Here is a 72,089-nt window from a genome sequence, read left to right on the forward strand (position 1 = left end):
TCCTTCTCATTCTGCTAAAGAGATATCACTCTTATTCATGTTTCAGTATACCTTTTGTTGAATACTACCTAGCATTTAAGAAGTGATATGCTAATAAAACACACTAAGAAAATAACATTTTAAAATATGTTTTCAGAATTTGGAGTTTGAGTATCAGTTCTAACAAAACCCAGAATTTAAGAGGAGTCATACAGCTAAACATCTACATTATCTTTTTGTATGTATCTCAAACAGATTTAGCAGTCTTCTATCAGGCAATTTCTCTGCATTTATTTCTGGTTATAGTGAGTATCATGGTAGTATTGTAAAAGCAGAAAACTCCTTTTGGGTTAACGTGCTCCTTTAGAAGTGTTTGTTCATTAATGCTACACAACATTTTCTGACATTTCTCTATTGTGTTTTACCAAGAGATAATTTACCCAGGCCAGTCTAGGATTACCTCCTTGTGAAACATCACTTTATGTTTGAGGTCAGGGACGTGGCATTACCAAGTTTGATCCTGTGAAATACAGCAGACTTGCTCACTGACAGTTGGTATCTTGGAAAACGGTTTCAAAACCAATCACATTTGGAGAAGAAAGCTTTAGAAGGTAACGTGAATGTCTGTAGATACTACCCATTCTGATCTTCCTTACCAAAATGTTGATCCGCTTTTATACAACTACTACCACTTTAGTCAACAGACATCAGAGTACGTGGTGCTTTTCAGGAATGAGCCTTCAGTAGATACAGAAAAAGCATACAAATGCTCAAAAGGCATGTCGGTTGTCAAGGATTCTTTAAAGCCACAGACACCTTTCCAAAACATAACCAATGCCTGGGCTATGAGATCGTTCAGGCCACTGCATCTGTGGGAGAATTCCTTCAAGTTTCTGACTTGCTTGGAAAGGAATAAATACAAAAGCATGAAACAAGTAGAAATGTCCTTTCCCTAAGAAATCCATGAAATCTCTTATGTCTACGTATTCTGCCTGAAGGTTTCTACAGAAGGTTCAAAGAGACAATCTTGCTGAAAGCTCTCCATATATTTGCCTCAGGGAGCGGGACTGGAGTGCATTTTTCATATTTTACATCCAGCCTGCAGACTGCAGCCATTTGTTTTTCTTCTTCTTCTTCTTGTCCTTTTTTTTTTTTTTTTGACATTAATTAACCTATCTTTGATGTGCTAAAAAAATGAGTATGTGAGAAAAAAAAAAATGGCAGTAAGATTTTTCTTTCTTTTTCTTTCTCAGTTAATCAAACTGAATAATTGCAAGAGATGCTTATTATAAGGCAGGCCTTGATTTGCATTGCGCTGAGCCACCGATCTTTTGCTGCAGTTACAAGAGAACTTGCCATGGGTAAGCCAACATATGATTCTGTGGGGCATCAATTCTTCGGCTGTCACTGTTTGCATACACATTGCTACTCTGCCGTACCCTGGGGTAGATGCAAGCAAGTTTACCCTTCAGTGAAGTTATTTTCCCTTTATTATCCTGTTGCAGAATCTATCACAGCCCAACAATTCCACAATTGATTTGCTGGCAGCCGAGCCCCGGGGCTTGGAATGTAAATAAGACTCAGAATATAAGTGATGTGCACTGCAGCAGCTGACAGTGAGTGCAGGTACTTCATCAATTGACCTGATTTCTAGAAAATCTGCTTGCAACCTTGAAACTTGCTTGCAATTACAATCTTTGCAATAAAATATTAGTCTCCATGGTAATGAGAAGTGCTTTCCTAACATATTTAGAAGAAAAAAAAAAAAAAAAAAAAAAAAAAAAAGTGAGGAGATGACAATCTCTCTGAAGAAAATGAAATTTTCAGTATCATTTCACAGTTGGACAGCTTCCTGCAGACTTGTTAACAGATTAGTAGCATTCTGCCCATTTTATACAGGGTAAAACTGAGTAATTAATAGCCCTCAGGCCTTCCTTGCAAGAAGGAAATTTAATGAGCTCTGTAGCAGTATCAGAACAGAAGGGCACATAAACGGTTTGCTTGTGTCCATGCAAAAGAATTGTGCTGATGGAAGGATGGGCCTGCCTTACTCTTTACAGGATCTACTAAATGTTATTAAAAAAATGCTGCTCTACTGGTTTAAATGTTACAAAACTGTGGGTTGAAAAATGATCTCTTTGGGGCAGAGTTTAATGTATTTCCTACATTTTTGTACAATGTCTATCACAACAGGAATCTGATCCAGAGGCCCTACCTTACCAGAGGAGAAATATGAATTAGGGTTGGGTAGGTATTCTTAGAAGAGTAAGAAAAAATGTAGTAGGCTCTGTACAAAGCCAAGCACTCAGCAGCCAAAATATTATCCAGACAGACTTATGAATAAGGGGCTATGTTAGGAGCCACATGAATTGGGTTCTAAAGCTGGTCATGAAATACCTTTCTGAATAATTTCCCCACAGGAAACAATCAAAACAACGGACAAAAATCTTCAAGGCCAGGAACCAGGCCAGAACTAAAGTCAGGGTATGGAGAGAGATGAGAACAATCTTTTTATCCCTAGTCAGAGAGCCAGAAAGAACCACAGCATTCAGAGACTATGGCAGGCTGCCTGGAGGATTCATGTCAAATCGTCTTCAAAACGCCTTCCAGATGATAGCTGGTTTGCTGAGAAATTCAGTCTTGTTTCTCCTTAGATGGAGTTCTCTTGGATAGGCGGGATTTTTTTTCTAAGACCTCAGCATTCCTAACAGGAAGGAAAATGCAATGTTCTAATCTGCTCTGTTGGGTTCTGTTTCTTGCTCTTGACACTGAATTGCTGTGCAATCATGGATAAGTGACTTTATCTCATTATTCCTAAGTTTCTCCACCTCTAGAGTGAGAGGCTTTCCTTTGCCAAGTATTTGCCAAGTCGTCTACAAGAAAAAAAGAAAAAAAAAAGAAAAAAAAAAGAAAAAAAGATAAACTATTCCTTCTTAAATGTCTTATGCAGCTATAATTACCATTGAGCGAGAAGGAGAAGAAAAATGTTATTTACAAATCACAGCTGGAAATTATCTAAAAGCAACCACTCGAGCTTCACTCCACAGTAACTCATATGCTCATATGTCATATTTCTCAGTTCTTTCTTGGGTAGATGCAAAAATTTAGGCATCAGTGTCTGATCTCACACTTACAGCCAGACCTGTCTATTAAACGAAATGATTTTAGTAAGAATACTAGCTTCATTTCACAAATGCCAGAAATGAGAAAAGTTTAAAATCATTTCTGCATTGTATGGTAGTGTTTCTGTCTGATGTCTTGGTCTGCAGCCCGATGTTGTCTTATGTCTGCATGCTGGATGATGCTGCTCAACAGCTTTGCTTCAAACACTGATGCAGTTTTAAGATTTTTCAATTTAGATTTTGATTTATGAGTTATGAACTGGATTCATATGAATCATGTAATATTAACTTCTCTCTTTTTTTCTTTATATTACAGAGTGCTTCATTCAATATATTTCCCAAGAGGTCTCTTACCATTTTTAGGGTTAGCTTCAAAGATCATTTTTTACCCCTACATTTTATATATAGGTCTTGGTCCTGGAGATCTTTGGATGAACTTTCAAGGTTTCATGGAGCCCATTGTTAGGTAAGTAGGTCTGTGAAAATGGAATAAAAGACAAAGCTAGACCTGTAGCTGAAAAGCTAAAAATAGTCGGGAAGGGAACGTTTACACAGAAAATGGCACAGGCCCCAGTTCATTGTTTCCCTGTACCTCATATCATCATTTTAGATTATTCAATACAAAATATCATCATCTGATTTACCATATTCAGCATTTATATTTCTCTTAGGCTGTGTAAGTGCAAAAAGAAGGTCCAATTTTTAAATATTGTGTAATATAAGGAAAGGCAAATAATTTTCCTAGCTCTCTGATCACAGTTGCAAATGCTTTTCAAGAGAATTTATTTCCGATGCTGTTTGGCTTTCCACTAGATTATCATTTCCTTAATCTTCTAATGAATTGCCCAATACAACTTTGAGTAGTGTGCAGTAAGGTTCCCATCAATTTAACCCTAAGACAGTTACAGACATGGTTAAAAGTGCCTATTTTTATATTTATATATATTTCTATATTTGTATATTTATTTGTTTATTTATATAAACATAGATAAAACACTTAAAATGAAAGGTAAAAATAGTAAATTACAAATTGTTTCTGACAGAATGGAGATGCTTGTACAGCCTTTGATTAGGACAAAACAACCTTTTAAACGTAAAACATGGAAATATTCATAAATCATATTTTAGCACATGCAATCAGCCTGACTATGTCTCCAATCTATTCCTCATACAGCTTGAAATAACTTAGGAAGGAAATTTGAGTACTTTTGAAAATGATTTAAGAGTTCCACTTTCCACCACCTAAATTTTCTTTTTTATCTTCTGCTTCTTTGTGTCAAGCGTGGATAGTTACTTTCATTTCAACGTCTGGCAAAGAGAGAGTGGAGGGGGAAAAACGTACTGTGGTTAAGTAAAAACTTTGTATTTTCTCTCACATGACAAAAGCTAGGCAGATGCACAGAGTGAAGTAGTTCAGGCTTAACGCTGAACTTTTAATGAGTTGGCATAACTACACTGGTACTTTCCTGGAAAGGTTTAAGTTGATTACCAATATGCACTTGTTTATTTTTCCTATGAAAGCTAAAGTATATATTGTACTATTTCTGAAAAACTGCAGTGAAGAGTAGTGATAAGGATTCTTATCATTCAGAACACCAGAGCAGGAGAATCTTTGTTATTCATAAGTGTTTGACCTGATACATTTCCATTTCATATCGACAAGAACCCATTTCACAACTACCTGCATAGCAGAGCATGATTTCCACTTTCAGGATTAGCTATAATTTTTAATAATTATTTGATGTATTAGCTACCTATTTGGGGGAATGAAAGTGCATGATTAAATGTACACTTTAATGTAATTTAAGACAGTGAGCCATAATCCTTCAAATCCTTGCTAAACATTACATGGACTTAGCAACAAGTCTTAATGGATCTGCCCATACTCATCCAGCGAGCAAGGATATCTCTGCCATAGCAGGGCTGAAGCATCTAGCACTTGAGTGGAAGCCTAACTTCTAAGGAAAATTTAAGTTATGGGGTCTATTCACCAGTCCTCTTCTAAAAACTTCTGGCCCACATAATCCAGATTCATCAAAGTGCAGGAGCCTCAACTCAAGCATGTGGAGTTCTTACATGTTTCATAAAAACCATAGGGGCTGTGTAAACGAGAGCAACCGGACAGGTACTTTCACCAAGAAACCAAGCTATCACGCTTTCTGTGGGGTAGCCAGTCAGTGGTGAACACACTCACGACGCTGGTTGGTAGCAGGATAAACTGAATCTGGAACAGATGGCAAGCGAAAAAGTAAAGGGAAGAATAGAGCGAGATCCGAATGAAAATGACTCATACTGGTCATGGGTGCAATTGCAGTTACTAAAGCAAGGTGTAGGGATACGGGACACAAATCCATAGAACACAAACCTTCATTCATTCCACTCTTGCAACAATCTTGTAATTTCTGTTTCATTTGTGTTTTGTTTTTGTCATTTAGGGTTGATCAAGACTGTAGCATATGAGTTTACCTGTGTACACAGATATATGTATACACACACAAATATATAATTGCACACAAAACAAGCTACCTAGGACCTTGAAAAGCCTTGTAGCAGAATAAATACTTGGGACACGAGTTGCCTAGAGAAAGAGACCAGTGAACTATTAACAAGCAACTAGCATATCTGCATGTGATGCTTGTGCATGCCCCAACCATGCAACACCTAATGAGCAGCTGATTAGGTCCAGTTGGGAGCAATTGTGCTCAGTGGGCACAGCCACATTAATGAAGGCAAAATCCATGGTATGAAGAGGCATCTGTTTAGAATACAGCTATGGTAAAGACTGATAGTCTTTTAAGGCTTCTGAAACATTTTGGTTGACTCCCTCATTACCATAGTCACTGACATTTTATTCACGTCTGCAAAGTCACTGCAATACTCGCAAATGCTGATCCCTTGAAATATGTCTCCTGCACGCTCCCTTCTTACAAAAGAAAGATTGGCCTTTGTGTAAATCTCCAATGACAGGCTTCTAAAAATAAGGATGCAATAGCCACTTAGGTGGATCAATTTAGCATGCTGAGAAAACTACAGCACAAGTAGATACTCACCTCATACATAAACCTTCCCAGAAACTGCAGATTTAAAAAAAAAAAAAAAAATAGTGTTGTATTTAGGAACTGTTTTAAACTGGAGCGCTATAATAACCCTTCTGAAGAAGCAGACAGGAGATAAATTATGCAATTGTAGCTGATTTAAATCAGACTTTGAGGGAACTCTCCAGAATGAGTATTTGCTCTGCAGTTAGTTCTTCACGTTAATTGAAACAGAACAGAAGGTCGTTATAAAAGTTGCTATAGCATATATAAAGCAAAATAATAAAATTATGACAAATATGCTTATTTCAAAATGGAAAAAAGTGGGAAGGAATGGCTTCTGTACGTGTTGTCTACATCATTAGGAAATGTTAATCAGTATTGTTGTATTGACATAAGAAGCAATGAGGTGATTTGTATCAGCTGTTAATCTGGCTGTGTGGATATAGATAAGTTTGACCAGAACTGATGGTATCAGCAGACTTACACTGAACAAATGAAATTCCGGTTATAAAACATAGATCAAGTATGTGCAGATGTATAAGAAATGCAAGCAAAGGAGCTACTGAGAATCTGAATGGGCCATTAGTAGGAATAAATACATCAGCAAATGTGAAAATGACAAATCCTCTGCTGAACAAAATATAACGTAGCAATGTGGAAGTGACTCAACTAATATAAGGCTTGGAATCATCATAGTTAGTCCAGTGAGGCAAACCTCAGCCTTGACTCACAGAATCCTCCACATATTAAATTAAAAGAAAATCCTACATATTCACAAGTTGAAGCATGAACTGAAATTTAGGTTACTCTGCTGGAATGTGTAAAAGATGGAAGAATAAATATATGAGGCTGCCTTTCCTAAGGTGATTTTTTTCTAAATTGGGCCCCTCTCTTCTGAGTTGGGGACCTTCCATTAGTAAAGGCCAGAGATTTAAGATGTGTGTAAATATTGTGAACTCAACAAGACTGTTGGGCTTGGAAAGACTGGGAAGATAATTGACAAGAATTTGAATTGCTAATCCTTATTTGCATTAGTTTGGGGGGCTTAAGTGGGATCAGTAAGGAAATGTGACAGTCATCAGCCAGTACTTCCTCATCATAACTAATGCAGTGTGGCAAACCAGCTGTTTTCAGGAAGAGGTATGATTCTCATCGCTTTTTATTCTAGGAGTAGAAAACCTAGAAAATATCCTGTTACGGGTTATCTCACGTTTTATCTCGCATTTATAGGGCAGCCTGGCCAAAAAGCCATAAAGACGTCTTCCATCTCTGCCATTTTATGATTCTAAATTTATGATTCTAAATTAGAGGATATGAAGCTTAGAGATTGTGCCCACCTATGTCACTAAATCGAGGACAAAGGCAGAAAGGACAAGCTCAGTTTCATCTTTAAGGCACAGGTGACTTTCTTGGAGTGTTTATGGGTTAATTTGAGCCCCAGGAACAAAGGCAGAAGTTTCTGTGAGCTTTGCGTGGTGAACAGCATGCTTTGTGACAGCTTGTTGGCATTTTCCTACCACTTCCACACCCAGGAGCACCTCAGGTGCTTTGTGGTAGCTCCCGAGCACGGCCGCGTTTCGGACTAGCACCTCTCAAGTGAGAGTTTCACGTACACACTTTAACAGCACAGCCTGGGAATTGCGCTGGTTCGGCTGCTGCTGCCTCCCGGGCAGCTGAGCCGGACGTGTGGCGGCAGCAGATACCGGGCGACAGCCGCCACAGCCCGTCCGGAGCAGCGCTAACGGTCAGCCCAACGGTCAGCCCAACCGCCAGCCAGGTGAGCGGGACGGCGACCTCCCGGAGCCGAGGGGGGCGCTCCGCCACCCCGCTCCCTCGCCCCGCCCCTCCTCGCGTCACGGCCACCCCCCGCCTCCGCCGCCAATGAGCGGGCGGGGCTGCCCCGAAGGGGCGGGGCGATGGAGGGGCGGGGCGGAGAGACGACCAATGGGCTGCGGCGGGCGGGACTAAGAGGCGAAGCGGCAGCGGCAGCGGCCCCTCCCCCGGCGGCCGGAGCGGCGGGCGCTCCCCGCGAGGGGAGTTGGGCGGCGGGCGCCGCGCGGGCTCCGGCTCCTCGCAGGTAACGGCGGGTGGGGACTCCGACCCCACAACCCACACCCTGCGACCCCACACCCCGGACCCCGTCCCCGCCCGGGGGGGCTCGCCCTCTCCCCCTCTAAGCGGCCACAGCGCTGGCGGAGCTGGACGGGACAAGGGGACGCGACACCCGTTGGGACCGTTAGGACGGTTGGGGCCGTTGGGGATGCGGCGTCCCGGGGAGTTCCCCCTGCCTGGGCGAGCAGCGGACCCCCTCCTGAAGCTCCCTTCCTGGTGGGGTCCGCGGCGGGGAGCCCCCTGGGCGGGTCTGTGGGGAAACTTTGCGGGGGAAATGGGGTGAGGGCAGGAGCACGTTGTGACCGGGTGCTGGTCCCTCTGGTAGCGCGATGTGCTTCCCTCTGGTTAACCCGCTTGTTTTCAGCCTTTTCTTCTCCTGAGGACCTCAAAGCGCAGGGATGGGTTACTCGGGGAGAAGGTTTTGCTCTTCTTTTGCTCCTAATGTGGCTGCCCCGCTAAGGAGCTCCGCTCTTGCTCAGCTCTCACAGCTCCGTGTGCCTGGCGCCGAGCTGGGGAGCGCTGCTGCCTGTCCTCAAAGCTAGAAGGGCCGCTGGAGTCATAGGGAGTCCAGCCTGCCCGTGGGCGTGTGTGTGTGTGGACAGAAAGCTACCAGGCGATTGTCTTTTCAGCCCTAATGGCCGAGTCTGTTCGGGAAGCTGAATAGCTGGAGCTTTTTCCTTGGTTAGAACGTTAAATGTGATGTATTCAGGTGTGCAGCAGTAAAGCTGCTATAAGAGAGCCAGCAAATAAAAAGAAAGTTAATAAGTTAAGCTTTGGACTCTAGGAATTGCGAGGCTGGGCTCTGGTGTGTGCTTGTCATTCATGGAGCTTACGAATAGAAACTTCATGTACTCCTGTTATTACTGTAGCTTCCCATTTGTAGCCTCCCCCCCTGCCATTTACAGCAGCACTTGGTAATAAAACCCCTCTCAGTACTGTGGGAGCAGCAGAGAGGCAGAGGCAGCATAGCCACCCAGGTAGAGGGCTGGCTCTGGAGCATCAGATGACACCCTGCCGAGTAAAGGTGGCTCCTGGGTAAACTTCCAGTCTTGCTACTGTCACGCTGATACACCGCTGTCGGATGGCGTGGTTGCTCTCGTCTACCTCAACAACTATATGCGTATGATGACAGTAGTAGAATTAAGCCTGTGCTGCGCTGGAGGTGTGCAGAATGATGTAGTGAACACTCCTTTAAGCCCTAATTGTATGATACTTGTTGTCTCATTGTTTGAATTGTTGAGATCTAGGGCCCAGTCTCTTATCTCCCTGTGATGTCTGTATGAGTTCCCAGTATGGGCTGTATGTAAGACTAGATCCCGTAACTCAATGGGCTTGGCTTGAGTTGAGTTCTTTTTGCAATTGCTGATGTTTTTGTTGTTTTTTTCTCCACTCCCTGAAAGGAAATTACAGTGCTTATCAACAGTGCTTATTATTCTCTTAAGAATTTTATAAATGCTCCACAGTCCCTGTTATGCCCTGTATGTTGCACTTGAAAAGAATAGTAAGAAACAGATAAAAGTGACTTGTTCAACATTTTAGAATTTATCTGTGCCAGAGCTTTAGCTTAGAATCTGAGAATTTCTTGGCTTTTATCTCTGTGCATAGACAGTGAGAAACTGTATCTTTCTTCCAAATTTGAAGTACAAAATTATGTTTTGGTATGTACTGGTAATTATGAAAGACAGTGAAATAAAGATATTTGGTTGATTGAAATTTCATTTTCTTCTTCCGATCTGCCATTTTATAATTATTTTTTTAGTCAAGTGTAAAACTGTGCATTTCTATATATTCCTTTCAGATTTGCAACCAACATAATGCTGAAGCTCCCAAATTGGAACAAGCGTTTCACAGAATGGCACAAGCAGAACCTAATCTGGACCATGACATATCATGGGTTCTCCTTCCGTCATACTGGGCTAAAATCGTTGTGGCATTTATTTCCTTCCTCTGTTTTGCTAACAGCTATGATGGAGATTTTGTCTTTGATGATTCTGAAGCCATCATCAATAATAAGGTTTGTCTCTCTTTTTTGTTGTTTTCTTTCCATTTGACTTAAGTGGTAATAAGAAAAAGAAATAATGACAACAATTTAAGTAGGCCCAAAATATTCATCCTTGTGGAGAACTTTATTCTGATATTCCCTTTTTTTGAATTTCATTTTTTTAAGTAAGCCTTGTTTACAGTTAACAAACTGTGCAGAAGTGTTCCACAGAAAAACCAGAAGCATGAGTAAGTTTATAAGTCCTATTCCTAAAGATATTTGAATAACTTGACCTGGGTTCTAAGGCATAAGCAAAAGAGGGAAGAAATTAAGCAGTTTTATTTTTCTTCCCTTAGAATATGTTACCTTTAATTTTTTTCCCAGTGAAATACTGTGCTGGACAAGCCCTGCTATATGGTCATGGGGAAGGGATCTCTTTTTTGATACACCAAATGGACATAAGAAAGCATCATCCAGGGTTGCAGTCTATTGGGATGTGATGTTTATAGCACATATGCACAGGGTACCTGCATATCAAGACTGCCTACAGATCTAATTTTATGCTCATTTCTAAGTAAGAGTATGCTGTAGATTTTCTAATATCTGTTGATAGTAATAAGAGAAATTTCCATTATTCCCTCACAGTGACAGATGAATAAACTGGCTGCAAGATCACTAAGTGGCTATAGGGTGCAGGGTTTCTCCAGCTGTGGTTTATACCATAAAAATGTTATAAGAGCAAGTGAAGTTGCTTTTTCCTGTGCTCCTGCAGTTAATATTCCTGTGATGGTAGTATTTTTTGAAATAGAGGCAGAATATTTTTGTGCTTTTTTTTAAAAACTGATCATGCAACATACAATTCTTGAAATACTTAAAAATTAACATGTGACGCAAACAAACCTCTAGCTGTGATTCTTTTCACTTTTACTTTGGGAAGCTGTGTTATCAATTGCTGAGACCCATCATAAAATCACATCTAGCAGTTAGTGGGCCTGTGGTCATGAGTGGGTCAGTGTTGCACAGCAGTTCTTACGCTGTTCTGGAAGGAACTTGTGACAGGTTTGGAAAGAGAAGCCCAGACTAAAATGAGTCATCCTCATCTGTTGATTCTGTTTTCCTGATGCTATGGGAATAGAGGGAGGATAATTTACAGGGACTCGTACATCTAGAAGAATACAATTCATGTTTTTTGACCTTGCACAAAATTTAGAGACAACTTAACTGCAATGTGCATTTAAGAACTTCACAGAATTACTGTTTACTCAGCCAAATTTATATTTTGATTGTGTAAGTCTTCGTGCCTTGAGTTATAAATGGATGGGGGAAAATACATCTGTCAAATTGGAAATAAATCTCAAAGCTCCTACAAGAATACTATCAACAAATTAACAACCTACAGTGATTTTATTTCAGGCATTATATTTTAAATTACACAGCTCCTGGGAATGTTTCATTCTGCAAAGTTCCATTTTGGGACACAATTATAATATTTTAATTTCCTAAAAGAACAAACAAAAGACTGATGGTGAAACAAGGCAGGTTGGTTTGTTCTTGTAGAACTTCCACACTTGTAATCTTTCTCCATTTCTTCCACTTCTTACGTTTTAAAGTGTTTCAGTTTATCTATGCAACACGACAACCTGCACCAGGATTATAGCCTTTGGCAATGCTGAGAAATTCATCCAATTGCTTAAATAGATTAATTCTTACTTAGTCTGTATGTTGAAAAAATTGTGAGGCTTATTCTATTTTTCATATCAAAATATTCCAGTATCCCATGGAAATTAAATGAGACTTTGTTGACAGTACCACTTTAACATGGGTCAAATAAATATACGGAAATACAAAATGCACAAGAAAAATGCAGAGACAATGAGCATTTAATTGTGAGAAAGACCATGTATCAAAGGCAGGGATTATTGAGAAAAAGTTAAAGCATGCTTTGTTTGTGCTCAATAGGAGAGGCAGAGGTGAAATAATTTTTGAGATTTACTGAACATTACCTTATTAGTATTTTCTTGGGTACCACACACCAACCTTTCTGTTAATTTACTAGTTCCCCCAAACCCAACCTTTGATTTTTATTTTAACCAAAAGATACACTGTTAGTTGACCCCATGCTTACCATGTTGTGGAACAGTCTGATATTAGATAATAACCCAATAAATGGGGTACAAGGCTGTTTCCAAGTTTTCTTTCATTTTAAGTAGCATTATTTAAAGTGATACATAACAGTAGGTTTTTGCCTTCATCTATTTGCTTACCTGGCAAGTCAAATAGTTGTAGTAGGACAACTTCAGATGCGATGTGTCTTTTTGCAAAAGCCTTCATATAGAAAAACTTGACCTTTCTTCAGGTATTGAACCCTGCTTTATGTAGGCTGCTGCTAATCATATGTTTAGAGATTCTTTGATGTGTACTTTGATATGTATGATAGAGAAAATCGTACTTAACTTTTAAACAGTTGTGACTCTTAGAGCAAACAATTGCTTTTTTAGGATAAGTCCACTGAGTGGCAAAATTGATGTAAATAACTTTCTCTAACAAAACTTACATACATGAACAATCACAGAATGGTTTGGGTTGGAGGGGACTTTAAAGATCCCCTAATTCTAACCCCCCTGCCATGGGTAGGGAAACCTCTCACCAGACCAGGTTGCCCATCCACCCTGGCCTTGAACACCTCCAGGGATGGGGCACCTACAACCTCTCTGGGCAACAAGATACATGACTGAAGATTTCTGGGTCAGAAGGAAGTATAATCACTAAATCACTCTAGGTATTCAGCTTTTCCTGTATCCTGCCTGTTGAAGACAAAAGAAGACTGATTCAAGATGAATGGGAACTCTAGCTTACTCATCTCAAATATTTCCCATCTCATGTTGTTACGGTTATCTGTGACATAAAGGACATTTTTAAAGTTGTACTAGTTCTCTTTTTTTTAAAAAAAAAAAAAAAAGAATAAAGTCTCTTTTGTAGGCAGTTTCTTAGGCAAACACTTGTAAGGAACAATGCTGCTGGCTGGGACAACAGTCTGAGGGCTACACTGCCACCAACAAATCCCCCTTGCAGAGTACAAAGGCTGCAATATGTGCTGGTGCACAACCCAGTCCCAACTTGCCCCTGTGAAAGCAGACCATGTTGATTGATTTAGTGGACTGCTGATGAAGTTCACTCCTTCCCTGAGAGTCAGTTTATCACCTTTGGGGTTTGTGCATACAGGTGAGGAATAGAATGGGAATTTAGGCACTGAAGGCCAAAATTGCAATCCTGGGAGCAAAAAGAACTAAGAACCTAGCTGTCACTCTACAATGCAAACATCTGTGAGGGACTAAAGTTTTGCACCTTGATAATTCTTAGACCCAAGTAGGATCCACTTTCTGTCTTGATTGCTAGGGATTTTCTGTGAGAATGCCTGAATTCGCATCTGTAGCATGGAACTTTTCAAAGACTACCATGGTATCTTTGCTCTTTTCTGCATATTTATTAGTAACCTATTAGAGTATGCATCTCTTCATTTGAGAGTAGGTTGCAAGATTTTTACCTACGTTCCCTTCCTAATTGTTTTTGAACTTATTATCTAATACTAGCCAAATTTGATCAAGTGATAGAAATAAATATTTTTTCTGTACTTTTGGAGGGATGGAAGGCAATGTATTAAAAGAGAAGCAAGAAAAAAAACCTCAGTTATTGTAAGTTCTGTTTAGCAGTGGCCAGGCGGTGTGGCCCAGACACTTGGGTGTACCTTGGGACTAGTAGTGGTATATGTTGGCTCTTGCTTTTATGGCAGACCAAAAGTCCTAGCTAAGGATGAGGTGGAAGGTGCTGGGGGCCGCAGGAGGCTTTCAAGATGCAGTAGAGGCAAGTGGGATTGCAGCAGTGTTTGAGAGGAACTGTAGTTAGTGAGCTGAGGTTATAACAATGAGGCAGTCTTGTATGGAGATGGAAATGTGGAATAAGTGAGACATAGCACACCATGCTTTGTAAGCCCTGTCATGGCTTTAAGAACCTGATTTACCTGTGTACTGTTGTTTGGACTGGTTGTTTGGACTGTTTTGATTTAAAAAATAAATTAGGGAGAGAAGGTGGGGATAGACTAGCTTGGGTCTGAACGCAGGTATAATACCAGCATTCATACGAAAGCTGTTCATTAGCTGGTACAATTTTGTTCATAGATTCTGCCTTAAGTGTATTTAACCTTTGCATTTGCTCTAGTATGAATTGGTACTTATTAGAATTTTCCCCAGGGAAGCAAGAGAATAGGGGGTGGGTAGAAGATAAATATGTTAGATTGAGCTTCCCAGATTGCTCTCAAAGAAAACTGAGGATGCTACAAAATCAATTTCTTTGGAAAGGTGGCTTCCTTATTTTTTTCCTCTCCAAAGTGTATATTTTCCATTCAATAGTCAGGTTATTTGGATTTTTCCGTTATCAGCATGGTTTGAAGATAAAAGGAAAGCGTATACTTATCCTTTGCAGTGTTACGTTTTTTTATAGGCCCTGACCCCACCCCAAATTAAAATAACTCATTCCATTTTTTAATCTTCTGCTATTAATCTTTTAGAACAGTATGCAACTGAATTTGCTTCTAGCTTTATTGTATTAAGGATTAAAAAAAAAAACTATTTGAATAATGTTCTGTACAAAGTAAGGCTTCAGAAAGGGCTAATTGTTGTTTTCTATATCTAGTCTCCTAGCTTTCTTGCTTTCACTAATAGTTAACCTTCTGACACTAGTAGAAAAATAGCTATTTGTGACAGTTTGTACTTGGCCTCTTTTGAAAGATAACCTAGCCGTAAAATCAACGATGTTTTACAAAACTATTGTGTTCTTTTATGTGCATTATATCTCAATTATTGCACCAGATGATCAGCTGATATGTAATTTAGTAGAACTGTGAGTATTTATGTAGTTATGCCTACTTAAAGATTCCAAGCATCATGACCTTCATGATGACAGGCATCCAAAATTTGACATTCACTGAAAACTTGGGTGCCTCATCAATGTTAGTAGTGAGCCAACAAAACAACATTATGTCTGTGGTAACATGAGCTTGTATTAGCTATAACTTGTTTGTGCTATAGCTGCTTTGAATCAACTGAAACGTTAAGAATCTGATGTTTTATTTCAGGACCTCAGGGCAGAAACCCCACTTGGTGACCTGTGGCATCATGACTTTTGGGGTAGCAAACTCAGCAGCAATACCAGTCATAAGTCATATCGACCACTGACTGTTCTGACTTTCAGGTGAGACTTGTCATTTAGCTCCAGGTCTGAAGCTTTTTAACACATATTGGCTTGATTGATTTGGTGGAGGAGGAAACAAGAAAAGGGAAAGAGGGGAAAACGGGAGGGACAGAGTGTCTGGAGGGAGTTGGCTGCCTTTCCTAAAACTGATTATCTTAATATCAAATTGAGTTTTAATTTTCAAATTGTTTCTTTCTTGAAGTATGTGTTATTTTGACATTTTGTATTTCCTTTTGGAAACTGTGCTTTGTTTACCTTGGTATTAGGAGCAATATGGTTGAGGTCACATATTGATGAGGTCACATCATCAAGGAACTAGATGTATGTTGCCTCAGCTTAGTCATGCTGCCACTTGTGCTGCTGTTGTTTTTTTGTTGTTGCTGTTGTTCTCTGCTTTGCTAGTGACCTGTTGAATGATTCCATTTTTTATATAAATAGTATCAATCCAATGTGGCCTTTTGCTGCTAGGTCACTGAATAGTTTTTCCCCTGATATTTTTGCTTGAAGTGAGTGTCTGAGAGAAAGATGCTTAGCTAATGTCTACTGCTTGCCCAAATCCTTGCACAAAAAAAAAAACACTTAGCAACTGGGCGCAGTAACGCAGAGAACATTTGAGAACTCGGCCATAAGCTTCTTTGCTTTCCACATACAGCCCTGTGTTGTGGGACCTGCTGCTACAGAATGTGGAGCTGACACCTGTTATGCAATTGTGTCCAGTCTAAGGCAGAGACTAAGTGATTGGGGAATAAGTATTCTGCTCCTTCTCCTCAGATTCAAGCAAAAGTTTTGACTCGAGTTCAGTGTTAGTGTTTTAAGTACTTAGCATAATGGATTTCACAGTCTTGTTGGGATTTCTTTGCATTGTTACAGAGGAAAATATATGACTGAAGAGAATGTGTCAGTGTCTTAAACCTAGTAAAGCTTTTAGTGCATTACACAGCACATGCTTTCCTTTATTTCCAAGGCCGCTGTGGTATATTCCATCTTCAGTAATATTCTGGTTAGTTTAAAGAGAGAACTGGGTTACATTTGTTGCTGTATCTGAACATACAGACAAGCATGTGGACATGGTCCATAAAATGCTATTTTTACAAGTATTAGCTTCCTTAATTCCCCAGGGTCTAATTTTTATGTGTCACGTTTATAACAAGTTAGGTATTTTTAATAGATTTCGCTGAATCAGATGCAGACTGGCCAAATGAAGTATATAAAATCCACTACCCTACATAGGTGTTTATATATCTCAGCTAGTGATAAAAGCACACAAAAATAACAAGACGCTTCTCCCTCTGTATTTTGCCTCAAAGTTCCTATCTTAAATAGGGTCTTGGACTGATTTTTCATTTACGCTTCTTTCTGGTTCGGATACTTGCATGACACCTGTCTCTAGCCAGTGTAACAAATTAGTTACTAAGACTTTGCTACCTGGCTACTTTCTGGATTGATGCTGGGTTGTACCCAGCTGGTCTCCTCCACATCATCAGTCCAAATGTGAAGACATGTCTTCTGCTAGAATATCAGTGGAAATCTTAGTTTCTGTGCATACCAGTTTCTTCACTACATGGATTTATTTAAAATAATTCCATCAATTTGTTTGTGGACACAATGTCTCTAGTCCAAGGTATCTGCCAGTAGGCTGGGTTGTGTATTTGAGGGACATTTGCATTGCAACATTGAAGACGTTTCTGGCCAAAGGCCAGATCTAACTTACAATAGGCATGATTAATACAGTAGCATTAACGTATGTCTTTGGAGACCGTAGGTATTATGCTAAATATGGTATCCCATGTGAATACATTGGAGTAAAGATCAGGATAGTGTTTCTAGCGTGCTGTGGTGGTGAAGTCGTAATGCTATGCATGCTGGGAGTTGCTTTTATTTTTCAGCCTTTGGGGGTTCTTTTTTGTTTGTTTCTAATATGATCTTTTAATCGAGTTTGGTTGGGTTTTCTGTTTGCGTATCTCTAATCATTTATGCAATTCTTAACCTTAATGCTTTTGTTTGTATACAGAATTAATTACCTTTTTGCTGGAGGCTTCTACCCAGTTGGTTTCCATGTCATCAACATAATACTGCATTGTATTATCTCCATGCTGATGGTTGATGTGTTCTCAATATTATTGGGTGGACTGCAATTCACTAATAAAGGAAGAAGGCTAAACCTGGCTCCAAAGACATCTCTTCTAGCTGCTTTGCTGTTTGCTGTACATCCAGTACACACCGAATGTGTAAGTACTGCATACTTAGCTCTTAAAATTCATATCCTAGAAATTCTTGATCATCTTGACTAATTAGTTCTGACATAGCCTTTTACTCTACGCATTGCTTATATATATTCTTAATGTTTCTCTCGGTACTTGTCTTATGAGAACAAACAAATATTATAGTTAGTGATTCCAAAACCTTGTAACTCCACAGGGCTTGTCCTTATTAAGGAAGATAAATTAAGTCATTTAGGTATGATAACTAAAGACGGATAGCTGTAAACTGCACGGTTTTCCTAATTACTGGATTAAGAATTCATTACTAGGAACATTAGTACGTGAACAGCCACAAAGAATGGAAGATAAACTGAATACAAATGGTTAAACACTTTTCAATCCCTTTTGCTTTGATAAAAAGCAGGGAGATGGAAAATTGGCCTAGGAGTATTATACAAACTCTGTATGTGACTATTAGAATACTTTATCCAGTTTTGAATCCATGCTGCAAGGAGGACACTGGGTGAAAATGGAGAGGACTCAGAAGAGCTGTGAAAATGATTAAAGCATTGGAAATCAACCCATGTCATGAGATCAATTTCCATGGGTTTAGATTTTTAATATGAAGGGGAAGATTAAAGGACTTTTTTAATTACGGCCTCTAATTGCGTACATGAGGAGCAGAAATCTGATAGTAGTGGGCCCTTTAATAGTGCAGACAAAAGCATAACAGTGGCTGGAAGTTGAAGCTGTAAAGATCCTGAATAGAAATACGACGTGCATAGCAGCCAATTAAAATAGCTGACCAAAGATCAAAGTTATTGTCTGGAAATTCTAGTGAAGAGGAAATGTTTTTCTTGTAAAGCTCTTTTGTACTCATAGCTAAGAAAGTTTTATGGCCTTATGCTGGTGGGCTTGCTGGATATGGTTCCTGATTGCTTCATGTCTTATAGTTATGAGTGCATGACATGTAGAATAATAACAATGCAGGGTCATTTTTTTGAGTTTGAAGAGACTAAGCTACTGGAAAGGTACTCATTTCTAGTACTAGAAATGAATACTGAATTCTCAGTGTACCTTTTTCTATATATGTGGCACTGATTTTTCACTGACAATAAGCCATGGGTTTTTTTGGCCTTTTTTTCATTCCCTTTGTACATGATTGATGGGGAAGAAGTTACAGAAAGCTACGCCTCTCAGCTAACTAGGGATATTGCATGTACTGGACACCTAGAGATGGTGCAAAGCTCTGTATTTGCAAATTCTGAGGTTTAACCTCACTTTATTTGACAGTGTAGCTAAAACACTCTGCAATTCGTTCTCTGGTATTTGCTTGCCTGCAGAATAGCTTCTTTGTTAGAGCACCTTATGTTAGTCAGACAGGTTCATGGTATGTGTTCTCCAAAACCAGTTTTAGATGTCAAAATGAAGTAAACAAGTCCTCGGTGCTTTTGATATTTTGACATGTAAAGTGAAATCTCACCAGAGTCTTATCCATCGTCTTGCTATTGACTACTATATTAATATCCATAATTTTATTCTTCATTCCATTCGGCTCTAAAAATATATTTAAATCATCAGGCAGTTTGTTGTTAAGACTTTGGTCATGTCAAAGAAATCATAAGTGATGTGGTCTGTTTGCTATGTGAGCTTTGACGACTTGCATACACTTTGGGCAGACGAGGAAAAAAGTAGCATGCTTAGGTAACATGTCTCTTCTAAGATCCCAGAGCTGACAGAGGCTTGTAATCATTTACACAGTGAATGACAAATCTTGTTGCACGATAACAATCATGATACTGCTATGGTTCTAGCATGAATGCATGTCAGGCAGCATCTTCTCAAAGAGCATTCCTCATCATTTTAGAGCTGTGAGTTTTAGGTGCCATGACATTTTGGTTTTGAAATGAGATGACATATTTTGACATGTAATTGTGAGGAATCTGACTGTTTGCTGCTTTAGTTTTTGGTATGTGCAGCACAAAACAAACTGTCATGTAAAACAGATCTTGAAAAGTTAAGTGCATTCAGAAGCTATATAATAAAAACATCTGTCATTTTCATTTTTCTACGTACAAGTAAACACTGCTGTGGCACCATTCTCTATTTTAAGAGATGTTTATTCTGTGTAGCATTTGATGGATAAAAGACATCAGATTATGTCTGATGCTAATTTAAAACTGAATTTTTCTGTTTACCTGCTAGCAGTGATTATATACCTGATTCTGTATCCGAGATGAGAATATTGTACATTTGGAGTCATCTGAGGCAATATGTGTGTTATTAGCCCCTTAATCTTTGTTATAACAAGTTAGCATTTATTTTCAAAATTGCCTCATCTTGCCTTTACTTCTATCTCATTAGTTGAGAGCAACTTCTGAAACAGAATGGCACTTCATTATTGTCCCCTTCCAAAGTACTTCATAGGTATTTAATCGATTCTTATAACTCCTCTACAACGCAGAAGAAGCAGAAAAGTTACCTGGGTAAATTAAGAATTTTTTCCGAACTCAGTTTAAGTATCCAGGAGTTTCTCATTTATGGCGCTCAACTGAGGCTGAGGTAAAGCAGGGAAGAGCTGCTTCTGTGGATTTAATCCTACTGTTATATCTCTACATTTTACTTTCTCCCTCTGAAGTTCTTTAGAAACATCTGTTCCCTCATGTCAGACTGACCAAAAAACAAAACAACAAAAAAACACCTTTTCTGAAAGGAGGGTTAGCAGGTGCTTTTAAACTAAGTGAAGGTACAGTTTCCCTTTTTACTTAGCTCTCTCTTGCTCACAAAATGGGACAACTGACGTAGTACACAAGAACCAAAGTTTGTGCTTTTGTGCCTGAATCATTACAAACAAACAAACAAAAAAACTGTAGCTGTCCTGCTTTGCTTCCAAAAGGCCTGTGTACAACTTCTCCAGGAAACATGGAAATCAGAGCTACAGTAAGTAGACCAAGACTGAAAATAAAGGAGTATTTCCAAGTTCCTTGCTCTGGATGTATATTCTGGTAAAGTCCTAATGTCTGGACCTATACAGTCCCCTGCCACACCCCTGTGCCATGATTCACACAGTAAGTTCATGGCATATTCTGACATTGGTGTAAGTGAGGAATTAAGATCCAAGAATGTGTCTTGGTTTGTCTCAGCAAGTTATTGTAACTACAGTTTAATGGCTTGAACTAGTGCTTGCTGATGGTCCTGAGTATGCTCTTCATTTAAATAGTTTGGCACAGATCCAGAATGCAAAGGTCCTAGAATGAGCTTCTGATTTTCTTATATGTTACTACAGCTTCTGTTAGAACAAGATGCAGTTGGAGGTAGCTCGAATGTAATCAAGTAATATAACACAAAAAAAATGCTGGAGGGGGGCATTCCAGCAAGCTGGGAGTTATTTGCTCATTCTGAGTGTTTAGACTGCAATTTGAAGGCTGCCTTATATTCTGAAAGTAGACAGTCTTGATTTGTATTTCAACAGAGTTCTCAATTTTGCAGGGATTTGGAATGTTTGTAAAGAATTCTACTGGAGGGTAACCCAAAAATCTGATGAAATGGGACAGAGTCTACATTTTCTTAAATTGTCCTTTTTTTGTTTCTTAAAATAGCAATTTTTCATAAATTAAAGCTAAATTCTTTACCTAGCTAATCCTAAGTAATAACAATTAGGATACCTTTTAGAAAACCAGGTGAACCAGGTTCTAAAAAAAAACCCTACAGTGATAATTGTATGCTTTCACATTGTATATGTATGTATATGTGTATCTTAACCTCAGATTTTCTGAGAATAAAATCTGGTAATCATATTTTTTTTTTCTTTCTCTTTTTAAGGTTGCAGGGATTGTTGGCAGAGCAGACTTACTATGTGCCCTGTTCTTTCTGTTGTCATTCCTTGGCTACTGTAAAGCATTTAGAGAAAGTAAGCATTATGTTTGCACCTTTAATTTTGTATTGTAAATTTTATCTGTATTCCATATATCTGTATTTCAGTTAAGTGTAGCAAAACTGAAAATGTCAGCTGTTGTGGATTGAATCTATTAATGTCTATACAATCTGAAAATATAAAGAAATCTGCTCTAGCAGGTATTTAATTTTAGAAGAGCTAGAAGGGAATGTTGTTCCTAATTCCTGTTAAACACTACAAATTTATTTTAAGAAAAATAGGTTTTGTACTAGGCTTATTTGTGAAATGGTTTGTTATTTAGAAGCATAAAGAAATATTTTAATAAGTATTTTAGAAAGAAATCAGACCTGTGAATTTATTTTCTTTAATGTTTTAATATACTTTATGCCATTGTGTTGGGATGGCCTAAATGGGAATGAATTTTAGAAACCTTACTAGTATTTTTTTTTAATAAACAGTAAAGATTTATTGATATGAGTAAGCTCTCTAAATTCCTGCAATATGCAAGTGCTGGCATAAACATGTTGAATATAGTATTATTCATAGAATTTTTGTAAGGTAACTATTATTTTAACATGGAAAGTTCTTTCTTAGATGTTTTTTCAAATGAGCTTTTAGATCTGTTGTATTATTTGATCTGAATGCAGCTTGGCAGTTGAAATACTGTTGTGGAGAAGTTATCGTGGGAGTCTATTAAATAAGTACACAAGAATACATCAATTCACGATTACGAAAACCTGTACAGAATATGCAGTCTGGTATCTGAATGTGTTCTACCACAGGAAATAGGGGAATCATTTGGTGAACCCATGAAGAACTGCAATGTGAAGAGCTTGTGTGATATCAGTTCAATAGGCATGGGCTATGATGTTTAACCACAGTTTGCAATTATTTAGATTAACAACACAGTCATGGAAATGCAGAGCTTTGTGTAGCCTGAGGGGGATGAGTTGGTGCACAGAGAGGTCTAAGATGTGAATAACACCTGTTGATTGAGCTTAGACTGTTTAGAAACACTGTGCTTATTTCTACACTTGATATCATAAGTTTAAGTTAAACTTGGCCACTTCAAATTATATTTGTAGTAATTCCTGTTCACTTTTGATTATTTTTTCCACCCGTTTCCTTTCTGTCAACTGAGCTAGTAATGTCTTGATGAAAATTGGCGTTGGGGCCTTGCTTGCTCATTAATTCTTTTCTCACCTATTTTACTGGTTATGATTGTGCTTAGGATGTTCTGTCAGCACCAAATTAAATTAGACAAATTAAAATATTGGCTATGTGCTTCCCACTTTGTTGATAGAGGTAGGCCTGTATGTCTAGGGTAATTATCTTTGTTTGAACAACTCAAGAGCCAAGTTGTTAGGAGGACCACTGGAGACTTAAAAAGGAATCTGTTTGTTTTGATATGGAGGATATCTCAGGAACGGTTAAGAATGTGCTGTGTACTCTGGTAAGGGGTATTCTGAGTGCTTTTAAAATTGGCAAAGGCTAGTCTGATAGCTTTTAGAAGTCAGTGTAATTTTAAAAGTGTTCTTGTACTAAGGTTCTTGTCATTGATACAGAAAAAATAAAATATTATGAAGTCAAGATATTAAGCAGCACATTGGTTGTTTGTTTGTTTGTTTGCATTGGATGCTACCACATAATAGCATCAGAACTGTCTGTTAAGCAGATTTGCTATGGAGAACTATAGTCTGCCAGCATAATTGTGTCTTTTGTCCTTCAGATCAGTTTTCAATGTCTACTGTCGCCTTCACTACTTGATTTTTCCTCAGCGACTTCTGAAAGCAGTTTTGACTTTCTTTGTACTGAAGAATTTGTATCCAAGTTACATAATTGTGTCTCTTCCAACAGCTGCTTCATTTTGGGTAGCTTGGTGATAATTTCAGGTTCTTGCAGGTATCTAGCATCTTCTAAATGAGAGAATGAAAAGTTACACATCATCCAACACTGTGGAGAGCAGTAATAAGGTCTTAAGGAGATCTTGCACAGAGCCTAAAGGGAGGAGCCCAAGCTTCAGATTATTCTTTCCTCTGAACCTTATGTGATTTGCTACAGGCCAATGAGCAGTGTGCCACACGAAGGATATTTGAGTCAAGCTTTCAGATCACAATGGTTCTGGTCTGAAAACTGACTTTGAAATGTATGGGAGGTTTCATTAATCATACTAGATGTGTCTTCCTAAATATAAAAACCATTAATTTGAAAACAGAGAGGTAAGTGAGATTGTCTTCACCAGCGGTTTCCCCAAAAACTTGATCTCCAGCCTCGTAAGCCAGCTGCATTTCAGCTTGTATCTGTTATGTATGTGGGTATTCTCAGGCTTTATCTCAGGCTTTATTTTCAAGTTTCCCTACTTTGTGACCTTCACCAGCTAACTTGGGCATGCAACTTAAAAACCTTCTCTCCTTGCTCTTTCTGTGTAGTCACTGGAAGGAGATAAGCTAACAAGACTAGGCTTGTTACTTTGGGTAGCTGCAAAAATGGAGCAACCTAGGTTTCATTTTATCATAGAGATATTTAGGTCAGAAGAAAACTCTGGAGGTCATCTCTGGTCTGACAGCTTAAAGCAAGGCCACTTTATAGATCAAAGCATTAGACAGGTGGGTGGTAAAAATCTTCAAGGCAACCTGTTGTAGTGTTTAACTGCCGTCCTGAGAAGAATTTTTTCCCTTTACATTCAATTGCATTTTACTTTGCTGGGCCTTGCAATTGCTGCATCATTTCCTTTCTCTGGGCACTTCAGAGAAGTCTCCCTGTAACTTTCCTTCAAATAGCAAGACTAAAGTTGGATCCTTCTCAGCCTTTGCCTCTAGGGCAGGAGGATGGGGGAACCAATACCCCTCAGTTTCTTTTCCTATTTTGCACTCCTAACTGTCTTAGGGGTTCTTTGCTGGACTTCCAGCTTATTGATGTGTTTCTTGAATTGGGCACGACAGTGCTTCTGACGTGGCCTCACAAGAGCTGAATACAGAGGAACAATAACTTTCCCTCATCCCCTGGGTATGCTGCAGGTCAAATAGCCTTGTGTACACTTAACCTTCTTCATTGCCACGCTGCCAACTCTTCTTCAACTTGCTGTCAGCCAGGAACTCCAGGTCCTATTCTGCAGAGCTGCTGCCTAGGCAGTCCCCAGGCTGGTCTGCTGTGTGCCGCTGTCTTTGAATTTCATGAGGCCTCTGTCAGACCACTCCACCAGTTTGTCTCAGTCCCTCCAAATGGCGGTCCTGTTCTTCACCGTACCCATGTATCTTGCTGAACCCCACTGACCATCACCAACAGTTTTACTTTCTATCCTTATGATCTCTCATTTTTCTTTTGAGTAGGGAGGTTGGTCCAACCCATCAGGCATCGGTATGGACAGTAGTGTCTATATAGTAAAAGCTGTAGGAAAAGGTAGCCATGTAAAAGGAAGTAGCTGTAGGCGAGTATGACTTTTCAGCGGTTTTATTGTATTAAAGCAAGTGTAAATCTTTACTCTTGGATGCCCCCATTTTGATGGTATGAATATCCTTGTTTTGTTAACAATTCTTCTAGTCATTCAAAAATAATAGGATGAATAAGGAGTAAAGACCTTTTTATCTGATTTTATCTGAGTTTGGATGTGTATGGATTGAGGGAGTCACAGCAGAAATCCTCTTAATCCCAAATGTTAGCTGATCTCACTTTGAGTATCAATGAAGAGCAAGCATTTTAAAAATATGCACGTGCAGTTTAAAGAACAAACTTAAACAATGTCTGTTAAGATGTAACAGAAAAAATATAATTTCTTCTCTCAGAATTCAAGCTATTTTCCTTCTACTGGCAAAGTCATGGTTATCCACAAGACTCAGAAAGTCTGCAGTACTGCCAGTACACATTGATAGTGCTAGTCCAAGTTTACAGTTGTTACTTCATCACTTTCAAGGTCCAACTGAGATGGTAATTTATCTTTGTGGAACAGTCTTAGTAAGAAGGAGCGGGAGAAAACCAAAAAACCTTCTGTGCGTTCCATTGCATTAGGCTTTTGTTTCTAATCATACATAGTGGCTTTATGAGGATCCCCTAGAAAAATGGGATCTAGCAGTTTGTTACAGCATCCTATTTCCTTTTGTCCTGCTAGGTTTGGATATATTAAAGGCAAGTGTAACCCTAAATCCTGCGTAAACTGCATGTGCCCTTGTTTCTGGATTTGGCTGTGTAATGTATATAGCAGTTAGGTGATCAGCTTTTTACAGGCAGGACTATGTAAGAGGAGAACTATGTAAGAACTATGTAAGAGGAGAACTATGTAAGGTGGATTTTTTTGTTATTAAACAATTATTGTTATTAATTGTAATTAAAAACTGTGATAGTGTGGCTCTTCTGTTATACTTAAAAGAAAGTATAGCTCTAAGCCATTCGGGATTTTTGGACTGTACTTATATTGTCTTTAGAATACAGTTAACAAAACGTGTGACATTGTTTTGCATTTAATTATGAACTTTGAGTGTCGTAGTAAAACAATCATTGAAAAGGCTGAGTTCATGCTGCTGATACAGTTACGTCCTCGGTAACATAAACTCTTCTGTCTCCAGCAGTATCCTAATGTTATTAAATACATAGGATATCTTAAGTCTTTCATAAAGAACCTGACTTCTTGCAGCAAGGCTATGTGAGATTTGTGGCCAGCAGAGTTCCAGAAATCTGTTTCACTAGGATAGGTATAGCTGTTGAATTGTCATCCTTGAAATCTTCTCTAACAGTAATAAAAGACATAAAAGAGAGGCTTTTTAGTGTTTGTTTTCACCTATTAAGTGAATAAATGTAAGATTTTGTTTGTTTGTTTGCTTGTTTGTTTTTGTCTTGAGAGTGAGGACACACAAAATGTCTGAAGAGTATTTGGGGGTACTATGAGGAAGTATAAATAATGCTGAAAACAAGTAGGAGATTAGAAAGGCAGAAGTTGCCAGACTGGAAAATTTCCGAAGGAAAATGATTTTTGTAAAGCTCAAGATATACAGTAGGTTGCCTGTCTGATGTGGTTTGTTCATGGCTTTGGATTTTTGGGCAGACAGAATCTTCTAGCCAGAATCCATAGCATTTTATCTTTTTTTAAAGAGTATCAGCTTTTAACACACAACACAGGTTATAATTATGTTTTACTGAAGTTCTAAAATTCTGTTACTTTTTTTCTAACATACAGTTTTTGATGTTACCAGAACTCTGATAGGATAACATTTATATTTGCAAGGAACTAATCTGTTGTTCTCATTCTGTCCGGCTGTTTTAAAAACACATCTGTGGGGACAAATCCACTGCATAGGCTTTGGAGACAGCAAGAGCTGACAACTGTTTAGGTATGTTCTGAAGGGAATTGTGGGTTATTATCTTTGTTGAATTTTAATGTAGTTGTCTGGGAATTAATAAGGACTTTTAAAACTGCTGGAGTATTCATTTTGCCTTCCTTTGTCTTACACCTTGACAGTGATCCAGTTGCATGTATTTGCCAACTGCATTGGTGATCTGAGTAATGTAAAATGTTAAGTTTATATTTGCTTCATGTGAGTAATACTTGGCATGGATCTTAAATAGGGGAACAACTGTTTGTTCATATGCTATGACTTCTAAAAATGACTTTGTACTTGGTTGTGTGTTTCTGTTTTGTTCTGTTCTTTGTAGACTTCCATTAATCATCTGCTAGTTCATTGCCAATATAATGGAACATGCAAAGTAAACTGTAGCAATGAGTTTTGTGAATAGTGGAGGTTTTCCTTTAGTTTGGAAATGTCTAAGTCTTCTATGTGAAAGACAGTACTGTTAAGATGAGGGGGAGTTTGTTAGCTATTTTGCAATTGAACAAGAGGTATTTACTACTCATAGAATCACTAAGGTTGGAAAAGACCTCCAAGATCATCTGGTCCAACCATCCCCCTACCACCAATGTCACCCACTAAACCATGTCCCCAGGCACCACATCCAACCTTTCCTTGAACAGCCCCAGGGACAGTGACTCCACCACCTCCCTGGGCAACCCGTCCCAACGCCTGACTGCTCTTTCTGAGAAGAAATGTCTCCTCATTTCCAACCTGAACCTCCCCTGGTGCAACTTGAGGTCATTCCATCTAGTCCCATCACTAGTTATCTGTGAGAAGAAGCCAACCCCCAGCTCCCCACACCTTCCTTTCAGGTAGTTGTAGAGAGCAATAAGGTCTCCCCTGAGGGTTCTCTTCTCCGAACTAAACAACTGTTAAACATATGGGCCCTGATTTTTCAATTGTGCGCCCAACTGTTCATGTTTGAATGCACTGGGAAGGAAGAGTTGCATGTAAAAAATCTATCCTTTTATTCTCTTAGTGGGAAAATGAGAAACCATAACTTTTTTGTTGTTGTTGTTAGAATTAGCGCTAAATTTTGTTTGTCCAAGATGGTATAATTTCGGATTAGATGATCACTCTACTGTAGCCTCTATATAATGAGGCTGAGGTACTTGGCGATGTTTAGGAATTCCATTTGCTATTGTAGTTTCATTATTAAGTGAAATGCTGAGCTGTGCTGCAGTGGTATGTACATTCAGAGAACTGGAGTCACACAGGGAGATCTCAGGCTTAAGTTAACTCTAACAATGGATTCTTACTTTATCTTCTAAGACTAGGGAAATCTTCCTGCTCTTTATAGCAATGCACTTAAGCATGTTTAAATGACTTCTTGAACTGCTCCACGTTGTCACATGGTTACGCCCTAAGATGCTCAGTTGGCTTTGAGGGAGGAAAAGCTGAATGCCTAAATGTCTGACTTGATAATTATCGTTCTGAAGTGGTTGCTATGTTTTGTTTTGCCGTTGCTAGCTTGACTTTAAAGTAAAACTAAGCTTGGTACTCTAAACTTGTAGGATTTTTCTTCATATCCTGAACTTCTTAGGAATTTGTGTTCATTGACTTGTGGATTTAGGACAATGCAAAATAAGGTCTCTCAAAAGAAATAGGATTAGCATCTAGGAAGTTGAGGGGTATCATCACAGTAAGCATACTGCTCATAAATTTAGGATCAGTTGATTCCACGCTCTAAAACACTTTGCTAGAGCAATTCTGCATACACAGTGCTTATACTTGAGTCCAGCAGCCTGAGTGGAAGAGCCTTCATGGCTTCCTCATGTCTTACACAGGTAATTCTTTGGATTCCCTTGACTTAACGTACTCGTAAAGTGGGGTCATTGAAACACCCTTTTTTGTTGGTATAGAAACAGTGTATTTTTTCCAGCTTTTTTTTTTTTATTAAAAAAAAAAAAAAAGGCAAGTACTCTGTTTATTTGGCGTGCTTACAATCTTGTCCATCTGTTAGTGTGGCACAATGCCCACTCACAATATGGTATACCAGTTTCAACGAGGTGCAGGTGCCAACCAAAGATTGGTTTCATTTTCTAACACAAGATTTTTTCTGGTGGGAAGCAGTGCCGTATTAGGGGAATATGCTTTGTTAGACTGATTACTTGTGTTGGCATGTGTGTATCTTATAATAATAATTAGCACTTATGCAGTGCTTTACATTTTCAAATCACTGTTAAAAATTGCTTGAAGACATTGCTGAATGCCAGTCTTTTGTATCTATTTTTCTGTCCTAGTTTAGTACCGAGATTTCTGCAGTGAGGATATGGGGGGTGTGTGTGCATATTGACCCAGGAAAAAGCACAAGATAAAACATTTCTTAATTTAAATTCTCTTTCTTTGAAATTTAATCACAAACTGATGAATTTGCATAATATTACTGTTCTATATATGACTGTATTGACTTTTTGGGACTGCAAAATAAAGGAACTGAGATTATGGCTTTGGGAAGGAGATCGTGATGCTTGTTTCTCATCTTTTAACAAATGTATCTATGGAGTTGTGATTTTTGTTGTTTTTCTTTACCATCTTTACTATATTTGAGGGTTCCTACTTAAGCTTGGCTTACACTTTACATGCTGAGACATTCCTGGCATCTGAGACTTGGGATGTTCACAACACAAGTCAGTTTCTGTACAACTTTGAATATGTGCCTGTTGAATGGCATTTGCTTATCAGTTTTCAAGACCATTTCTCCAGTTTGTGAGAGGAATTCTGACTTCTCCTTAATATGCTTTGTGGCCATCGTAGCCTGGCAACACTTCTGGACTTACTCAGAATATTCCTTATTCCATCATCCAAATTTTAAAAAATACCTAATAGAGCTAGATGAAAAGAAGACCCAGTCCAGAACGTATCTTCCCATTTTGCACAGTGGCCTAGTTTTACAAGTTTTACAACAGTTTTACAACTGTTACTTGTATCCATTCTATAATTTCATCCACCCCCTACTTTTTCTGGCTTATTTCACGCTGTCTCCAGTGGCATTGTCATGCCTTCCTGAAGTCAAGGTATACATGTTTGCTCTCATCTAGAAAGCCATTTTTGCTCTCCAAGTCAAAAACTGTACTTAATTTGATTTAAGTAGCTGTAACATGTCTTCAGAAAACAACTAATCGTATCCTTTTGTTTTAGAGACTCATCTAGAAAATACTTGTTTTTGTTGTTGTTGTTGTTTGTTTGTTTGTTTTCTGGACCATTTCAACCAGTCAGGTTGACTTTGATGCTTCAGCTTTACTTTTCCTACTTTTCCTATCTCTTTTACTCTTCAATAGTAGACATGCAGACATGATGAGGTTTTTTGTTTGTTCATTTTTTAACTCCAAGCTTCTGGAATTTCATGCATTTTGCATGATGTCTCGGAGGTAACAGTTGAGGTTACTCTGTGGTGTATAGGACCTGTTGGAGAAAATTTAATCAATTGCTGTAATTTAAAACAGATTAACTTCTTTGTAAATTCTGTGTTGTTGTTGTTCACTGTTCTGCTTCTATTCTTGCTCCTTTCCTGCTGATGTTGTGTAAGCCATCTAATTGCAACTGACCTCTTTGTGAAAAATGAAGCAAAAAGGCACAGAACACTTCTATTTTCTTGGCAATGTCCATTTTTTTTCTCACTGAGTATTGGAATAATTCCTCCTTTACATAAATTGCCTTTTCTCCTTTTATGATGCAGCTTTTATGAATTTCATGCTGTATGAATGTGCTATTGTTATACTTGTCCTTGATAAATTGAACTTTCTTTTCTCCTTGTTGCTTCTCACCCTGTAAGTTATCAAAGCATTTGTGAATCACTGTGTTGGTGTCTCTTTGCTGTATATACTTCCTACCAACTTCCATGTTAACATAGTCTTTATTTGTGCTCAGACATCCCAGCTTCTCTCCTCCAGAATTTGATTGTGGGAAGAAGAACCCTCTCACCTGAAGAAAGTATACTTCAGTAAACTCAGTGAAGTCCATTGACTTTGTTCAATGTTCTCCCTTTCACGCTTACTAGGGATGACTGATTGTTATTTTGTCATCACAGTCAATTAGTTTGCCTTCCATCTTCACCTCCTGCCAACTAGTTTCTTTCTACCTTACATAAAATAAAAAAGGCAGATTTCAAAAACTGGATGAGCAGTCTTGTGTTGCAAGCAGTCTGAAGAGTTGAAGATCTTCAAGGGATGTATTTAGGACAGATTCCTTTTATTCTTAGCAAAGCTTATATAAAGAATTTTGAAGCCCCATTCTTCATGAACTGTGTGCATATTGCAACCCTGAAAACCCTCAGTTCTGTATATGTGATGTGAATTAGAGCTTCCTCATTGCCTTTCTTTTTTTTTTTTTTTTTTTAGTTACAACTAAAACCTCTTTAGTTCAGCCATTATATATTTTTTATTTCCATGTTTTGTTTTGGTATTGAAAGGTGTGTGACTTCTTTCCTTCAGGAGGTTTTTTTTTTCAGTTTATAACATCTGCACCTCCAATGTTAACTCTGTCCTCACCTGCAAGGACATAATTTGGGGTCGAGGGAGAAGGAACAAATGCCCACTAGATTTTTATTGCAATGAAATTCAAACATCTCAATATTCACCTTGGTGAAGCTTTAAGTCTTTGGTAAGAAAAGAGTGCTAGAAGCAGCTTCAAAACTTGTTCCTGTTCTTCAAAACTTCTGCTGTCTGCTACAAAAGATTTACTCTCTCTCAAAATGAGAGAGGAAGCCAATGTCAGTAGATCCTCAGACACTTGTGATGGTTTCTATCTTGTCAACAACTGAGTTAGTATACTAGCTTCCCTTTATCATCAGTGAAAAGCAATAGCTACTTCTCTGAACTGCATTTAAGTAGGTGACTAGATCCCTAAAGGGTTCTCCTCCTTTCAACCAGTTAGAAAGGAAGCCTGATGTTCCTGTTCTATTCTCAGGTGCCTACTTCTGGTGAAATAAATCTTACTTCTTCCATTTGCCCTCTGCATAGATGACTATTGCAGTTCTATTTAAGTGCTGAGGGTCCAACCTGCAGTAGGAAGGAACTGCTCTAGAGATCAAGGAGAATAAAAATGGGGTTCAGTCAATGAATATGGAGTTCAACTTTTGTTTTTTTCACATTGCAAATGATTCTTGTGATGTCTGTAGAGCTCATGTGGCTTGAATCAAGAAACTTTCTCTGAATGAGCTGAGTGCTTCCTTCTGTTGCTTGCACCTGTGGAGTAGAGGTTGTGACAGACATGTTTTTATGTGAAGTACCCATGTACTGTGTGTGTGATAGTACCTTGGCTGTAGTCAAGCTTATTGTTATATCAATCTCAGAAATGCCTGCTTGTAGTGCTCAAGCTCAGCTACATGGTGCAGTCTTTAAAGACTGTATTTTTTTTTTTGTACTAGAAGCTGTAGCTACTCTTGATCTCTTAACCCCCGAGTTCCTCACCCTGCTGTAAAACTGCAAGAACTAACTGCTTCTCTGGTCAGATGCTGAAATTATTGAGCTAGTGGCATTCCACAGCAGTACTAATGAAATGACATATAGCACTTGCTAAATGTAGCAGCCCTGGAAAAGCAGCTCATTGTGCCTTTGTACATTAGGCTACTGTTAACACAGTTTGTGTGTGTGGTGCTGCTTCATGTGTAACCATTAGAAAGAATTTTCTTGTTCTCATGGTAGCTTGGAGGAGAGTGGCCTGTAATGATAGAGCTGTAGCTAAGGATGATAAATGAGTCTAAATAGTGGGAATTAACCTTTTCAGATGATGAATTGTGAAAACTATGTGAAGCTTCTGCCATTCTAATTAGTCTGGCTAAGACATCTAGCAAACAGGGAGATTTCTAATGTCTCTGATAACAGAAAATGACTGCAGTAAAAGGACTAATGCCAGCATATTGCAGGAGGTGCCCAATGCTTTTCAAGTCTGTAATGCTTTTCAAGTCTGTGTATCCAGATTTTGACTGATATAAAAGATTGCGAGATTATACACTGGTTGTTTGTTTTTTGTTTTGTTTTTTGTTTTGTTTTTTGTTTTGTTTTTGTTTTGTTTTGTTTTCTAACTTTAATTTAAATTTCTAACTTTGCCTTTAAATGTATAAACCTAATGTTATGGCATGCTTTATTTCAACAGATAAGGAAGGACATCATTTTTCTGTATTCTGGGTGCTGGTGAGTGTTCTCCTAGGTGCAGTAGCCATGCTGTGCAAAGAACAAGGAATTACGATACTGGTAAGAATGACTGATTTTTGACCTTAGCATCTGTCAGGTGTAGTTGCAGAGTCTACAAGGATGAATCTTTTCCACAACTAATTTCGTGAACATCTTTTTGTTCTGTTCAGAAAACTAGTTAATGTTGACTAAAAACAGTATTCCAGTAGAGCTCTCTTGATTGTATCCCAGCCAACCTGCCGGAATTAGTTTTATCTTTTGTAAGCATTTTGCATGTGCCTGTTAATTTCTTGCAAAATTTAATATTCACGGTGTTAGTTTCACTGTGTATCATGGTCATTGGCCTTGGTTTTGAATGTATAATTGTTGAGGTAGTGGGTCTTCAAACCTCTCTCAGAAGTCTATGAACAAAGACATAACTGGAGGAGACTGCTTTTAGAAGCTCCACCCTCTTGTTTATTTTTAACATTCTAGTTATAACTAGGGTAATGGTTTATGTATGTATGATGTATGCTACAGCATATGATGTATGCTACATCAGTGATTTATACCTTTTGCAAAGTTGTATAAAAAAGTCTGAAAAAGTAAATCTGACTTGTAGCTTTAAATAACATAAAGCAATCAGAAAAATTATTTGCAGCAAGGACCTTCTCAGCCTTAGAAAAAATTGTAGAAGAAATTACTGATAACATCTTACTGTGGGACATAATTTTTTGATAGACATTCACAGGCTGATGTATTTTTCAATGGTATCTGTGAGGAAAACAGAAGTTCTCTTAAAACGTGTGATTATTCCTTCTAGTGGTATGAAGGAATTATTTGAGCTAGCAGACACAGAGTTGTTATTTGATCTGGATTTTGTGTTTGCTGTTGCATTGCTAGGATGATGATATTTATCCTTGTGTTGAAGGGTAAAGGTCAGAGGGATAAAGGGATAAATCATACATTAAAAAGATTCCTTGTAGGGTGAATGTAATTTTCAGCAAGACTCTTGCTTTCCTACTTTCCTAATCTCCATGTAAGTGAGCCATAAGCCTTGTACCTGCCAACTGATCTCTGTATGTGGAACCATCCAACTCTCCAGCCTATCTTCACTCTTTTTCCTTTCTTTGACTGTTAAGAAGAGACTTATGGCCTCCCAGTGTCCTCACTCTTTACCTTGCCAGTAAAAATTATTGACTCTTTTTTCCCCATTTAGTTTACAGGACATTGAGGTAATTTCTGTAGGTGTGAGGATGTAGGCTAAGTATTCGTGAATTGTCATGGTTGGTGATTGCTAGAACATTGAGGTTGCATTTTACTGGTGACCTCAACAGAATTACCTCATTGACCTCCAAAATAAATACATCTGGATATATTTTTTGTTTCTGTCAGGGAAATACGTGCAAGTGCAGTCCTGCTGAGAGCTGAATATACTCTAGTTTTATGTGTAGTAGCTGATGTTACATAAACTCCACTTTTCTTTTTCAGCAACTTCCACTGTGTGTATTGGTGTAATTGCAAGAAAAGAAAGCCTGATACCCATGTAAAATCTTTCTGATTTTTTTGTTGTTGTACAATTTATGTACCTTTTAATATTTTTGAAACCTGTCAGTCAAAAGATACCATGCTGCACAAGAAAATAAAAAAAAAAGGAAAAAGAAACTCTACCTTACTTGGTCAGAAGCCTTACCTCTTGACTGCAGTATTTACACTGCAGAACATTTAGGAAAGAAAACAGAGCAGATAGGTGGTTCAACACTGTTGTAACCATGCATATAGGGTGTAGCTTGCCATACATACAGTGTGTATAGCTTGCTGGTATATGGTGTCCTTGGTATATCCCAGTATCAGATGTAGCAGGAGCATCCGCATTACAATAATGTGATGTTCTACACATCTGAGCTCAGGTTTTTAATTTCCTTATTCTGCCATTGTTACTAGCAAGGTATCTATTATCTACTTGTTTGCAATCAAATTTAAGATGTATGATAGCTCATGGTAGAATTGGAACATAAGGTGTATTTTTTAAAAATTGGTTTTCGGTAGCTACTCCATCTTACGTTCTTACTTTTCTTTTGGTTGCTTAGGGTTTGAATGCAGTGTTCGATGCACTGGTGATTAACAAGCTAAATGTTTTGGAGTTCATTCAAAAGTTACTACGTAAGGACAAGTTATTGGAGGTGAGTCCTTAGAGGTTTTATTCATTCTTGCTGTTCAGACAGTCATTTACTAAAAGACAAAGATAGAACTTCTGGCAGTTTTGTTTTTGCTGAGAATTAAAAATGAGAGGTATTTTCAGTCAGCTAAGTAAGGCTGTGACATCTTCTCAACATGAGTAGTAATGGAATAATGTTAGAAATGCATTGAATACAGAAATCCATTCCATGCTTCTCTCAACAATATCTTAAAAATTCCATGTTTCTCTCAACAATATCTTTAAAATGTAGTGTGGAAGAGCTGACTTCTTGATGCAACAAATTCTGCAGGGTTAGAAGCTAGAATACGAGCTCCCAAACAGGAGACAGTTCCAAGTAGCTTGGGAACTTGAAAGTAAAAAATATTTAAGCACAAATAGTCATTAAGGATTGAATTTTTGACTTTTGGTGGTACTACTCTATCTAATATTGGCTCAAGTGGAATGTAACACCTAGTATTTGTTGTGAGATTGTGATCATAAGCAAATCACAGAAACATTCATCTTTAGGTGAACAATTGGTAACAAGCAAATAAACAGCCTACTAGAACATCACTGCTGTTGAACAGCTGAACCATTTGCCTCTCTCGTGCAAGCTTCAGCAAGGCAAAGGAAAATTCATTGGAGACTGCATTGATCAGTGGTTTCACAGTAGACAAGTCTTGCTTGTATTTCTGAGTAACACAAGTCCTATGGGACTTTTAAATTCCTTCACAAAGAGTGAAATGGAAATGTTCTTGAGGAGCTTTGTGGGGAAAATCAGTGAAACTGGAATCTCTAGAACTGAAACAGTAGATTTGGGCAAGAATGGCTGGGGGTTGAAGGAGTACTTCAGGCAGCAAATAAGAATGCTGAAGAATGCTGTGTAATGGGACTAATATCAACTAGCAAAAGGAAAAGAAGGAGTCAAGAGCTGCAGGGAATCAAAGCAGATCAAGTTCAGAATTAAAGTGTTGGAAATATGTCAGAGGTGAACATTTTTTGGAGGATTACTCTTGAAGCATGAATAGCTCAAAGCATTGTGCTTCTGTTTTTGACTTTTAAACAGTGATATCTGGGTGAAGAAAGCATTGTGTGTGTCTTTTTTTTATTATTATTTTAATTGAAGTAATTAATTGTAGCTCCTACCACCTACAAAATCTGTTCTGGTCTTTTCTTTGAAGCGTATTTAAAGTTTTTGTTTTGTTGAATGCCAGATCTTAACTTCTCTTACTTGCAGATTTTTGTCCTCTCAGTTTGAGAGATAGGTTTCACTTTCATGCCAGATTTCAGTTAACTCTAAATCAAAGACCGTAAGACATACAGTAATGCTTATTTAACATCTTAAATTCTGCTTACTAAGAGATTTTGTGATCTCTGAAATGTGGGCTTTGAGGAGCTATGAAATGAAGTCCAGGATAAGAGTTTTTGTTTAGTTACTCTGTAATAAGACATGAATTATCACTATGCTGTTTTCCTTCATAGCACAATTTTGTTCCAAAAACAGGTTTTATGAATGATTTTCATTGTATTGACTTCAGTTTCTGAGATGTGCAAACTGGAAATAGCCATCTGAGCACAAAGGCTATCTTACGTAAAATCAACAATACAAACTTGTTTCCTTAGGCATTCAATTAAGTGTTTTATGATGACGCCATTGTCAACTACAAATATTAAAAATCCATCTGAATATTGCTTTTAAACTTATTTTTCTAACATTTTAGAGAATAAATATCTTCAGCCAGGATACTATTGGATCTCTTACTTTTTGCAACAAGCCTATTTTTTTCTTAGTCTTCAGAAATAAGTAATATTGATCTCCGAAATAATTATGGTGGTGCTTGCTAATTGCATATTGCAGTCACAGATAATAATAATCAGCGTGTCAGCTGCTATGGTGGACATATAGAATTGATCATGTATAACTATCAGATAGATTTTTAAAGGTAAGAGAAGCATACCAAATTAAGGAAGGAAGAAAGAAAGGAGAGCTAAAGCTGGAGATCACATGACCATATTTTTCAGAATCTAGTCAATTTTTCCATGTAAAAATATACAGTAAATACACAGTTTATCAACATTTCCCTGTTCAGACGTGTTCAATGGGGAGGGAAGTGATTCTTCATTTCAGAGAAACTCTCACTTCTGATCTTCTGCATCTCTGATGACTTACCGAGGCTGCATAGGTTAACTTCAGCCATCAGGTTTCAGGTAGCTCTAAGGGAGCCCTACAGCCCTGTTACACAAGGACTCAGAGGGAAGCTAGGTCCAGCACTTCCCATCTGAGTTAACACTTGCTAGCTGGGTAGGATGCTGGAAGACTGGGTTTACATCTTGAAGTTGTGATGTGGGTATCATTATAGTTCATGATTTTCTTTCCAGTCTCTGGAAAGGGGTGAAGAACGTCTGTGGCACACAGTGGTGGTTTTTTGTTTGTTTTGTTTTGTTTTTGTTTTCATTTATGAAACTGGTGCATGCATGGAGAAGAGTTATAATTCACAGGGAAGAAACGGAAGTCTGCAAAATTTAGCTTCTATGACATCACTTCTCTGTGTGGACTCATATTTCTTGCTTTTAAGTGAATTGCCTTCTTTAGACGTGAATGTTATAAAACCTGTAATGTAAATCAACTGAGTTAATACTATAGATAAAAACAGGATTATTTCTTTTACAGCTCCTGGATAATTTTAACATGACCAGTGATTTTGGTGCCTGTGTGTCATTGGCTTTTTGATTGTGAAAAAAATATTTTTTCTTTTCCCCCAGTTTCTAGTGTAGTTTTCTTGCACTCATGTAATTTTACCCCTAAATAGACCTACGTAGAGAAAAACTTTTGGTGACAAAAGGTCAATCAGAGCCATATAAAAAAATCATGGGAAAACTCTCCTGCATTAATCAATTTAATGTGGTATATACTAACGGCTATATTCTTCACAAATACCGTGTCAAAAATTGATGTGTGAAATTATATCAACTATGAAATTACTGAGGATTTGTAGAAGAGAATTTTTCAATACAAGTTTTCTGATTGATAATGAAATGAAAATGTTTGCGCAAAGTATTTTGCAATTAATTGTAGCAAAGCTTGAGACCCTTCTTGTAACTGCAAAAGAAAGACAAACATCGATTAACAGCCTCTCTTTCTGAGATGGTCACAAGAAAGATGTGAATATAGTTAGGATGAGATCAAAATACTGTTTGTTTTTATTTCTTCTTTTTTTTTCTTTCTTTCCTGCAGAATGCCGGGCTATTAAGAAAGGGGCTGCTTTTCAGGATAACTCTTCTGATGTCTGGAGGGGCTAGTATACTTTATATCCGCTGGAGGATTATGGGCACGGGGCCACCGGCTTTTACTGAAGTAGACAACCCAGCTTCATTTGCAGATAGTCTGTTTGTGAGAGTAAGTTATGAAGTTGATTATTTTTTTTCTGGCAAGCTCGGAGCATTTGTCTTTGTCATCAGATTAAATTTTCTTTTCTGTGCCTCAAAGAAACAATAAAGCGGGCAGTCTAAACATTTTGAGATGTGTGATGAGTCACCTTCCCTTGTGCTTCTGTGAAGATTTTCTGCAATTTGAGAAAAAGAAAAAAAACTATATATTCTTTGCATTCAATTTAGCATGCTCTGCACACAGTGAAGTACATTTCCATTTATTCACTACTTGTCTCACGCATGCAAGGGTTTAGTTTTTGCTGGGTTTCTTCCTTTTTCCACATACTGTATTTGACTTCATCTGTTCTTTCAAAATTGAAGAAAATAGCCTAAAGTTCTGGTCTGGTGCATTTGGAGTATGTATTGGCTGACTGTATTAAATATGGCTTTGGAGATAAAGACTAAAAGAAAGGTGTTGTCTTTTGACATTTCCTCCTGTTCTGGGAAATTGCTCTTTCTACATGTGGGTATTGGTTGCACAGTATAGAACTGTATTTCCCTGCTCTGAATAGGAGAACCATGTAAGTATATTAAGAATAATAATTTCACAGCTGTGAAGTAAGTACATATACAATTAGATGTAGTACTCGAGGCCTCTTTTTGTATAAGAAATATTTTACAATAGCAGAAATGATAGAAAACAAGAACTAAAGTTTCTTCCCCTCACACTTAAGTTTAGTATCAAATAAATGTTTGTTTTCTTTTTGACTGACAGGCTATAAACTATAATTACTACTATTCACTGAATGCATGGTTGCTGTTATGTCCCTGGTGGCTGTGTTTTGATTGGTCAATGGGCTGCATACCCCTCATTAAATCCGTCAGCGACTGGAGGATAATTGCACTAGCAGCACTTTGGTTCTGCCTAATTGGCCTGATATGCCAAGCTCTGTGCTCAGAAGACAGCCATAAGAGAAGGTAAGAGACAGTGATGAATTTTAAACGCCCAGACAACTTGAGTACGGTATTATTTTGTTAAATTCAGTACTGATAATTTTAACAATTCAGTGGAACCAGTGTCTAGCAAATGCAGTTCAAATAAATATTTATAGCTGTCATTACAGTTTATCCCAATTTGGGCCCATCACTGTACACAGGCTAGTGGGAAGCAGTCTTAGAGGGGGAGGTATGGATGGCTGCTTTATTTTTCTCCTGATACGGCATTTTGAGATCCTTAACTCCGTAGGTGGTAAAAAGTAATCTCTGCTCAGAACAGAATAGTCTGCTGTTGCCCTTGCTTCTTATAAGTCATCATCTCCTTTAATCTTCTCTCCTAATTATTAAAGAGAGAGGAGATGTGCTTTGAAAGGAGGTAGACATACTATTAAAAAATAGGATGCTGACCATCAAGAAACAACTTGTACTTTACCAAAAGAAACTAAAAATTTGTTGTAAATTATTCTGTCTTATTAAGGTCTTCTGCTTAACTTTTGTAAACTTTTGTCCATTCCTATGGATTTTATGTATAATTAATTTCTCAGCTCTTTAACATTTTTCAGCAGCTCAGTCATAATGAGGTCATCTTTTCAGAGTACTGAATATTTTCTTTTTATTTCTGTGGTATTCTGTAATTTAATTTCTTTCCCTGTGTCTCCCCAAAGGCTGTCATCCCACTAGACTTCCTTTCCTTTATTCCCATAATCATTTGCACAGATAAAACCATTTTGAAGGGGGTTTACACTTGTTACAAGTGTCTTCGTGTTTTCTTTTAAATGCTCATTAAGCCAATATTGCTGAACAGGTGTTGGTTTTGGTTTTTTAGTAAAAATAAAGACAAAAGTAAAGTGAAGGCCAAGGACAATTAGGGAGGAGAAGGGACTAAGAGAAGACTAGGAGAAGAGACCTTACTCTAGATTTGTCATTTACATTACAGTATAGAGACTTATTTGTAATAAACTGGAGTAGAAAACTACCATGCCTGTGGCCTGACATGGACACAGGGTTCCTATTCTCAGTTGTCTAAGTTTTCTGTAGTACATAAAGAGTTACCTGCTGAGCGTTACTCATTCCTAATGTAGGTACCTGAAACAGGGAAGATGAACTGCCTTTGAGAAGTGCCTCTCTCCAATGACTGTGGAGAGTGTAGATGAGTCACTTTCACGTGGTTAAACACAATGGATTCTGCTATTGATGTCTTTGTTAGGAAAGACAACGCTCTCAGTAGGAAACTTACCTAAGTTCCTTAAGTGACCTGTATTTTCTTCCCTATGTTACTGTCTTATTAGTTCCAAAACTAGACAGATAGCTTTTATCATTAGCTTTTTTGCCCATATATTTTAATAGGAATTATGTAATTAATGTTTAATGTGTTTATTTTTTGCTCTGGAAGCATGAACGCTGCTTTTCTGGGAATTATAGTTAGGATTTTAAAACTCCCTGATAGAAAGAAGTGTCAAAATGTTATTGAAACATAATTTGATTTTGTTATTTAGCTCCCAAAGTCTGCTTTTGAACGCCCTGCTCCATATGTTCATCTTTCTGTTTTTTAATAAAGTTTATGTGTAGGAAAGGTATTCTAAAGTTTGTAAGTGGGAAAGGTACTCTATTAAACTTTGTGATTAATTTGAGAATCTTTCTTGTTTGCAGAATTCTTACACTGGGACTTGGATTTCTTATTATCCCTTTTCTTCCTGCAAGTAACCTGTTCTTCCGTGTAGGATTTGTTGTTGCAGAGAGAGTCATCTACCTCCCCAGTATTGGCTATTGTATTCTGTTTACATACGGATTTACTCTCTTGAGTAAGCAAGCCAAGAAAAAGGTATTATCAAAATAATCACTAAGGCTGATGATGAAGTGTTTCAGTTGAGTGGTTTGGTTCTTAACTGGTTTCTCTTTCTTTAAGAAAATTCTTGCTGTCGCAGTACTTGGAATCTTACTGATAAACGTTATGCGCTGTGCGCTCCGCAGCAGTCAGTGGAGGTCAGAAGAACAGCTTTTTAGGAGTGCGCTGTCTGTGTGCCCTCTAAATGCAAAAGTAAGTCAGTTGTGGACTTTTAATCTTTTTTTTTCTTTTTCTTTTTTTTTTTTTAAAGAAAGTGTTTTTAATTTTGGGGTAGAAGAGCTCGTCTGTACTTGATGTAGTGTGGTATAGTAGACCTCCGTCTTGATTGGGGCAAAAATACGACATATCAGACACCTAAATTATGGTGTTAATGCAGTCAGTACACAGTGCACAGTCAATATCAGACAGTGCAAATTACAATTTTGTATTGTTCTGAAACTGTAATTCAGAACTTGGGGGTGGGAGTGAGGAGGGGGAGGAGAAAGGGGAATATACCTCTGGAAAAAGCATCCAGTCAAATCAGATGTGCTAGGAAAATCTCTTAAAAGGACTGTATGCATAATTGCAGATTATTACAACATAATATCAACGAGGATTTAAGTAAGTTGAAGTGCATTCACCCAAATAATTCCTATGCTATGATTTTAGAATCTTCTTTCTGTACCTCCCAGTGGTGTGTATAGCCTGCACAGCTAAGGGAGAAAGAAGCATATCATCTGTTTAATTGCTGGACATGGGGTAAAATCTTTGCTCCTACTTCTGCTCTTTAACAGTGGCTGAATGAGCTAGGTAGTCTTCAGACACAAGCAATGAGGAAAGCTGCAATATCCCTTGCAAATCTTAGTGAGGAAAAAAGTCAGAGATGGGACTCGATAAGATGTTTCACTGCACTGAACATCAGTGTAGCATGGTAGACTCAATCTAGCCTGCCATTAGAGGTGAACTCTGCAGCAGTCGTTCGGTAGCTGAGACTGGGATCTGTTGGAGTGTACCACAGAGCCCTGATGTTGTCTAAATTTTAGGACGCACTATCTTCAGTGAGCCTCAGAATAGGAATCCACAGCTTGTTAATAACACACTGATGTTCTGAAAGATTAGATTCCTGTAACCTAGAAAATACAGACGAAGATACAGAGTTTAAACAGCCAAGAAATGCTCAACTTTGTGAAGGGAATGATAAATATAGCACATACTAGAATACAAATAGGCATCAGTGAGCTCTAAAATGCATTTATGATCAATATTTAGAGCATGGTGATATCTTTGAATAATCTCAGATTTTGATACATAGAAAAAGAGCTGTAGTATTTTATTGTGGCAGTGGTAGGCAACCATCTCCTTTTTAATGATGACCTCAGTGTATCTTGTCTTCTGAATGATAAGTGCATACTATAAATGGAGCAAATGCAATCTGCTTCTTTGTGTATAGCTCCATCCATCTGCTATGGCAAGAGTACTTTAGACAGATCCCCACTCTGCCTGTGCTCCAAGGTCCTTGGACACAAGCCACGTCTGGCTGGGAAGCTGTGTAGCTGTGTTCGCACAGTGCTGTGCTTGAGCCGATAAGCTGTGTGCAAGCTACTGAACTAATGCAGCTGGTTCAAAGCCAATGAGTGTACAGGGAAAATGAGCTTGTGTTTGTCAACACTGGGCCCTCTAGACATGCCTGGACTGTATTGCTACTTGCGACAGCTTGCACAAATGGAGAGCATGGTGATGTGTACGGGGAGGTTTTTATAGATTCACATTCCAATTTTCTTTAAGGAGTCACTTTGAAATTGCATTAGTAGGGAACTTTGCTAGGCAAGAGTGTTAGAGAGTCCATGCCTAAAAGCTAGTCTTTTTTTTTTTCTTCATGGACTTCAGTCAATTTTGACCAAGATAAATGTAAAAAATGGAGCTGGGTTCCGTTTTGATCTTTTCTTGTCATGATATTGCAGACTTCCTTTAAAGCTGACTCCACAGGACTTTTCATTGGTCCATTTATTTTAGTGCAAGGCTGATGCAGACCAGGAGATGAATGTAGATAATATGTTTTTTATTATTTTTCTTGGAGCATCTTTAATATGTGTAAAATGCTCGTGCTTTAATACTCCTATGTAGCAGGGTCCTAGAATCTTCAGGTGTTACCCAACTGCCAACAAAAGCTGCAGCTCCTAATTCAAGCTTTGTCGTACATCTCTTCTGAATTCCAAATTGTCTATATATGAGCAGTGTAAAATAAATTTATCTTGATTCTAAATAGTGCATTCTCTAATTTCAGACTTACCTTCTTTGAATATCTTTCTTAAATAGAGGTGTGGAAACTGCAATAAATCAGATTCTCTGGCATAGTAGCAAATCTACCTCCTTTGACTGATGGATGCATCTGGCTCGAGGTGGTGAAATTTAGTATCATTTTTGATAAACATGGCCTAGTAATTTTGGAATGTGTTGGAAATAATCAAGTACCATAATGAAGTTAGAGATTTTTGATTTTAAGTTCATGATACAGAACAGTCTGGCAGCTCTGTGTCTAAAGAGAAACTGTTGCATATTTTTAAGTATATACGTTTGTGCATTTATTTATTGGAGAGAGAAAGGAGCATGTTATAGCTACGTCCAGGAGTATGTCACCCTTGCTTGGTCCTATGCTTGAGTTGGTTTGAAAGGTGGTTAGACTGTATACAGTGTATAGTATACATTTTGAATACACTTAACAGTATTTTGCTTAGATGAGCAGAAGGTGCCTGTATGCCATTTCTGTTTTTTTCATACAGTATAGATTCACTGAATTCCTGGAGTTCAATGGTGGTAAGCACTAGTGTGAGTTAGCGCCTGGCCTCTTTTCTCTACCAAGGCAGATTTTGTGAACAGTTACATAGACTGTTTCCACCTGGTATGTTAATAATATGCTACAGGTAGTTTATAAATTTGGAATGATTCCGTGCTAATGGCTTAGAAAAGGCTCACTGGATCTAATTCAGAATCTTTTCATTGATGTCAGTATGTTGCAAGTTAATCCTGGAGTGCTTTGTTGAAGTACTGGAATATCTAATTGCAGGCTATGAAGAAAGCCTAACTACAGTTTTGCCATATCAGACTACTTACTGGCTTGGGATTCATCCCCTTAGCTTTAGACGTCTACATGTGAGCAATCCAGATAGGCTCCCTTTATAACTGGGAGGAGAAACTGTCCCTTTTAGCACGTTTTGTCATCATCTTGAGCTATGTGACTGTCACAGGCCAGAAGGACTGCACTCTGTTCTGTGTGCTTCTTTCCACTGATTCTGACAGAAGTCCTGACAACTGCCTCAGATGTGGATGCATAAGGTGATACGAGATTTTGCCCTTCTACTGCTATTCGCTGTTTCTAGACATTGCTGTATTGCTCTTCACACTCTGAGTCTGATGCATCTTGTTTCCTTTAGATTTTTGAAGATTATTCCTGAAGATTATTTCATCTTGTTGGCTTTCTCTGCCATGCAGTGAGTTACTGTTGGAAATGTCAAGTTACTTTTTTCTTCCCTCTTAGCAAAGCCAGGACAATTTTTCAGAATCCAGAGACAGCTCTTATTTCTGGATGACTTCTTCTAATTAATTATATCATTAAAATTTGCAAGAATATCATTAAATACATGAGAAATAGTGATCATTCTTTTTTTTGTAGATTCGAAATAGCTAAATTTAAATGTAAACAGTTAACATTCTCCTTGCCACCAGCTTTCCTTTACCACATAGAATTGAATAAATGTGATTTTTAGGAAGAAAACACTTCAGTAGCAAAACCTCTGAAGTTACAATACTCTGAAAAGAATGTGCTACTAACCATGCTTTATTCTTAATGCTTCAGGGCAAACATATCTCTCATAATAGTTTGCAAAGACAAGCTGTTTTAATCCTGAAAATGTACAACAGAGCCTTGAGACTGTTTTTCAATTCTTGGGCTAGGCTGTGGTGCCATGGTTATGTTAACTTTAAATATGGCATGCCTGTTGAGATAACCAACTTTTCTCGTGGGGTATTTTTAGTACTTTCCTCTTTCCTAATTGCCCTCATTGCAGAGAATGCTGTGTTGTTATTCATCCCTGAGAAATGTTCATTTTAGAGCTATTACTGTAAAGTAATTACGTGTTTAAGTTTGATAAAGGAGTAAGTGGGCATAATGTAACATGTCATTTCCAGTTGATATCCATCATTAATGCTCATCTGAAAATGAAATGGTATATCTGCTCTTAAATGTTTAATCAGGAAAGGAAACTCCTTTCCCAGGTTGTCCTGGGCAGTATCAATCAAAGGCAGAAGAAACATCTCTCTAGAGATTAAATTTAAAACAATCACACTGCCCACCTCATTTTTAAAAGGCAGATTCTTCCCTCCCACTGGCATATAGAAAGTGCTTGTCCCCACATTGAGCAGATAGGGGTCATAGGAGTGAGTGATCAAGGAGAATTACAGCCTTGTGCTTAGCGGAGGGCATGTAGATTGTTGTAACTCTGGTTGAGGGGAGTAGAGCAAAAGGCTCATCTTGGCAGCTCTCTCTAATGGCAAAAGAAGTGAGAGACATGGCTGTTCAGCAAAAGTAATCTGCACCTTTCAAGTGATTCTGTATGCCTAGAAACAACTCCTGAATGTTTTTAAAAATAACTACATTTAAATATATATATTTATATATATATATTTACTGCATATTTACCCATTGAAAATTATCTTGACAGCTCTTTTTGTCATTCGATATTTATGTTAGGCTGAGGGGTTCTTTTGGTTCACTTGTTAAACAATTTTTCTTCTCTTACTTTCTTTGTCACCAATATATTTAGAGGAGCTCAGGCTTCAATTTATCTTGAAGGGAAGCTAGGAAACATACAACAAGGAACTCTTCATTTTCAGGAGTATTGCTTAGAAATATCATTTCCTTTCATGCAGAAACTGTATCTGAGGACAGAAGAAATACACTGTAAATAGTCTTGTTATTGGTTTTAATACTATAATACATCTTTCTAGTTCAGTTCACAAAATATGTATGTACACTTAATATTTCATGTCATGTTTTGACTTTAAATAATTGATATCTTTTGGATTTTTGCAATACACACAATTCTGTTTACATGAGAAAAAGCTTTCCACTGCTGCTTTAGATAGAAATGGACGTTAAGAAGTTCCGCACTTCAAGAAACTGAGGAATAAGTAGAATCAGAAAGTGAAATGCCGATGGGTTGTTCATAACAAAAGACAGCTAAAATGTATTTTTTGATTTTTTTCTTGTATGGTCTGTCCTCAGTCTTGTAATCAATTTTTTTTTTCTTGCAGAATACTTATGATTTCTGTAAAATGTAAAACAATAAGAAAAAAATGCACTCAAAACTATTTTAGAGGAAGAAATTGAATGTAGTCTTAGTTTTGCTGATACTGAAATGTGCATTCAGGTATTTTAAGGGGTAATATAAATTCTTGACTGAAATCTTCCTTGATTTTTTTTTTCTGATTTGCCACAAGTTATCTTTTATCTGGGAGCACAGCAAAATTTAATAACCTAATTTGCTCTAGATAGAGTTTGAGTGTGTAAATTTCAGCATATATAATCACAGCAATCCAGTTTGGTAAGAATGTTGTCATAGTGTGCTGAAAAATTTCATGAAGAGATGATACAAATAATATTCAGTCCTAAGAAGCATTTTTCAAGGTGTATCATTTTACTGTAATGACTCATTGGAAAGCAGTGCCATTCTATTTTTGTCAAAGTTAAGTGATCTTTATAAATGGCTATGCCTTGATATAAATGTACCGTTCTGTTACTTCTTTGGAGTGGACCTTGTCATATTTTTATGAATGTACAAAGGAAGTGCCTGGATTTTTATTTTTTTAACTTGAAAGCTGTACTAAAGCTTTTATGGGATGCTGAATTTGTGTGCCTTACAGCCTAAGGAGCTGCTTCTGTGAAAACTTAGTAAGCCTTACAGCATCTTTGCTATCTTTAAAACCAGTGAAACTACTTTTTCACTTATTCTAGAGAGCATGGAAAATAGTTTTAATTTGATTTGTTGATGGTATGTTACAGCATAGTCACAGTCACGTAGAGGTGGAATTCAGTGACTAAATAGTGTAATAGATTCAAGCATAATTGTGTCTTGGATCAATGGGTCCCAGGTATTGCACCAAACACGATGAGAATTAATCCTTTGATGGACACATGAGATTAACTACTTTTTTGACTGTATAATGTGAATTAGACTTATTTAAATGTATTACAAACCTATATTTATGTACTTCAGTGTGAAGTAATTTCAGCACAGTGTTTCTGAGGAGATTTAAATTAGATTTTCGAGGTATGGAAAAAATTACAGTGTGAGAGTTTGTTTAGATGAGGCTTACAACTTAATTTCAAATAGTAAGGTAATTTATGTAATGAATTCTGGTCTAGTTGCAGAGAAGTCTATTTGCAGGACTTGGTACTCAAAACACTTTTATTTCTAAACTTCAGTCTTCCTTTGACCAGGGAACGTAGTCTTAAAGTAGGATACAAAATGTCTTCCAATTAAGATTTTTTCTTGAAATTCCTACCTAATCCTTTAATCCTTATCATAAATTCAAATGATAAGGATCTTTTTCCCTGTAGTTATCCCAAAGCCCTAGATCTTCCCTTCATTCTCTGCTTTTTAACAGTCAAGGTCTTCAACATGATGCCACACACTTTTTTTTTTTTTTTTTTTTTTTTTTTCCAGAGATGATGTTTCTTGCATTACTATGTCAAGACAATAATATTTGGGTCTTTTGCAGGGTGAATGCTGGTTGGCATTCTTTGTGGGTTTTCTTTGTTTTGAAATATGGAGCTTAGCTTAATTTTTCTGTTTATTTTTTTTCTGGCTTATGCTATAGTGAAAGCCAAGTTTAATCAACGCATATTGCTATAGTTTATCTTCTGCTATGCTAGATTTGAATGAGTCAGCCTTTCTTTTAGGCATCTGACAAATAAATGAAGGACAAGAGGTGTCCATATAAAAACTATTACAGATAGTGTCATGACCTCATTTATAATACCAGGGAGTGAAAAATCTTTCTTAACTAGCTAAAACAGGTAAGTTGATCTATTAATTTATTCCTCATATTTTATCTTGCTGTTGTCATTGTCTGTATTGACCAGTCTTGAGATCCACCTACAACATAAAGCAGTAGTGAATGACAAAAATTCTGTCTGTATCTATTTGTAGTAAGAATTTTTAGCAACTTGACTCCACAAAATATCTGACTGGGTGGCATCTGGCTAAAAAGTTCATCTGTGTTTTCAGGTGCACTACAATGTTGGCAAAAACCTGGCTGACAAGGGAAATCAAAGTGCTGCAATCAAATACTACAGAGAAGCTGTAAGGTATTAGAAATTTTACTGCTTTATTGAGCTATCCTAAAATTGCTTTAAGGTTTAACAGGGAGAAAATGCTTAGGTATTCATTTTCATGTTCTGCAGCGATGCAGAGCTAACAATTTGCATAAAGGAATGTGTCTTCCATACATAATAATAATCTCTTAAATTTTACATTTTAGGTTGAATCCTAAATATGTACATGCCATGAACAACCTTGGAAATATTCTGAAAGAAAGAAATGAGCTCCAGGAAGCAGAAGAGTTGCTGTCCTTAGCTGTACAAATACAGTATGTTTAGAACAAAGCCAAGCAGTATTTTGCACCAGTTGAGCAGAAAGGATACAATGGGATCTTCTGTTCAAAGTGCTCAGTTGTCATCTCTCTTATTTTTTTCTCCAATTTATTCAGACCTGATTTTGCTGCTGCATGGATGAATCTAGGAATAGTACAGAACAGTTTAAGAAGGTTTGAAGAGGCAGAGCAAAGCTACTGGACAGCAATTAAACACAGGAAAAAATATCCAGATTGTTACTACAATTTAGGGCGGTTGGTGAGTACTTTTGAATAAATTATTGCTATTAGAGTAATTTGTGTGTGCATATATTTCTGCTATGTTGTTAAATGCTGATCATTATTCCAGTTTAATCGATTTGTAGTTCAGGGTGATTTCCTACTTTCAATAGCTTTTTATATTGCTTTCCTAGTATAATTCCTTTCTTATCACCTTTGGTAGTCCTACTTTCCATGTAAAGACATCTAACCAAAAATATAGATTGTGATCTTTTGTTTAAGAGAGTTTTTTAAACATTTATCAATATCAGACTGCTTTACAGTCATGAGTATATTCCAACAAAGTGTTAGGTAGTAGAACTATGCAAAAAAATGATTTTAGATTCATGGAAATACTTACAGTAAATATTTACTTATTCTCTTGTGTAGATTTCTAAATTACATGCTAATTTTCTTCCCCCCCTTATTGGTGCATATGTATCTGACTGGCTTCCAGAGGAAAAAAAACAACATAAAAGTGAATATATACCAGTCTGTCTTCCATGCTACCCTAGTATTCTTTTTACATTTCTTATTTTTATCTGTAAGAGCAAGTTTTACTGGAACAGAGAGAGAGATTAATAATCCTGGTGCCTTTAGTTCATAATTGGAAAGTAAAGTAAATCAGAGTGAAATTACTGGAGTTTTCTTTCTTTTTAGTATGCAGATTTGAATCGCCATATAGATGCATTGAATGCATGGAGGAATGCTACAGTTCTGAAACCAGAGCATAGCTTGGCTTGGAACAATATGATTATATTACTTGATAACACAGGTATAAACCCATTGGAATATTTTAATGACTAATTCAGTGTCTTTCAAAACTCAGTTTGATGTTTATTTATCTAAAAGGAGTTCTACTTATTTGGCTACCAAGATACTCTCCATAAAAATTAGAATCCTTTCTAACTCAGTGGTGTTAAAGCATCACTTGAAATCCAGCCCATCAATTGCATTTCTGATCCTCGTTTTAAATGACATCATTTTGCAAGCATGTTTTTATTAGAGACCAAACTTCAGAACTCTCGAATCTCTGCTTTTGTTCTTCTAAAAGTGTTATTTGTTGAAAATAAAATGGAAGCTTTCTGTTGTCTTATTCTGTAGGCCTTTATATTTGTGTCAGAGACACCTGGTTTTTCTTTAAAAACACATGAAATAATCAGCCCTTCATATATAGTAGGTGTGCTTGCAGCATGAAAAGTAGCTAGTAAGCTGTGTTAAGATGCCTTCTCTTTTTTCCAATCTAGGCAATCTAGCTCAAGCAGAAGCAGTTGGAAGAGAGGCACTGGAGTTAATACCTAATGATCATTCCCTTATGTTTTCTTTGGCAAATGTACTGGGGAAATCACAAAAATATAAGGTAGGTAACTAGAGCTCTGTGTTGTTTTTTTTTTTGTTGTTGTTGTGGTGGTGGTAGTGTTTCTTTAACCGTATATACTGTGTATATATAACCATATATACTGTGTATACTGTGTATAAACTCTTGTGTGTGTTTCTGTAGAAACTGTTTGAGGAAATCATCACAGACTGTGACTTTGTCAAGATTCAGTGCTCATTTCTGTCATGGAATTGTTGTGTGACTCTGACCTAAATTCATCTCACCTTATTTTAGATGTCTGTTTTTGGAACATTGCTGCCCTGAACGATGTCAATGGTCATTGAAGAGAAATAGGCTCTTAAGCACACTAGAGGGCAGTTAGGGTCTTATATTGGTTCACTGGTTCTCTCCGGAGAGAACCTCCTCTGATTTGAAGTCCTTGGTTCAGGGTCCAAAATCAGATGTGATGTGTTAGTTCTTGTGCTCTTTGTAAGGAAGCAAGGTTTACCATTACCCGATATGAATTCTAGCCTCTTTACCTCAGAAGCCATCTAAAATGAAGATATCACAGACTCTCTAATCCCAGGTTGAGGATGGGATACCTAAGTAACCGCAGAATATTATGGTATGTTCATACATAGAGCAATGTACTGAACTTTCACTTGAATATAGTTGGCCAGCTAGCGAGTGGTACTTCAGTATTAACTACTTATATTTAAAAGTAGTAAATGTAATGCAGTTGAGGTCAGAGACATATTTTCCAGAAGGAATTGTATGAACATTCAGAGAATAAATTATACATCGTTAATATTTTTCGTTATTTTAATTGACTCCATAGTTACCGATAGATGCAGGCAATAGGGACAAATAAATAATGGAGGAATTTTTTCGTATTCCTCAGAAAAACATCATTTACTGAACTATGGCTCTCAGGGGGGTTGATGGCTTTTTGACATGTTGTAATGTTAGCAGTGCTGAAGGAACATCCTCAGTGTAAGTGAAGTAAGATCTTATGATGTTAGACTTCATAGACTTGATAGAATGGATGCATTTTTTTTCCCACCAATGACTGTGTTCACTAACATTTCCAGTCATGTCCAAATGTGGAGTGATGACCTGTCCACATGTCAGAGGCCATGGCAGGCCTAACACCTAGTTTTTCTGTGTTGCTGTTACACACCACATTGCATTTTCTCTAGACTGTCAGTTTCATTTTTTGTACACTCTATTGCTGTTCTCTTTCCACCTGAAGCTGTTATAAAATATATTTTTAGGTTACATTAACAAAGTTCCAGAAGGATACAAATTAACATCCAGAATGTATAAGGATAACATTATGGAGGAGTTAATTGCTAGTATTATTTTGATGAGTCATGAGTGTGAAAGAATAGAGTATTGTACAGTTATGTAGCAAGAATAATATGCAGCCTGACAGAATAAAAAATGTTTATAATGAAGTAAGTAGAAGAAATAAGTGAAAAACTAGTGAGGAAACTTTTTCCAGGTATAGGAAAACAAGTCTGCCACAGTAGATTTAAAAAATAAAAAAGCAGGTAGTGCTTTTGATGGCTAGTTCTGAAAGGTTATTATGCTGCATGGGAATGCATTGGAGACAGTGGAAATGATGGTGGGAGAAACTCAAGCCTTCAAGTCAGCATCCTGAATAAAGCAGAAGGTGCAGTAGAGCCCAGGGAAGAAAGGAGGGAGCCACTGACAGTTTTAATAGTTCAACAGGGAGTAGTAGGTTTGTGCAGAGCAAAGTATAACTTATCTACTAACTTGAAATTGATGAGAGCAAACTCAAATAGGGAGAGCAAACTAAGGGCATTGGAAAGTGCACTTAGAAAAGGTAACGATAGCAGTAGCTGTATTTTGCATGGACTGGAAACCAGAGATACAAGATTGTTTGTGGTTTTTGTTTGGTTGGTTGTTTTTGTTGGTTGTTTTTGTTTGTTTGTTTAAGTGGGAGAATATAAAATGAAGGTAAAAAGAGTGGGAGATTAAGATTTCTTGCCTACCTCATCAACATGTAAAAACAGAAGTGGATGGCTCTTTAAGGATTTTTATTATGTATGGGAGGAGAGGGGAAGACGGGGGATTGGAGGCTGTCAGGGTGATGGAGGTGATTTGCAGAGGGCTGCCTGGCTGTGTCTGTTGTGTTGCATAACCTCAGGCATTTCATTTATTAGGTTACTTGTTATGTGTCTGTATAAAAGTTGATACTACGTTGGCTCTGTTGCCATGAAGTAAGATTTGGTTTGGGTTTGTTGTGTTTTTTAGGTTTTGTCTTGGTTTTTGGTACTTACTTTAAAAGGCACCAAATTGAAAAGATTTTACTATTATGAAAGAGTTCATTCAAATAAGTACACAATATTCTTCAGTTTCAAATGTTCTTTTCAGTAGATGGATTTTCTGAGACCAAAAAAAAAATCCCCCAACTCATTACGATTTCAGTTTGTATCTATTCATGAATGATTTATTGTTTCAGAAACAAAGGCACATAAAGGATGAGCTGTTTTGGTGTTTTTGCTTTTTTTTAAAAAAAAAAAAACATCTATTATATCAAGTTCGATTTCTCATTTAAGTACTTGTTCTTGTTGCAATGGACAGAGAATCAAGCTATCTTTAGTTCTTTGAAAATATGTATGCTGTATTTTTCTTCTGTATACATCTATGCTTTTTCTGTAAGAAGTACAACAAATTGGAAACATTCAGCACTTTTTCTATTTGAAATAAAGCCAGACAACAATTTTGTGCTGTGGCCTTGGCAGCAGATGGAATGCAGTGTGCTTTCCCAAAGCCTTTGCTATACACAGTGTGCAAGTTTCTTGACAACACTTGATTTAAAGCTTTGGCAAGACAGTAATTTGAAATATCACCGGATGTACTGGAATGTATATTTATTCCATATATCTGCAATAATATGAATGTGATGCACCTTAAATAGCCTTTAATCAGACAGTATGCTTCTACAAGCAAAGCAGTGGCAGTAAGAGTGTTTCCAGTATGTGGTTGGAGATATGTACAGTAATGAGAGTCAGTCAAATCTGAGCACGTGTTTTATTATATTTTCTGGGAATGCACTGCACATGTTGTCCCATCATAGCATCAGCAGTGAAAGGGTGAGTCTGTACACTAGCTGCTTCTCCTCTGTGTAGGTGACAGCATTCAGGCATAAAAGGGAGGTAAGTGGACAGCACAGCTTTCAGTCTGTTGTTAGCCTGCCCAGTAAGGAAAGCAGAAGTTTACTTAGTAAATTAAAATACTAGAAATTGCAGTGGAAAAATTACAAGTTGTAGGACTTCTGACTACTGAATGGTTTCAAGTGCCATTCTGCTGTTGATTTTTAGGTTTGGTTGGGTGTATATAAAGAGGTTATCTTGCAATACCACGAGGCTTGCCAAATGTTTGAATCTTGGAACGTTTCTCAAGTGACTGACTTAAAATCGTAACATAATTTTGACTGGAAAGGGACATCCAGAGGTCATCTAGTCCAATCCCTGACCAAGTCGGGCACCAGAACATGCAAGGGGACAGCCAGCTTGAAAGCAGCTCTGCAGAAAAGCACAGGAGGTCCTGGTGGACACCGAGCTGAGCACGAGCCAGCAGCGTGTCCTTGCAGCAAAGAAGGCTAAGGGTGTCCAGTGCTGCATTAGACAAAGTATTGCCAGCAAGTCAAGGGAGGAGATCCTTCCCTTCTACCCAGCACTGGTGAGGTGACACCTGAGGACTGTGTCTAGTTCTGGGCTCCCTGGTGGTACAAGAGAGACAAGGACATAGTAGAGAGTCCAACAAAGGGCCATGAAGATCAGAAGGGACTGAAGTACCTCTTGTTTGAAGAAAGGCTGAGAGCTGGGACTGCTTAGCCTGGAGAAGAAAAAACTCAGAGGAAATTTTCTCAATATCTATAAATACCTGAAGGGTGGGTGCAAAGAAGGAACCAAGCTCTCTTTGTTGGTGCCCAGTGACAGGACAAGAGGCAATGGACACAAACTGCAACAGAGGAGATTCCTACTGAACATCAGGCAGCACTTCTGTGCTGTGTGGGTGATGGAGCACTGGCACAGGTTGCCCAGAGAGGCTGTGGGGTCTCCTCCTTGGCAGACCTTCAATAGCTGCCTGGAGATGGGCCTGGACAACCTGCTCTGGGTGGCCCTGATGGAGCAGGAGGGTGGGACCAGATGGCCTACAGAGGTGCCTTCCAGCCTCAGCCATCCTGTGATTCCTGCCAGTCCATTTGTCTATACTATCTAGGTATGAATGGTAGCCTTCCCCTCCAGTGTACTGACCACAGCCCTTCCTTAAGGGCTATCTGTAATGTTCCTGATAGCGCGTTCAGTCTCATCACCCAAATCATTAATGAAGTGTCTAAACACAGCGGGTCTCAAATAGCTCAAATAGTTCATCCAAGTACATTAATAGCCAGGGTATGAGAATGATAAAGCTGATGATGATGCGAAAGAAAAGCAAAGCCAAAACTTGTACTAAAGAATCATATACTGCATAAATTTCTGGACATCTGGTTCCCTTGTTGTCCTTCTACAGAAAAAAAGTATGTCCTACAAAAGGATTTGTCAAGAACCTGAGGGCTTTTGTAATTTCCTTGATTTTACAAAACAAAGGCACTTTCTGCATCAGTCTTTTTTGGCTTGAGAGTGACAGCCTTAGTTGTGCTCTGGAATGCTTTGAAAGCGTGAACTTTGGGTTTGAATTTGGACATACCAGGAAGCTCTAAAGTCACTCAGTTGAGTCACTGAATCTTGATAGCAGAAACTTCTCACCTGCGGGGCCCTTATGGAGACTTATGTCATACTTCTCAGAAGAACACAGCAGAATCAAAAATCTGGCTGATAGGTTTTCTTTTTTAGCAGAGCTTGTGTGGTGATGTGTAGTTTTAAATAGCAAAGGCTTAGCGCAAAGGAAAGGCCTTTTCCCCAGGGTTGTTCTCAAATAGCTTGGACATTAAGTGTGTGCATTAGAACAGGTAATTTTATCTCCAGGTAATTTGCCCTGAAACCAAATGAGCAACTTTCTCTAAAACACAGCATAGCCCAGGATCCAAGTGAAATTGCTTTTCTAAAGTATCTATTCTTGTATGCAAGTGAGTAAATATGGTCCATTTGGATTGGGAAATATCTTTCTAAACTTATACAGGAACTATGCTCTGGAACAAAAGTGTCTATATCAGCAACTAGTTTGGTAAAATAAAAATGTTGAATTAGGGAATTAACTTAGCAGTAAATTGTTCTTGTGAAAATTTGGTGAGAGTTTAGCTTTTCTAACTACTCAGACATCAACAGTCCTAAGAGCACACGCACTGAAGCTGGGAATATGGAAAAGGTTGCTTGTGAGAAATACGAGGAACAGTTCAGTTGGTTTCATTTTTAAGAAACAGACACTCTGCTATTCTTCATTGAGAACCATGTTGAAACATCTGTTTGAAGGGTTTTTACTGAAAAGCTCCTGCCTGAAATGGTAAAAATTGTTAAAGGGAAAGCTGTCTAAAAGTAGTTGTCTCAGATGCTACATTACGCTTGTTTTGATTGAATGAATAGGTAAAACTTCAGCAGGTAATGTTTGAAAATAGTTATAACTATGGGGGGAAAAAGTTAAACTGCTTTACTTGTGTTTCACTTTTAGCTCTCAGCTAAAATAATGTGTGCCTGCGAAATCTTGGTACTCTACTTGTACCACTGTCACTGTTTTCTGGAGGCTACAGCCACCTGAACTACAGGATCGTGCAGGCTTGATTTTACATACTGTGGCATCATAAAGATATGGCATAGTTTGGGGTTTCTTTCAGTTACAATTTTGTGTACATTTTGTATGATTTTATATGCTGCAAGAGTAGACTGTCCTGTTGACTTGTTCTTCTAAATTTTTCAGGAATCTGAAGCTTTGTTCCTCAAGGCAATTAAAGCCAATCCAAATGCTGCCAGTTATCACGGTAATTTGGGTAAGAGCTTTTCTATGTCTTATCAGCTGTATTGTTTGTTTGCTTCATATTTGTTGTGTTTTAAAAGAAAAGGCAATCTTTTGAGCCTTCTTCCTGCTGGGCAGATTTCTATTTTACTTCCTAGAAAAACTGCCAGCCAGAGAAGAACAGGGCACTAAACCAGAAAAGCCGTCACATGATATGACAGATCAAGAGGGCTGCACAATCCAGCCCAGGGGTAGCTGCACTTCAGTGGCTGTAAATTGGTTCATTTATGCTACGCTTGTAACCCGCAATGAGCTCACCAGATAAGAGCTGCCATTTATGGCTACAGTGTAATTCATTCCTTCATCATTCCCATGCCAGTTCTGCTCCCAGGCTTTGCTCCTGCCTTTGGCAACAGAACAAGCAGCTACTGTGCCACCAGCCAGTGAGAGACCCTCACTGGAAACAAATGCCTTAATGTTGTTTTCCAAGTGATTGGCAAGACTGTGCATTATTCAACAATATTGCTAACTAAATTCTTCACTGATGTTCCAGCTGTGCTTTATCATCGCTGGGGAAATCTTGACTTAGCAAAGAAGCACTATGAAGTCTCTCTGAAGCTTGATCCTATGGCACCCGGGACCAAGGAAAACTACAACCTCTTAAGAAGAAAATTGGAGCAATTGCAGAAGAAAGGCGGTGCCTGATGTTTCTTTTCAGGTTGTCCGTGCATGCTGTTTACTGTTAATGTTACATGGTTACTTTTGACCATGTAAAGGATTCAGTCGTTGTTTCTCAAACATAACACCACCACCAGCAATGCACATTTGAATGTCCAATTATGCCCTCCTACAGATTCGAACATTTCAGCTGGAGTTTGGAGGATCTTTTTATTTTTTTCTCCTGAACTGCTTTTAAAGTCCCTTAGAACACTTTTATAGGTATACGAAAGCGATGCAGATGGATTCACAGATGTGAATAAATAGCAATATTTGCTTTCACTTGCAATTTGATATCTTCGTCTGACTTTTTAGTAGCAGGATGAATATCAGAAGGCAGTTTTATTTCTGAAAGTGTTTCTGGAAAAAGTGCAATTTCCTGCTTAAACCCTGATCTTTTCAAGTATGAAGAATACCTGTCCACTTCAGTTTTATTACTGCTTTCTACTGCCAGTCCTGCAGAGACAGTGGAAGAATGGATTCTCTCCAGCACATCAGTCTGCTCTTGTAATCTGAGTAACGCCCTTGTTCTTGTTTCTGGCTCCACCATTTGAAGTGTAGGATTTGTACAGGTGTAAATGAGCACTGTAAAAGGTTTGTCAGCCAGTATACTGCTGAGGTATGCTTGAGTGAAGAAAGTACTCCTAGATTTAAGGCAAAGATTTTAGCAAGCAGCAAAGGGACGAGAACAAAGTTTAAAATGACGGAGGGGTAAGGTAGAGTTTCTGTTCTTGCAGGCCAGCCTCATCTAGTATAGACAGCATGGGCCACAAATCAGCTCTCAAAGCCAGTCAGTGGTCTAAACACAGTATAGCGTCTATAGGAGCTAATTCCTGTGGCTATAGGCACTGCAGTGCTTTCTGGTTAAGGACATAACTTTTGGCTCCTACATTGTTGGTAAATAGAGAATTTCTGTGAAAAAGTAACTGGGCAAACAACCTGACCGTGGCTATTGAGGTATGAACTGGAAGGAACTCTGATTCCATTTTTGTCTCCCATGGCTCATGAGCTTGCGAAAGAGACAGTTAAATAAGCATAACTGTTAATGTGTAAACTGATCACATTGATGCGGGATGATTCAGAGGTGGTACCCATTGATAACAGTGTCACTTTTCAAAATGTGTTATGCTTTAATACATGTTTAAACTCTGGCTGTCCAAAGTTGTTTGTCTTGTGCCAGTATTTACAATCCTGCTTCAGGAAATCATCACATGTCTATTTTCTTATTTGTTTTCTTGTTTGCTTGTTGTATTCAAGATTGGAAGATTGCTATCAGATGTGAAAACCATGGAATTTAGCCTCTCTTTTTGCATTCCTTGGTTCTTTTTTCCCCTCATAGGAAGACATTGATCAATACAGTGTTTGCAGCTTTCCTAATGAGTCCAATGATTATGTTATAGGAGACTGTGGAATGTTCCTCATACATAACTCATCTATGTGTGGAACCATTTAAAATGTTGAGGGAAAGCCTGCCATAGGGACAGTATGTCGCGTGACCTTGCCATCTGACTACCATATTCTACATCTGTGTCTTGAACCTATAATAGGCTAATTTTAAATTTGTTTGGAAATGACAATTGCTTCAAGAACCAAGTGTGTCTACAGAGCACAATACAATACTGCAGAGCTACCCAAGCATCCTCTGACAAAGCTTGTTTGGTAAAGTAATGTAATATTCTTTCCAGACTAACTATAAATCAAGACAGCAAGGCTGGCAATGGAATACTGTCCACAAATTTGGCTCTGAATGAATGAATATGCTTGCATTGCACATACCCAAATCGTATGTTGTCATACTAATTTTAGTTGAGGTACCAGAAGAATATATTTTTATTTGTGCAGCGTTCTGCTAATATGCCGTATCTCTCAGCAGGGCTGATTGGTTCCTGTAGGGCCCCAAGTCAATGCATTGTATCCACTTCTTCTGGTTTCCAGAGAGAAGTTTCAGAAAGCAGTTTCTGAATGTCTTTATAGGATATAAACATGCTTTTTGGTAAGTATCCATACTGATCCAGCAGGACACTGCACCAGTATGGCTAGTCACCTTCTGATAACCAGTATAGTTCAGTCAGGACCAACTTTTGTACCCAAAATGTGCTGAAATAGATACACTGTTCAGTACAAACAGCACACTTTGATGGCCTGGTATGCATCAGATATAGAGAACATGTAACTACTTTAGTCATGAGGTATTAAAGGGCTGGGATCTGGCTGGATGTGCTAGTTTATAACAGAAAATAGATGTTTAATATAATCAGGTCTTTTCTGTATATTTGGAATATGACATATTGAGTTTAAATTATTATTCTCATCATAAAGTTCATATGTATATTTGTGCCTGTTGGCTGCCAGGTTAGAGTTACAGAAATCCAGTAGATCAATATTACATATGGGGTATGAATTCTCTCTAGCTCATTACAAACCGAAGTTGTTGCAGAAATTCCTCTGAGGAAATCAGTTTGTCCTACTCATGAGTCGTAAACGGTAGCAATATGCCAACAAGCTGAATACCTTGTTGGCATTTGAAAATGGTGTTTACTCTTCAATACAGACAATGTGATTCATTCTCAATTGGGTCTTGGACACCTATTGTGTTACTGTGGGGGGTGGGGGTATTTGTTTTATATCATTTTTAGTGCTATAGAAATTCAGTGTAATTACTGGTATGATGGTAATAAGGATACACTTATGATTGTGCATAATGTTGACGCATTAATTGGGTTCAAAAGAAGCAACAACTGCTTTTTTCCATTAAAATTTTTTTAAGACTTTCAGAATGCTGAATCCTAAGAATGCTAAGGTTTGTTTTTTTTTACTTTATCTTAGAATTATTTTGAGAATGAAAGTAATACAGTGAGCTTTATTGAAATGTTTATATTATTATCCTTTTTCTTTTTTTCTTGTACCTCATAACTGACTCCTGGAATAGTGCAAACCAGCCACCCTGGATAAAAAGAAAGGTATAGAAAAGTGTCTGATTCTGTAGTAAAATGAAGAAATATGGATACTTTTTTTCCCCCCAAAGCTTGCTTGTTCAAATACAGTTCTGAAGAGAGAAATACGGAATGATTCAATGCACAGAATGGAGTCAGAAAAATGTTCACACTGCTATAGATAACAGCCTCTTTTCACCAAAAACTTTCAGGAGAGTTCCCATACTGTATGTTTCTCTCATGTTTAGAACAATGTCATGTACATGAAGTTTCCTGTTGTTTAATTTCACACTTATGACTTAGAGATGTGGATTGTGTGTGTATGAGCGCTCAGAAATAAAAATCTTTTCTTTGTTAAAACTATTGGGCCTGTTAATTGGAAACAGATTCCTACATATTTTAGACATCTACATCTGAGCTATTCATCCCATTTTTTCTGTGTTGTCAATGGGAATAAAACAGGTAATTTGAAATATGATTCATCTAAAGGAAAAGATGTGAGGCATCCTGTGCTTGAAGCAGTCATTCCTCTTCACTAACTTCAAAGGGCAACTAAGATGATCAGCTCACCTATCTGAAGAAAATCTCACTCTGCTGCTTTCAGATGAATTGATCTGGTCCTCTATAGCTCTCCTACAGTCCATCCTTCGCACCGAGAATATTAATAGACTGGTATGGGGGCAAAGTGGTAGGTACTTGCCTTGAGAGTCAAAGCTAGTTAGGTGAGGGAATGGGATAAGACAAATGAGGAGGGATTCGGGTTCTGCAGATGGTTAAATTTATGAGACTGATAAAGCATCTGAATGTCAAATCTCTGCCTATGTTAGCAGAACGTTTGGGTCTAGTTCTACATATCATTAGCTTGTCTGCAATTACAATAAATGGTAAGAACTTCTTGTTAAATTGACTTTTTGCTGTGGTTCATTGCTTTAGAAGCAATCTAAAGCAACTGTAAATTTACAAAGATGAGATTTTTGTCTTAAATTGAAGTTATATTTCAAGCTATAGCTATTAGAATGTCAAATGTGATAGTGTAGCCCGTATCTGTGTTCTGATGGTGGTTGTTGTTGGTTTTTTTTTTGCTTGTTTTACTTTAAATATCTTTATTTGGTGCTTCCTGCATATATTCTTCATTTCATTTGACCTCAGGTACATTTACATACCTACCATTACATGTAGATTCTCACGTGAATCTTGGCCCTTTCACTGGAAGCGCTTCTTCAAAGATGACATTGAAGAGAGAAGCCTGAGGGCTATTAAACGAGACTTCAGGGGACTGGGACGGTTAGTGGATAGAGCGGGAGTGCAGGTGGTGTTTACGTCCATCCCTACGGTGGCAGGGAGGGGTACAGAGAGGACACGAAAAGCCCACCTGTTAAACACGTGGCTCAGGGGCTGGTGCCAAGACAGAAATCTCGGGTTTTTCGACCATGGGGCACTTTACTCGACACCCGGCCTGATGGCCGCAGACGGGTCCCTATCTTTTAGGGGAAAACGGATCCTGGGCTAGGAGCTGGCAGGGCTCATTGAGAGGACTTTAAACTAGGTAAGAAGGGGGATGGGGCTGAAGCAAGGATTGTTGGAGCTGTGCCAGGGGGAACAATAGCAAGGCTGGGGGATAAGGCAATGGCCCAGCTGAAGTGCATCTACACCAATGCACGCAGCATGGGTAACAAACAGGAGGAGCTGGAAGCCATCGTGCAGCAGGCAGGCTACGACTTGGTTGCCATCATGGAGACGTGGTGGGACCACTCTCATGATTGGAGTGCTGCAATGACTGGCTATAAACTCTTCAGAAGGGACAGGCAGCACAGAAGGGGTGGTGGAGTGGCTCTCTATATTAGAGAGTCTTTCGATGTTGCAGAACTCGAGGCTGGGCATGACAAGGTCGAGTCCCTTTGGGTTAGGATCGGCGAGGCCAACAAGGCTAGCGTCCTGGTCGGGGTCTGTTACAGACCGCCGAACCAGGATGAGGAGACGGATGAGGAGTTCTACAGGTAGCTGGCAGAAGTTGCGAAATTGTCAGCGCTGGTTCTCGTGGGGGACTTCAACTTCCCTGACATATCCTGGAAGCACAACACAGCCCAGAGAAAGCAGTCTAGGAGGTTTCTGGAGAGCGTGGAAGATAGCTTCCTGACACAGCTGGTTAGTGAGCCTACCAGGGGTGGTGCCCCGCTAGACCTTCTCTTCACAAACAGAGAAGGACTGGTGGAGGATGTGATTGTCGGGAGCTGTCTTGGGCAGAGTGACCGTGAAATGGTGGAGTTCTCTATTCTTGGCAAGGCCAGGAAGGGGACCAGTAAAACCACTGTACTGGACTTTCAGAGGGCTGACTTGTGCTGCTGAGGACACTGGTTGGTAGAGTCCCTTGGGAGGCGGTTCTGAAGGGCAGAGGAGTCCAGGAAGGCTGGGCGCTCTTCAAGAGGGAAATCTTAATGGCGCAGGAACTGTCTGTCCCCACGTGCCCAAAGATGAGCTGGCGCGGAAGAAGACCAGCCTGGCTGAACAGAGAACTGTGGCTTGAGCTTAGAAGAAAAAAGAGGGTTTATAATCTTTGGAAAAGTGGGCAGGCCACTAGGGAGGACTATAAGGATATCACGAGGCTGTGCAGGGACAAAATTAGAAAAGCCAAAGCTCATCTGGAGCTCAATCTGGCTACTGCCGTTAAAGATAACAAAAAATGTTTTTATAAATACATCAACACGAAAAGGAGGACTAAAGAGAATCTCCATCCTTTACTGGATGCGGGGGGAAACTTAGTTACAAGAGATGAGGAAAAGGTGGAGGTGCTTAATGCCTTCTTCGCCTCAGTCTTTAGCGGCAATACCAGTTGTTCTCTGGATACCCAGTACCCTGAACTGGTGGAAGGGGATGGGGAGAGAGATGTGGCCCTCACTATCCATGAAGAAATGGTTGGTGACCTGCTACGGCACTTGGATGTGCACAAGTTGATGGGGCCGGATGGGATCCACCCAAGGGTACTGAGAGAACTGGCAGAGGTGCTGGCCAAGCCGCTTACCATCATTTATCAACAGTCCTGGCTATCGGGGGAGGTCCCAGTTGACTGGCGGCTAGCAAACGTGACGCCCATCTACAAGAAGGGCCGGAGGACTGACCCAGGGAACTACAGGCCTGTCAGTTTGACCTCAGTGCCAGGGAAGCTCATGGAGCAGATTATCTTGAGAGTCATCACGCAGCACTTGCAGGGCAAGCAGGCGATCAGGCCCAGTCAGCATGGGTTTATGAAGGGCAGGTCCTGCTTGACGAACCTGATCTTCTATGACAAAGTGACGCGCTGGGTGGATGAGGGAAAGGCTGTGGATGTGGTCTACCTTGACTTCAGCAAGGCTTTTGACACCGTTTCCCACAGCATTCTCCTCAAGAAACTGGCTGCTCTTGGCTTGGACTGGCGCACGCTTCGTTGGGTTAGAAACTGGCTGGATAGCCGGGCCCAAAGAGTCGTGGTAAATGGAGTCAAATCCAGTTGGAGGCCGGTCACTAGTGGCGTTCCCCAGGGCTCGGTGCTGGGGCCGGTCCTCTTCAATATCTTCATTGATGATCTGGATGAGGGCATTGAGTGCACCCTCAGTAAGTTTGCAGATGACACCAAGTTAGGTACATGTGTCGATCTGCTCGAGGGTAGGAAGGCTCTGCAGGAGGATCTGGAGAGGCTGGACCGATGGGCCGAGGTCAACTGCATGAAGTTCAACAAGGCCAAGTGCCGGGTCCTGCACCTGGGGCGCAATAACCCCAAGCAGAGCTACACGCTGGGAGATGAGTGGTTGGAGAGCTGCCAGGCAGAGAAGGACCTGGGAGTGATGGTTGATAGTCGGCTGAATATGAGCCAGCAGTGTGCTCAGGTGGCCAAGAAGGCCAGCAGCATCCTGGCCTGTATAAGAAACAGCGTGGCCAGCAGGGCCAGGGAGGTGATCGTCCCCCTGTACTCGGCTCTGGTGAGGCCGCACCTCGAGTACTGTGTTCAGTTTTGGGCCCCTCGCTACAAGAAGGACATGGAGGTGCTTGAGCGAGTCCAGAGAAGGGCGACGAAGCTGGTGAGGGGCCTGGAGAACAAGTCTTACGAGGAGCGGCTGAGGGAGCTGGGCTTGTTCAGCCTGGAGAAAAGGAGGCTCAGGGGTGACCTTATTGCTCTCTACAGGTACCTCAAGGGAGGCTGTAGCGAGGTGGGGGTTGGCCTGTTCTCCCACGTGCCTGGTGACAGGATGAGGGGGAATGGGCTTAAGTTGCGCCAGGGGAGTTTTAGGTTGGATGTTAGGAAGAACTTCTTTACCGAAAGGGTTGTTAGACATTGGAACGGGCTGCCCAGGGAAGTGGTGGAGTCACCATCCCGGGAGGTCTTTAAAAGACGTTTAGACGTAGAGCTTAGGGATATGGTTTAGTGGGGACTGTTAGTGTTAGGTCAGAGGTTGGACTTGATGATCTTGAGGTCTCTTCCAACCTAGAAATTCTGTGATTCTGTGATTTTCTCAGTTCATGGTAAGTCTCTACCAACTGTGTGTCTGAAGGCGTGCTGAACCCAGCAGTGAGGTCACAATTGAATCTCTGACGTAAAAGCAGAGGTGGCCAGACTTCTGGGTCTGTCATGTACCACCACCCTCAGCTGCAGGTACTGCCAGTGACAGCTGCTTCAGACCGAGTGCTGGGCTCCATGATAAGGTGAAGTGTTTTTATGGACCAGTAACATAAACACAGCAATAAACATAGCAATTTGAGGAAAAAGGACTGTCCACCTACGGTGAAGAAGCAGATGTGTTTGGCTGCATGGGCTGTAGAGCCCCAGAGAGGTTACCTTTCCATTCGAGAGCTGCACGGTGGTACGGGGGCATGGGTGTTCAGTGTGTGTCAGTGATGGTATGCGTCGAGTGGTTCAGGGCGTGATTTTTATAAGTGTTTCTGTCAGGAAAAAAGAAGTCCCTGTAGATGTTGAAATCGGTAGCAGGTCAACTCAGGACAAGTTTTAACATGAGGTGTTCTGGGGTTGCCAACGGTTTGTTCCAACTTAGTTTCAGTGGAACGAGAAGCAAATATAGCTGTAACGGGGCCATGTAGTAAAAATCAGATTTATTGTCTTTTTAGTTGATTCAAAATGTGATAACGATGCTTGTGTTTGAACTGGGGGGGGGGGGGGGGGACCGGGGACTCCTGCCGCAGGCCAGGAACGAGCTCTCCCCCCGGCCTGCTGAGCACGGCCGGGGGCCGCCCCCTTCCCTCCCCTTCCCTTCTCCGCCCCGGCGGCCGCCCCGCCCCGCCGCCTATCCCCCGGGACCGGCCGCGGGCCGCCCACACGGGACGCGGCCGCGGGCGGAAGCGGAGGCGCCGTGAGGCGAGGGCAGCGCTGGCGGGTGGGTGCCGAGCGGCCCCGGGGGGGGGGGGGGGGGGGGCGGGGCGCGTGACGCGGCCGTTAGCGGCCGTTGCCCCGCGCCCGGAGCAGCCAATCAGCGGGCGGGGAGGGGAGGGCGGTTGGGCCGCTGGGCGGGCGCTGAGGGGCGCTGAGGGGCGATGGGCGCATGGTCCTCTGACGGGGCGCTCGGCTCCCTGAGGAGCGGGCCGGCGCCAGGCGCTGGGTTGTGTAAGCCGCCTGTGCCTTCCAGGGAAGCAGACTGGCCGAAAAACCATGCCTGAACGTGGGAGAAGAACCAAAAGAACGCCGCTTAGGTGTGGAAGATAAAGAGAAGCTACCAATCTCTTTACAAGTTAACGCTTCAGAGCGTTAATTGCTTCGCCTGCATTGCACGGACTGCATATATCTTACTTTTTTTTTTAATCTTGGCTAACCTCCTGAGTATTTCATTTCACTGAACTTAATTTCTTATCTTTCTCTACATCCCTTTCCATTCTAGAGAGTTGTAAACCTTCTGCTTCCAGCTTGAGGTTTATTTAGCTGTGTCTGTGTTAACTTCAGGCAATTAACTTCCTCATTTTTGGCTTTAGGGCTTTTTAATTTTCTAGTGCTGTAACTTCTGCCGTCCTTTGAGAATACGAAGGCAGCAAATTGTATAGAGCTTAACTTACAGAGACGCAACTAGGAATATCTATACAGCCCAGTTTCATGTCAGACCGCATGAAGAGTGGACCTGTACTTTTATGCTTTCTATGCGAGAGTTTAAGCACTCAGTCAACCTGCAGAAGCAATTTCCTGACAATTAAAATTGTTCACAGCGTGACATAGGCCATTAAGAAAGGCTTCAAGTTTAGCATATCTGAATGGGCTTATTTCCAACTTTATTTTCGCCTCCCCTTAAGAACCTATGCCTTAAGAACCTAGACTGTCATTAAACCCTATGTATCCTCAGCCAGCACTAATCTCCTCCTCTCTCCCTGTATGTGAGGTCCAAGCTACATGAAAGCAAATGTGTCTTGTTAGCCAAGCATATTACAGCATTCTGTTGCCAGCAATAAATAAAAGTTAAGCAGAACAAATGCCTTAAAAGCTGAATTGTCAAGGGTGCTTATGTGTTAAAGAAATTAACTTCCAACACGTTGCTTATGTCTGGGAATCTGCACGCTATTGCAGATGAATATTGAGAAGTTCATGTCTGTGGTACAGGAACTTCATTTTGCTTGGACTCTTGTTGCCTGTTCGCTCCTCACTTTCCAAATTACCGTGATGTTCTCTGTCAACTTCGCAAACAAGTTTCTTTGATTCTGTTCAAGAGTTTAAGGCTACGGGAATATCGAACAAAGCTTTGCTCGATTGCAGAAGAGAATGTGTCACATCAATATCTGTCGTGTTGTTTGATGCTTATGATTTTTCTTGCAGTGACTTCTTTATATGTGTGGTCAGATTCAGGGTAGAAATGTCGCTTTGAATACTTCGTTTCCTGCAGTCTCTGCTTTTTATCCTTTAGAAAGGGTCATCATGTCAGTTCATGGTTTCCTTAGCTGATTTCCAGCTTGGAAGGCTAGGTGCCTCCGTGGAGTACAGAGCACAAACCAGGTCTGTTTTTGCACCAGACATCCTGCTGTCTCTCCCACCCACTGTTTTGCTGAACGCAGCCTCTTCGCTGGAAAAGTGTTGTCTGGCGTTGGCATTAGTCCTGCTCTGAGCAGGAGGCTGGGCTTGGTGACCTTCAAAGCTTCCTTCCAACCACCCTTCCTCTGATCCTGCCTATATGTTTTCATGACTCCTGTGATAGTTAGTAAGCTGTCTATTTCAAAAGATCTTATTTCTCAAAAGGACTTGCATCTGACTGCTGATGTAACCATATTTTTTTCCTCTTCTGCTGTTTATACGGTTGTGTTTGTTGTTCTCAGGGAACTTCAGGGAAGTGAGAGGTTAGGTGACTGCCTGGTCTCTATTGAATTTGTGAGTGTAGGTACAAGGACAAAGGTGCAGTCAGGAGGGTGTAATGGGGTGAAATAAGGGAATAATTATTTTATTATGATACTAAGATATTTATTATACATTAGGATTAGGTTGTGGCATTCACCTTCTGGTACTAGCTCTGGTGTGTTTTTGCTCACTGATGGATTACCCAAAATATTTGTCAGTGTAATCATAAACAGTATTGTTTGTAGCAAAAAATATCATTTCGCCGTACTTTGAACGTCATCTCTGTTTTGGAGCAGTGTACTTTTTTTTTTTTTTTTTACCTTCAAACATGTCCTGTTAAATGTTTCTCGTGCCCTAGAAGAATATGCTCCTTGGGCTTAAATCTGGTCAAATATTTTCATAATGACTCTCATGCTGTAGGTAGAATTGAATCTGAAGCTTCCTTGACACTTTCAGTGACATGAACTGCTTGAGCAGGGAGGGCTTGCCGTGATAAGATGCATTTTTTATACGAACAGATTCTACCTTTTTTGCATCTTGTGAAGTATATTTTTCTCGTGTTTCTGACAAAGAGGGTGAGTATTAGAAAGATAGTAAGTGACAGGGTGAATGTATGAAGGTAATGTTACTGGGTTTGCAGATGTAATACCTCCTCCATTCTCTCTCTTTTTCTCTCTCTCTGTCTCTTGTGCGCTTAATAGCTTTTTTCCTTCAGGAACAGAACAATTAAAGCAGTAGTAAATTACTGTCCTTAAATCAAGTCGGTAGCTATTTAGAATTCTCTGTTCTTTTTCACTTGAAAAGTTTAATTACGTTTTATGGACCATGTCAAAAATGGCTCTCTCTTCCCCACTTTCAAACACCAGGTATTGCTAAAGAAGGACAGACTTTACCGAGGCAATATAACATTCTATTGATTTACCATTACGGTGTTTTTCAGGAATGCCTTTTACATTAAGATTTTGGCCATTTTCATTTCCTTGAGTTTGTCAGCTATTTGCTTTTAACATCTCAAGAAAAGCATGCCAAATATCATTGTCACTTCTGATTTCTCCGTCTCACTCTCTCTGGAATTACCTGCACAACTGCTTTTTTCTGCAGCCTTTTGACTGTAATTGCTGGTGACCTTTACTAACAGCTGAAGTTACCCTCGCATTACTGCCTTTCTGACAGCAGTTCTTGGCCACATGGAATCTTATTTTCTCATCCCTTCCCTACAGCACTGCCTTTCTCACTGTTACCTGTGTGCGTCCACTGTAACTAGAAAGAACATCATGCCATGTGCACCACCCTTCAGCTGTGGGAGGCTTTCTGCATTAGCACAGTGTTGCAGTTCTAAATGTGTGTGTCATCAATTAATAGAGTAATTGCAAGTCTTTCTCTCATCTGTCTATCCACTCGTCTTGTTTGGCCTGATAAGAGCCCCACGACTTTTTGTCATAGTATAAATAAGGCTGAAAGGGACCTCAAGAGTCTCTAGTCCAACCTCCTGTTCAAAGCAGGGCCCCCAGTGTGGGCATGCAAGGCCGCTCAGGGCTTCATCTGATGTGTCTTGTAAAGCTGCACAATCTCTCTGGGCAGCTTGCTGCAATGCTTGTCTGTCTTCGTCATGAAATCCTTTTCCTTGAATCCCATCAGGGCCTGTCTTGTGCCAGTCTATGCCTGTTGTTTCTCAAGCCCGCCATAACTCCTGAGAGGTGTGGGAAGGCTGCCGCTGGGTCATCCTGAAGCCATCTCTTTTCCCAGAGATGATCACGTCCAGTTTCCTGAGCCTCCCCCTACAAGGCAGTGCTCACTCCCCACCCATCTTGGTGGCTCTCCCCTGAATTCACAGCAGCTTATCAGTACCTCCCTTGTGCTGGAGGGCACAAAAGTGGATGCAGTACTGCAGATGTGGTCTAGTGAGTGTCAAGGGAGAAAATCACTTGTACTTTCTGCCTTTCTTGCTTCTATAGTCCAGTAAGGTGCATTCATGAGTCGTAAGGAAGGGAAGGTAAGACACCATCATTGGCACGCCAGAGGAAGCATGGATCCCAGCCAGCATCACCCGGGCTGACACACTGCACTTCCAGCCAAGTTCTGGCTCTCCAGCGACAGTCAGGGTTTGGCGTTTACTGATAGTAAGGAAGGAGACATCGATGTTCACTTCTCATCACCGGTATAAAACTCTCTCTGCTTGTGTTCTCCAGGAGTCTCAAGAACGCCTGTTAGCATTATGGTACTTTAATGGTAACGCTACCATGGGCAGTTTGAATAGTGTCTTGGCATATTATAACAGCCATCTCCTTTCTACAGAATATTTTTTTTGCTGCCGATCTAGCCTCAGTCTTCTACAGTTCCTCTCTTGGATCTCTCTATACCCTGGGTATTCGCCTGTAGCTCCACTGTGGCCATCTGCATCACGGGAATACGTCTCTTGTTACATTTGTCATTAAATATGTCACTTATTACATTTTGCCTGCTGGTAGGCAGACCAGTTTGTACAGCACTTGAATCACATATCCAGGGTTCATTGTTTCCGCAGACACGCAGTACTGGTAAGAACTGTGTGCTCATATCTCACTAGCACTTCCTCCTTCCAAAATGATTGTGGCAGTGTGTAGAGAATATGTTACAACGTCTGATTTGCAAGCTGGATTCACTATGATCAGATTTTGCCTCCCCGACTTCAGAAGCTGAAATATTTTTGGTGTAGGTTTAATTTGATGTGCTGAGACCACTCCTGAATCTGCAGCTTTCCTACTAGTGTTTAAAAAAAAACAAACTCAGGCGTATATATAGGTCTCTGCAGAATTGGAGTATAAATCCAAATCCGTAATAAAACTATCTTAACATTACCAACATTAATATTTATCCATATATGGATACTGTATATGTTCTTCTATATTTTTTTGCCCATAAATAAAATCATTTGGTTTTACTGGGTCCTATGAGATTCAAAACAGTGCCTTTCTTAGGTTCTGCAGCCCATGGTCCTTGTATTACACCGTGCTGCTGGAAGGCTGATATTTTCAAGCATGTAGGTTGAATAGCTCAGCCATTGCCATTCAGTTTTTGAAGAGCACTCACTTTGTGATTGCGTCCTTCATGATGTCTGCTGGTGACGACAGTTTATTTTATAAACTGTTTTAAGGGATGGAACTTGTTTTTAGTTATTTTTTTCCTCGTGTATATTTGTGGTCGTTAACATGTAGAATATGTAGAAGCATGAAGCAAAAACTGGTGTTAACTGAACTTGGGATTTCAGCGTAGCAGAAACTCCAAAACTTGATAATGCTGTACAGAAGCAAATTATTCAGGAGAATCAAACCATTCCTACAGGCACTATAAGGTGAGATTTATTTACCCAGCCTTAGTTATCTACTAATTCAGGTGCAAGACTTGCTTTTAAAATGTGAGTTTCATTTGTAGCTGATGGTGAGGGATTCAGCTCACGTCTCTTTACATCAACTGGGAAAGCCTAAGCGACCAGCCTAGATTCCTGACTTTAGAGTATTAAAGTTAAGTGCAATGAAAACAGCTCTCTGGTTCATAAGAGCTTCTTAATACTATTCTTTCTGAGTTCTTTTAAACTGAACCCAAGTTTTTGTTGTTTAATTGCGTATGTGGATACTGAAATTTAGTGTTAAAATCAGGGTGAGATTATGATCTTGTCTCGTCCACAGTGAGATATTAATTTCTTTCACTCTTAGATTTCAAGATACAGCCCCCCAAAAATGGATTCTATCCACTCCGACTTCTGTAGTAGGAGTTTTGTTGTGGCTTGGATCTCAGAATTGTGTGAATTTCTCTAGAAATCAAAGGTAACAGTTTATATTATTTTCTATCAGGAGAAGTACAGCCCGCATATATAGTAATTGGGCTGAAAGCTGGCATGAAAGTAGAAATAAACCAATTTTGTTCAAAACATTGCTGAGAAAAATAATATTGGAAGTGAGATTGGAAGTAGTAAGTGAGAAATGTCTTGTTTTGTTTCTGTGTTGGAAGAACGGTGACTGTAGTGGCTTTGAATGACATTTAGATGTGCTGACAAGTGTTTCGTGTTAGTTGTGATAGGAGAGTAAGGCTATGCCAGAATTTCATTAGCTAATAGCTTCATTAGAAGAAATTATGGGTTGCTTTAATTTATAGGGAAATGGCAGATAGATAGGCCAAAGTACATAAAGGGCCCTGGTTCAAGTTATTCTCTTGTCTTTAATTCCTGTTTAATTCTTCAAGTATTTTTGTCTTTTTAAAACTAATTTAACTAACTGCATGACCTGCAATTCACTGTGGGTGCTGCAATATAACATTTCAGATTCTGGTAGCACATAGTGTGCTTTGAGCTCGATGGCAAGTTTTTTAAGGCTGTTAATAGTTGGTCTAGCATCGTTGTTGTGATTCCTAAACTGGAACTTTAAAAGTCAATTGGTATCGCAAGAAAACAGGTTTGCAAGTGGTTTGCAAGTCCAGAAGTGTGACTGGATGATGTTGACCAATAAAGGAACTGATTCTGTCAACATCTTCTCCGGTTTCCAGTGAAGGGATATTTATTTTAAGGGATTTTGGCTCCTTCATTGGGACCTCTATAATTTTAGCTTTTAAAACACGATGTAATTGCCCTT

The 72,089-nt window shown here is 39.2% G+C and overlaps 2 protein-coding genes across 4 annotated transcripts in view; both read left to right on the forward strand.

Annotated features, from left to right (window-relative positions):
• Window positions 1-8,147: 8,147 nt before the first annotated feature.
• Window positions 8,148-60,557, forward strand: TMTC4 (transmembrane O-mannosyltransferase targeting cadherins 4). 2 transcript variants are annotated; one of them, XM_035318645.1, is made up of 18 exons: window positions 8,148-8,216; window positions 10,050-10,265; window positions 15,364-15,479; window positions 17,491-17,707; window positions 21,503-21,590; window positions 33,011-33,108; window positions 35,118-35,210; window positions 38,442-38,603; window positions 39,351-39,553; window positions 41,222-41,393; window positions 41,478-41,609; window positions 48,683-48,762; window positions 48,936-49,043; window positions 49,164-49,305; window positions 49,965-50,079; window positions 50,552-50,664; window positions 56,509-56,578; window positions 57,098-60,557. In XM_035318645.1, the coding sequence occupies exons 2-18, from the start codon at window positions 10,104-10,106 to the stop codon at window positions 57,247-57,249; spliced, it is 2,223 nt and encodes a 740-aa protein (XP_035174536.1). In that variant the 5' UTR covers window positions 8,148-8,216; window positions 10,050-10,103; the 3' UTR covers window positions 57,250-60,557. The 2 variants fall into 2 exon arrangements, 1 of the variants encoding a protein (XP_035174536.1); XR_004748481.1 differs by lacking the exon at window positions 50,552-50,664 and having other exon boundaries at window positions 57,098-57,176.
• Window positions 60,558-65,436: 4,879 nt separating this feature from the next.
• The window catches only part of GGACT (gamma-glutamylamine cyclotransferase), a 30,720-nt gene continuing 24,067 nt past the window's right edge, over window positions 65,437-72,089 (forward strand). Inside the window, exon 1 of one of the 2 annotated variants that reach the window (XM_035318685.1) lies at window positions 65,437-65,554. The gene's annotated coding sequence lies outside the window, so the exon portion shown is untranslated. The remainder of the gene's footprint in view (window positions 65,555-72,089) is intronic. The other variant, XM_035318676.1, reaches the window with a different exon arrangement.

Source organism: Oxyura jamaicensis, chromosome 1 (genome assembly GCF_011077185.1).
Source record: "Oxyura jamaicensis isolate SHBP4307 breed ruddy duck chromosome 1, BPBGC_Ojam_1.0, whole genome shotgun sequence".
NCBI lineage: Eukaryota > Metazoa > Chordata > Aves > Anseriformes > Anatidae > Oxyura > Oxyura jamaicensis.

What these genes read in the sequence shown, in the direction of transcription:
- TMTC4 (XM_035318645.1), top strand. Translation starts at nt 10,104, where the DNA reads ATGGCACAAGCAGAACCTAATCTGGACCATGACATATCATGGGTTCTC. An exon ending in TCCTTAGCTGTACAAATACA is followed by an intron (nt 49,044 to 49,163) that starts GTATGTTTAGAA and finishes CAATTTATTCAG; the next exon opens with ACCTGATTTTGCTGCTGCAT. An exon ending in ACTACAATTTAGGGCGGTTG is followed by an intron (nt 49,306 to 49,964) that starts GTGAGTACTTTT and finishes CTTTCTTTTTAG; the next exon opens with TATGCAGATTTGAATCGCCA.